Below are 71625 nucleotides of genomic sequence, written 5' to 3' on the forward strand. Positions count from 1 at the left end.
GTTGGATCCCTGTCCAAAGAAGGCATCTGACCCCAAGGAGCAAAATCCTCTAGGGGGCAGCAAATGCACATGCTCTGACTCCAAGCCTTCCAGGAAGTCTGCCTGCCTGCTCAGGCTCCCAAGCAGCAGTGCTGGCCAGAGGGCAACCCGGCCTTGCAGGGGTGAGGGTGGGGGTTCAAGGAATGAGCTTCAGGAGGAGAGAAGGGCCTGTGGGAAAATCCAGACAGATTCACTGGGCAAACAGGATCCAATGAGAATGGAACAGGAATATTTATTAAAGGCATTCTTTAGGTGTGTTTGGCAAACATACGATATACACGCACACATTTATGTACACTCTTACAGAACTCACTGAGCATCACCAAGCGCTTAAATCAATAAATAAGAAAAGAAAACTGAGATTTTATCCTCAGGTAAGAAAAGCCATGTACCCAGAGTCCGGATCAGGGCAGTCACCTGGGGAACCAGGAGCAAAAGCTTAGGGGGGGGAGGGGCTTCACCCTCGGGCCTCAAGGCACTCCAGTGTTCTCTCCTCTGGCCGGTGTCCGTCTGCTTGGGCACAGTGGCCAATGCGGGCACTTGGGCTCCCAGCCCCTCTGGCACTGGGGGGGTGGAGGCAGGCAGCAGTCTGGGGAAAGGGGGAATCACATTCATCCAGGGTGATGTCGGGCACATCATCAGATTGGCTGTCCGAGCTCTCCAGATCACTGCGGATGCTCTCAGGCTGTGCCAGAGTGATATCCCAGGTTTTGCTGGCCACACAGTCCTTCTGCTCACAGCTTTGGTGGTTGCATAATTGCTCCTCTTCCTCCTCCTCATTTTCTGCCATTTGGGTCGGGACATGGAGGGAATCCTCGGTGCTGCTTCCACTAACAAGCTGATAATGGCTGGGCTTGGTCTCTATGTCCACCTGGATTTCCATGTTATTGCACTCTCTGTGGGAAAAGTGCACCGTGTGAAGCTCCATGTTACCACAATGAACTTGTCTTATCCTGGGACACAAATGCTAATGTGATGAGAGGCAGGAAGTGGGCAAAAGTGAGTGTGCCCCTCCATAAAATGTGTTAGGGAGCAGTGCACATCAACTGCTTCCCTCTATCAAAGCCTCCCAGGGCATGGAAACCTAATTTAGCAGGAACACGCCTGGTGGATTCCCTTTCGCCCTGGCACTGTAGCTTTCAAAGAGAGGGCAGCTCTTTCTATCCTCTGTTTGGGGAGCAAACATGTCATCACCAACCTTTTATCTGCTACCCACAAACACCAGCTGAGGCCTCAAACCAAATCCCTCCCTTTTGTACCAGGCTGGAGTTATTGGCTGCTCTGCGTATTCCACACTTTGAAGGCTGGTCACCATACAATGGTGAGGGAGAAGCACCCCATGCAGAGTTCCCTTCTCCCCTATGCACAGCCCTTCCTACTACAGGAAGTCTTGCAGCTGAATGGCTCATTCAAGTTAAGCTATTTCTCATAAGGTTTTGCAGAAAGATTTTAGCTCTGCATTTAACACACATTTCACATAGACTAGTGTCTAAACTTATGGATCTTGGACTTTCCTATTCAATCTGCCTTTGGATTATGGATTTCCTGTCTGGCTGCTCTCAGAGGGTCAGATTAGGTAATTGTATCTCTTCAGTTCTTATTCTTAACACTGTTACAGGGTTGTGTGTTGAGTCCCTTACTCTATACTCTTTATGTGCACTTACACTAGTAATGCTGTTACTAAATTTGCAGATAGTACTCAGTGGTGGGACTCCTCTGGGGGGGGGTGAGTTTGCCTACTGAGATGCGGTTGACCAGTTGCTTTCATGGAACAATAACTTGGTCCTTAACACCAATAAGACCAAGGAGCTTCTAGTGGACTACAGAAGGAATAGATCAGACATCCAGCCCTTGCTTATCAATGGAGACCGAGTGGAGCAAGTGGCCAGTTTTAGGTTTCTGGGTGTTGTCATAAAAGGGGACCTGGCCTGAGGCGCTTACATTGCAGCCCTGGTCAAAAGGGCCCAGCAGAGATAATGCTACCTGAGATTTCTCAGGAAACAGCAACTGAGTGGAAAACTGCTGGTGACCTTCTACCGTTGCACCATAGAGAATATTTTAACTTACTGTGCACTTGTGTCTGGTTTGCCAATTGCACAGTAGCAGATAGGACAGCGCTCCAGAGGGTCAACATTATTGCCCAGAGGATCATTGGCTGCCATCTCCCCTCTTTGGGAGAGCTTTATAGCTCCAGCTGCCTTAAGAAAGTTCAAAACATTCTTAAAGATCCATCTCATCCTGGACACCCTTTTTTTGAACTTTTACCGTCTAGCACAGTGTTTTTCAACCACTGTGCCGTGGCACACTAGTGTGCCGTGACATAGTGTAAGGTGTGCCGTGGGAAAATTACTTTATATATAGTCAATATAGGCACAGAGTTAAAAATTTTTAACATTTTCTAATGGTGGTGTGCCTCGTGATTTTTTTCATGAAAAAAGTGTGCCTTTGCACAAAAAAGGTTGAAAAACACTGGTCTAGCAGACGGTACAGGATAATAAAAACAAGGACAAATAGGCTGAAAAACAGCTTCTGTCCCAGAGTAGTAACCATATTGAATTCTACTGTATAGTGCAATATTAATGCAATATCAGGGTTTTCAATTTCAATTGTATAGAATGTGAAGAATGTGTGTTTGTGTTTTTATTTTTATAATTATAATGTACCCTGAAAATGGTATTTAATTCCATTGTATGATGTGCAATGACATTAAACTAAACTAAACTAAAGGACAGGGTGATGAAATATATATCAGCATATGAACCATCACAGAGTTTTAGGAACTTTCTCCAATTTTAACTGACTTGCAGGATTTAGGAATCTTCAAAACACAGACCTTAGAATCAGCATTTGCTTTAGCCAAACATAGCAAAAACAAGTATGCCTTTTTGACAAAACCAAGTTATAGAAGAGCTCTCTCTAAAGAGGATAGACTTTACCTCCCCAGATTGGCTCACCTGTCCTGGGGATTGTAGGAACTGATGATGGAGCCTGCCATGGCTCGGGTGCTCGCATTGTCACTGATGGCTCCGAGGCTGACCGAATCCTTTGGAAAGATCTCTTTCTGCACATCGGCCTGCACTTCAAGCCTGACCAAGAGAAGGAAAGTGGCGTAAGGATGTCTCCTTAAACCCACCTAACGGAGGTAGAATGTGCTTCTGATCACATGAAAACCACGAGTGGAGACATCCACAAAACCTGAATGTCACATTATCCATTTGGATGAACTTTGTCTTTGTGTCTCTCATCCTAAGAAGCACTGTCCACTCCCCCTCTCCCCAGCAGTCTGCATTTCACTTGGGGAGCAGAGAAAAAATGGTCATAAACATTGGGCTCAGGACCAGCTCTCTCACCCCTGAACCAATTTAAGGGTAAACTGCAAAAGTTTACAACAGAATCAAAGTCATATTTGCCACCTATGTGAGGTCCCAGATTCCATGCTCCTGCAACACGTACATGCCCCCCCCACACACACACACTTCAGCAAGCATGAATATTTTTACCTGCTGTATTTTCCTTTCCCTCCTAAAAGGACTCCACCACTTAGAGTGCCTCCGGAGAGTGCAGCAAAGCTGGCTGTTTCACTGTAATTGCCCTGCATGACACTGAGCCCATCGGTGGGGCTTCCACTGGTGCTCAAAACACTCGTCAGCCCTTCAATGCTGCTCTCGCCAATGCTGGGGTTCTTGAGTGCCCTCCAAGCATCTGCCACTAAGCAAGAAGAAGGTGGTGAAGCAGCACAAAAACGAAGGCAGTGAGGCAGAAGCCCCCTTATTTTAAAAGAGGAACCGGCTGGAATTACACCCCAAGAAGTAAAATACTGGCTTTGTCCTTGAGGCTGGGGCCTGGGGTGGGGGTGGTGTTAAAAGCCTGTTTCCTGCCTCTGTGGATGATGGATTAGATTGGGCCCAGCTGCTGTGTGTTTTTATTTTGGTGTTGTTTTCTTTGTTTTATTGTAAAGCCACGTAGTGTCACATAAAAGTGAGATGGGTGGTTATATAAATCAAGTAAATAAAGAAGTACTGGAGAGCTGTAACTGGGCAATTTAGAAATATTTTTGTGGAAGAGTTAGAAAATGTAGAAGATGCTTTACCTGCATAGTAAGAACTCTCTACAAATGTATTGTGTAAGAATGACCTCACCCATCCAAAGCTGCTCATAGAACTCTCCAGTACTGCTCTCCTTGTTCCCAAGTGTCCCCCGCCTCCAAGATTATGACCAGAGTGGGCTACTTCTTTACCTGTAATTGGACCATCATCTTCATCAAACTCAATTTTAACCCCTTTTCCATTGGCTGTGCTGACACCACAACCTCCTCCTCGGCACAAAGAAATGGGGACTACTCCATACACATAGGCCAACATGATAGGGACACCAATACCTAGGGACAAAGGCTGCATATCAATAAACAGCAAGAATCCTACAGGAAAGAAAAGGCTTTTCAATCCAAAGTAGTGCATCTCAGCAGTTGTTACCAATTGTCCATAGAGGGTATTCAGGTAGACTGCAATCCAATCTGTAATGTTACAAGTGCCTTGCCCTGAAGGTGCAAGTACTACCTTATACACTATCTTGCTATCTTATATGAGAGAGCGGTTTTTGGCTGGTAAATGTGTGTCCGTCTCTGCTTTCCTGCACAGAATATCGCCAGGCTGTCTTAAAGGCCGAAGGTCCTTGAGTTTTTTGCCAGTAGAGATGCGACCATAACTGGACCATGAATACCAATGGTGGGAAAGTTCCAATGGGGTGGAATACCTGCACTGCATGGCTACTTGACAAACAGCAATAATGTCTCAGTCCCCTGTTCCTTTCATTTGTCTAAAGGTGGTACTCCAAATGGCTGATTAGTAGTGGTAGGCTTGGAACATGAGGCTTCTTGCATCCCCAAAGCCTTAGAACTGGGCCCCCCAACCTATAAGCCGAGCCTATTCTCAACTGGGGCGTGTGAGTGGCAGGCTGGCACGGGTACACGCACAGCCGCACTCTTGCAAGTGGTGGGTGAGCGCGCCTCCTTACACAAAATCTTCCCCCACCCTCTACCCCGGGCTGGGCTGCCAAACTGGAAATGTTGGGGAACGCTGCCTTGGAAGACCAAGTTAAACAAGAAAGCCTCCAATAAGACATTCCTCAGTATTTACGCCTGGAGACCGGATTGCCTTGGAAGTGAGAAGCATGATAGATGTTACTATCCTTTGGGGGGGGGGGGGGGGGCATTGGCTGTTTGCAGATAGGTGAAATCTCAATTGATAAAAAATTGAATTTCAGAAAACACATTCCATTATGTGATAATGACAGGAGAGTTTTTTTAAATAAAAAAAAAACAGTTAAGGAGAATGCAGTAAAGACTCTTAAAGTATAACCTTGTTTATGATAGGCTACTCTTGAACAACAGCAACAAAAAAAGGATGTTAAATGGGATCACAGATCTTGGCTGTCCAAAGCACATGAAAAGAATTATTTGGATCAAATTTCAGAGCCTAAAGACCAAGGCTTCGTGTGTCTAAGAACACCAAGGCCTAAGTGCAGTGTATCCTCACTTACTAAGAAGCGTGACTCCAACGAGAAAAAAAATCAGAGCCAACAAATAAATGCAGGACATATCATGTTTCAAACACTGGATCAAAACTGGGTCCCTTTTGCAGCATAAGGCCTCCGTATTTTCTCTATACTCAAAAAATCCCCTTATAAGGCTTATTTATGGAGCCTCCTGCATTTGGACAGCAAGCTAACCACTCAACCCACAAATGGCAACTATATGCTAGGCATGCAGTCGGGATAGTGCCAGGTGGCTTCATACTACCATTAGCCCAGATACACAAGAAGTGTGCATCAGTCCCATCAAGAATCATCCCTGTGCCAATACCATGTCTGCATAAATTATATTGATTCTTAACGAAATTTTTACTAGAAGAAATCTAGTTGCAATTTTAAGGTAGGCAGAATCTGTCACTTCTAAAACAAATACTGTGTTTTAATTCTGAAACTATTAATGCTATCGTTACCGTTTAGAAAAAATATTTCATTAAGTAACTTTTATCATATTATTTTTAAACAAACAAAACAACTAAAAAAAACAAAATAAAATATTAACAAAATTTACTTTAAAAGTCAGGTATGCCAACTAACCAGAACCCTTGGCTACTTCCTAAATGCCAAGGGGAATGGGTCTCCATTGGCTCCTGCAAGAAGAGAGCATGGGGGCAGCTAAACATTTCCCGAGAGATATTCCCTAATCTGGAATTAGTTGTGGGGAAGCCTTGAGCTCCCAGCCACAGAAACGGCACCAGCTGTTGATTAGTTTTCACAGATTGACAAACCTGCCTGGTGGGGGTGAAGTGTCACATGGCAAAAATAAAAAACTGCCTTCCAAGCAGCAATGACTCCGCTGCTTCCAACGGTATGAACTGTTTATCGCTGGTACCAACTTCAGACTTCTGATGGATGTCTGGTTCTGGCAACTAGACTTTCTCTTTTGACCATAGATGTGCCAAAAAAATAATAATTCACTTTTGTATTATGTTTTTAGATTGAATGACCTAGGTTCAAAAGCTGCCACTTCTTCTTCCTATAGTTTAATCAGCACATTAAATCAGTGAGGCTGGTTTAATTCTATCCACTTCCTTGTTCACGTAAGTTCAAATTGAAAGAGAAACTGAGCTTTAAAATATAACTTTAATCTACAGTGGGGCAAAAAAGTATTTAGTCAGCCAATTGTGCAAGTTCTCCCACTTAAAAAGATGAGAGAGCCTGTAATTGACATCATAGGTAGACCTCAACTATGAGAGACAAAATGAGAAAACAAATCCAGACAATCACATTGTCTGATTTGGAAAGATTTTTTTTGCAAATTATGGTGGAAAATAAGTATTTGGTCACCTACAAACAAGCAAGATTTCTGGCTCTCACAGACCTGTAACTTCTTCAAGAGGCTCCTCTGTCCCCCACTCATTACCTGTATTAATGGCACCTGTTTGAACTTGTTAGTAGTATAAAAAACACCTGTCCACAACCTCAAACAGTCACACTCCAAACTCCACTATGGTGAAGTCTAAAGAGCTGTTGAAGGACACCAGAAACAAAATTGTAGACCTGCACCAGGCTGGGAAGACTGAATCTGCAATAGGCAAGCAGCTTGGTGTGAAGAAATCAACTGTGGGAGCAATAATTAGAAAATGGAAGACATACAAGACCACTGATAATCTCCCTTGATCTGGGGCTCCACGCAAGATCTCACCCCATGGGGTCAAAATGATCACAAGAACGGTGAGCAAAAATCCCAGAACCACACGGGGGGACCTAGTGAATGACCTGCATAGAGCTGGGACCAACGTAACAAACGCTACCATCAGTAACACACTAAGCTGCCAGGGACTCAGATCCTGCAGTGCCAGATGTGTCCCCTTGCTTAAGCCACTACATGTCCGGGCCCATCTGAAGTTTGCTAGAGAGCATTTGGATGATCCAGAAGAGGATTGGGAGAATGTCATATGGTGAGATGAAAGCAAAGTAGAACTGTTTGGTAGAAACAAAACTCGTCGTGTTTGGAGGAGAAAGAATGCTGAATTGCATCCAAAGAACACCATACCTACTGTGAAGCACGGGGGTGGCAACATCATGCTTTGGGGCTGTTTCTCTGCAAAGGGACCAGGGCGACTGATCCATATACAGGAAAGAATGAATGGGGCCATGTATCGTGAGATTTTGAGTGCAAACCTTCTTCCATCAGCAAGGGCATTGAAGATGAAACTTGGCTGGGTCTTTCAGCATGACAATGATCCCAAATACACCACCTGGGCAACGAAGGAGTGGCTTCGTAAGAAGCATTTCAAGGTCCTGGAGTGGCCTAACCAGTCTCCAGATCTCAACCCCATAGAAAACCTTTGGAGGGAGTTGAAAGTCCGTGTTGCCCAGCAACAGCCACAAAACATCACTGCTCTAGAGGAGATCTGCATGGAGGAATGGGCCAACATACCAGCAACTGTGTGTGCCAACCTTGTGAAGACTTACAGACAATGTTTGACCTCTGTCATTGCCAACAAAGGATATATAACAAAGTATTGAGATGAACTTTTGATATTGACCAAATACTTATTTTCCACCATAATTTGCAAAAAAATTATTTCCAAATCAGACAATGTGATTGTCTGGATTTCTTTTCTCATTTTGTCCCTCATAGTTGAGGTCTACCTATGATGTCAATTACAGGCCTCTCTCATCTTTTTAAGTGGGAGAACTCGCACAACTGGTGGCTGACTAAATACTTTTTTGCCCCACTGTATATCTTATAACAATATAAAATAATTATAAATTGCCTCTTTCTAAACTACCTTGGTCATACAGAAAACAATTTATTAAATCAAGACAAAATAATGAATCTGCAATGAGTTTCGAGTGGAAGGCTGATTGAGGCAAAGAAGAAACATGGCAAAATTCCTTCTTGTCACATTTTTCAAGGTTGCTCTTCAGGTTTGCCCAGAGAAGGAGCAGCCAACCCCAGGCCATGAAGCGTACGCAGTCCCGGAACCCGCTTTTGTTGTTCGAGAAATTACACCGTCAGGCAAAACCACTGAACAACACACACAAACACACACTTGTGCTTCTTGGCAGTTCTGTCAAATAAGCTAGGCTTCTTTTTAGGCTTAATAGGCATTCCCCAGCCATTACATTACAACAACACCAAGGTCTGCCCATTCAGAGAGGTCACTGCTTTGCCCTAATAGGTTTCCCTGGCTGTGGAGAGGTTGCCTGCTCTGTTCTAAGAGTCGAGGTGGCGCAGTGGTTAGGGTGCAGTACTGCAGGCCACTTCAGCTGACTGTTATCTGCAGTTCAACGGGTCTCACCGGCTCAAGGTTGACTCAGCCTTCCATCCTTTCGAGGTGGGTGAAATGAGGACCCAGACTGTGGGGGCGATATGCTGACTCTGTAAACCGCTTAGAGAGGGCTGAAAGCCCTATGAAGCGGTATATAAGTCTAACTGCTATTGCTATTGTTCTAGACACTGAACCTGCTCAGGAACAGCACACCAGAGCAGTGACTCGCTTCTGACCTCTCGCCCCAAAGGGCAGGCATGAAAAGCAGCACTGGAAACCGGAAAAACTCTCAGCAGGCCCAAAGAAAGATATCAAGAAAGGGTGGAGCAGAATCAGGAGACGGTGCATTTGGGGGAAGAGGCCAAGGTGGTCCTGGTTGAATTCCTACTGAAATCTTACAAAAGAGAAGGTGAGTGTTCTCCAAGGCAAAGAGTAGGGTTTACCAAAATAACTGACAATAGAAGAACTCTTGAGCCTATCCATACTGGTTCCTTTCCTCAAGCGAATGCAGTAGCAATTGCACTCATCCTGTACAAAATAATGGTTGGAACCTAATCAAAAACTAACCTGGAATTAAGGAGAAACTTCCTAAGAGTGAGGACAATTAACAGCTTGCCTTCAACTTCTTGTGGGTGCTTCATCACTGGAGGTTTTTAAGAAGAGACTGGACACAGTGGACAGCCACTTGTCTGAAATGGTATAGGATCTCCTGCTTGAGCAGGGGGCTGGAGAAGGAGACCTCCAAGGTCCCTTCCAGCTCTATTCTAGTCTAAAACTATTTTGTAGCACTTTAAATGTATTCCCTACCAACCAGTGTAATCCCACTATAATTTCTGCCAGTTAAACTGTACAGAAACTATCTGAATTATCAAAAAATGGGGAAAGCTCAACAGGAATGTTCCTCTGACTCGGCTAATGAAATTGTCAGTGATGGCCCCATAAAAACAGTCAGATGCCCTGACTAGGAATATAGGCACAAACATACTTGAGAAGAGAAATTTATCTTACCAACACTGACTGCAGCAATGACAGGGGATGCGATCACAGACAAGGTTACCCCACCCGTGATAGCTAAATTCCTCTTATGTTTGGAAGTCTTCTTTCCCTCGTATCTGCTGTGAATCTGGTGCACCAAAAAAATCAATAATAAATAAGAATTAAACCTGGAAAAGTTTATCAGTACAGAGATACTGTTTATACACTCCTGAAGAACCGAAGACACATGCACTATATCTCTGGAAAAAGAAAAAAGGTTGAAGTACCCAGAAGGGATCAAAATGTCACTATAGCCACAGCAGCTCAGTGTAGCACACAATAGTATCACAAAAACTTGCAGCGATGTTCCCTTTTTAATCATTAATTAAATGTATATGGAACTAACAGACAGCTCATTCCTGCCCCAGACGTTGAGTTTACATATGGCACGTTTTTCATGAACATCAAGCCTTCTCTATGTCTTCAAGGCAAAAGCTGACCGCAATGTTCCTTTTCATTAGATACGCTCCGTAGGGCTTATAAAATGCCCCCTTGTACCTCTGCTCACACTTACCTTCCTCCCAACGTAAACAGGGATTCCAATGACCATGGCTGGGATAGCAATGCCAGCAATCAGAGAAATCCCTACAGGGGCACCGATCAACGTTCCCAGTTGCCATAAAATCTTCTTCTTACGGCTCCATGGCTTTTTGCCCCAGAAGGTACAACCAGAAGGACTGCAAGAAATTTCACAGAGAATTCAGGTATTCAGAGTCACACATAGGCTACAAGTGTTCTATCAAATCTATTTTCCCAAGGGCTGAAAGAGTGTTCAGAGGAGCCAAGTAGCTCCCCGTCCCAGCATTGTCGTCTCCCAAAGTTTTAATTTCTGAATGAAAGAATACAACCCTTGGGATCACTTTGCTGTACATAGAACAATGCCAATGGTGTGATTTCACAGCTGTGGGTTTTGGGGAAACAAAAAGGCATAAGCAAATATCAGCTAGCGAAACAAGAGACTCTCCAACCAAATTACCTGAGGTAATGCAAATCAGAGATTTCCTTCATACACAGCCAACAGAACTCACAGCCACATACAGCACAGGTCATGTGATTACAGCTGCCATCGTTCATTTTGATAATGTAGGCACTGCAGCGGGGACATGGCTTGATGTCATCGGCTGCAAAAGTGAAAAGAAAACTAGTCAGCTTCTTAACTCTGCACATTAAGGAGATTCCAGTAAGGAACCAAAACTTAATCAGCTGCCTCATTTTAAGAAAGAAGAAGAGGAATCCTTTTACTTTTTCTGGCCCACCCCTTTCTGAACAGGGAAGTGGGGCTTGCATCATTTGAAAGCCCAAAACCCTGAGCTTGACCGTACCAAGGATCAAGCCTTACTCATTCGAAGACTATCCCGTGTCTAACAAATTATTCCTTCAGGTGGTTCTGATATATTTGACAAGACTGCAAGAGAGAAGGGCCCAGCAGCCATCCACCTGGTGCTCATTAAGAAAGATCTGAGAAGACGACCTCTTGTAGAAACACGGTCATAAAAGTTGCCACACGGAAAACAGAGCATTTGGCTACAGGGGTATATTTAGCCTGGTATAAAACGGCTAATAGTTGCAGTGATTCACAATAACTGTGGGAAGGAAATGGGGCAAGATTCACTTAACAAATGTTTCACTTAGCAACAGAAGTTTTTGGCTCAATTATCATTGTAAGTCGAGGACTATCTGTAATAGACTGTTGTGGATTTCCCCTCCTTTGTAGCTGCATCCAATGCATCGAATATATTATGGAGAAGTACATACAATATATTATGGAGGAAATCTCCATCCACCCAGACAATTATATTGCTGCTATTTATTTATATTGAGGTCAGGATCGCATAGGTTGGAAACATGCGGAAGAGGCCTTCATCTTGCAGTGGATAGGCAAAGGCTAAAATGATGATGGATGATGAAATGGTCACCCATCTCACCAATATAATCCTAAGATATTAGTAGAAATTAAAATACAATATAAACGGAAGGTATATTAAAATATATATCTACCTCCAGCTAGCAAACACAAAGTGGCTCCCAAATATCACTTTCTAAAAGCATGCACTTGGTTATTCTCCTGGAACCCATGCCTATGAAAAGAGCCAGGCCTTCCAAGCTTCCCAAAGGGTGAGCAGAGTTGGGGCCAATCAAACCTTGGACAGTAGAGTTTTCCAGAGGGCAGACACAGCAGAAAAGGCCCAGTTCCGGAGTCCAACACCTAATAACAACACCTAATAGATGGATCAAGAGAAGCTCCTCCTGCCCAATTTAATGCAACAGTAATAACTTTAATAAACCAGTAATAACTAAAACATCTGGATTTTTAGAACACCCTTACAGCCCAGATTCATCCTAATGTGCTCCTCAAAAGCTCTGGTAAGAGGCATTCTAAGTAGACAGAGACACTTTAGCACAATAACGAACTGAGAAGTAAAAAGAAAGGGAGCTTCAACCCAGTATTTATTTAAATCAGTGGTGGGTTGCTAACTGGTTTACTGCTGGTTCGCTCATGCAACGCTTCTGCGCAGAAGTTTCTGTGCATGCGCAGAAGCATCTGGGTGGGTGGACGGAGCCTCCCGCCACCGCCACCACTACCAGTTTGGCCGAACCGGCAGCAACCCACCTCTGATTTAAATGTACCTAATAAATCTTCCATGGAATTCAAGATCGCATGTTTGGTGCCATTCATTAAGAAAAATTATATGTATTAATGAGCAACTTTTTTCACAAAAGGTTTTGTTTCCACTCTCATTATATCAGGGGAATCTCCTTCAGAAATCTGACTCGGCCCCTGCTCGTAACTGTCAACCAGGAGAACAAGTGTGGAAATAAAAGCTCAGGAACACGAAAGTTCTTGCCTGGAAGATTATACAGCACATATACATCCTGCCCATGAGTGTTGCTGGAGATGTCTGACTACATCAGGATCAACTCTCTGATCATCTTCCCAGGAGCAATGACCAAGGAGCTCTCAAATACATACCTGGACCAGACTCTTGTCCGTAACTGAGGCCTGAGGTGTGCTTTGTCCTTACCCGCAGAGTCTGTGCTCTCTGCTGGCGGGCCATGTCGCAGGTTTGGTTGGGGTGCCATATCTGCTTGCAATGATAGCAAAACTCAGTCTGGCAACCTTCTCTCTCACAAGTCAGTTTAGGGCAGCTGGCACATCCATAGGCAATAACAGCATAACTAAGAAGCAAGAAGAGTGCCGGTCAGTTAAGAAAGAGCAGAATCTTGAGAAGTCATACTGCAATATAGAACAAATATATACCATACAGTCCATTTCTCAATTCCACAGTAAGATAGTCTAGCCTAGTCCACCCATGTTTTATTTAAGCAAAACTGCCGTACCGCTCATTTCCTTAATGCCCTAATTATTTATTTGTTAATTTTTTATGCTGTCCCTTGCCCCTATTAAGGTGACTCTGGACAGCTTACAAATTATAAAATAAGTAGAAAAATAATTGAAATATCAAAACTACACAGATTAAGACAAGGTCTTCTTATCCTATCAACCATCTCCAGTGGTGAGCGCTCCCCTCGGGGGCCCAACACACCCAGCAAACCCCAGTTTTAATTACCCGCCCAGAAGACCAAAAGGTTGGCAGCAGTTCTCATCTCCGGTGGCAAAATGATACCCAGGGATGGGGCCAGAGCAGACAAGGCTTCTCTCCTTCAACCTGCCTGCTGGGATTCCTTAGCAGAGAAGCTCCATAGCAGGCTTCTTCCGCTGGTGCTGGTGGGGTGGGCTGGTCCCATTGGGGAATTTCACACCTCATTCATAATATTAGCCCTGATAGAATAGTAGCTCGGAGACCCTAATGACCTTGCACATGGAATTGTCTGCTGCTATCATTAGTTTTCCACACTTTTGTTGGTTTTCACTTGGATTTTGGAGATATTATTTAACTCAAAGGAAGGTGACCCAGAATTTAAGATATTCTCCCACAACAAAGAAAGTTCATTTCTGAATTCAACATAGAAACGGATGCATCTGTGGGAAATTAAGCATGAGAAAAATAAAACTTAAGTCTCTAGCAGGACAGCAATCCCCATACAAACACCTAAGAACGTGCAGTGAGCACAATGGATACAATTCTGCTAACCTTCCCAACTTAAAGGGGAAAAAAGCTTTTGTTCCTGAATCTTACTGCGTTTAAATTTAAAACATATTTTTGCCAGAAATATGCTAATCATTTGAAAGAGATTTTGGTTTGGGGCCTGTAGGAGGACAGGAGAAATCACTTCTTGGTGAAGCCCTGAGGAGCAGCAGTTGCCAGACAACAGCAAGACTAGGAGAAAGCCGGGGAAGGAAATACGGTAACGGGGAACATGCTTAAAAAGAGCTCTGCATGCCTAGAACTAAAGGAAGAGTGAAAATAAATGTTTCTTGGATGCTGTCAGGTGCTCTAAGGTACGTCTTTGAAAGGGGCCTCTATAGCTTGATTTTAATTTAGGAAAGGAAGGCTACTTCAGTTCTTAAGTCTCTAGGTGACATCACCGCTCACCTGTGGCTGATTTTGCCAGCTGGTTATTTCTAAGTTTCCCTGAGCATCTTTTCAACAAATTAAACAGTAATCCAATACAGAATTGATGAATACTTAAGTCCCAATTTTTTCTATCAGCTAGTTGAAACTCAAGAACTATGAAAAGAATGACTTTTTAAAATTATCCCTTGCAATTTCCTACACTGAGAAAAACCTCTCTGATAAAATCTTATTTGATATTTGTTACCTATCTAAGCTACCTTTCTGTAGTCTGTTCACTTACAGCAATGAACAAAATAAAAAGATCAGTTTGATTATATTTAAATACAAACTATATAATTATTTTAAATTGAAAAAGCCAACAGTATATTAAAATGTTCCCTGAGCAATAAAACATTAGAATAGCAACATGAAGCCATAGAATGACACAAGAAAAATACTACTAAGAAACGTGGGGATGTTTTTAAATGCCAAGGCCTGCTGGGGGGGGGGGGGAGGGGGCTCACAACCATATTCCCTGAGAAAGTAAGGAAAAGAAGAAAGGCCACTAGAGATGGCCTGGTCCTCAATGGTCAATCTGATTTAGAAGTTAAGACAATATGAAATTGAGAAAAGTGCCTTATCCTTAGGTCCAACACTAGCAACCTTGGCTTAAGGTTGGCAAGGGGAAACACAAGACCCATCTGTAATAAGAGGGCATTCCTCCACAATCTGATTAAAAAGATGGATGGGCAGACCTGGCACCCTGCTGAGATCTGGCTCAGCAAGAATGTTGATACAGGCCTCTCAGATCTATCCTGGGTTTCAATGCTAGAGTGAAGTAAATGGCATTGATCTATATAGATACTTTGCCCATGGCTAGGATTCATATTCTTGAGACAGCCAGGTATGATGTCCTGCTGTAGGAATAAGCGAGGGATTCTGTCCATGCTGTCTGCTGTCGTCCAGGGCAATTTCTCCTTGAGATTCTGAACCAGGTGGCCTTGTCTATTGATGCTCAGTGACTAACTACTGCATTTAAGATGTTGGGAGCTAAGGTCATCTCAACCGCAACATACTGAACTGCATACGTCAGAGCTTGGGTTTATTTGAGACCAGCTGTTTAGACATTTGAATGTGGAGGGCCTAACATCTAGCCAAAACACTTCCTGGTTTGAATGAAATTTCCCGCCCCTCTCCGGCCTTCACAGCAAATTCCTTTCTGAGTAGAGAAATGCCAGATGTCCCATCCAGCAACTTGCGATCGTTTCTAGGGTATTTTGCTGATAAAGTTGCTCATGTTTGGTAAGCTACTTTTGGCATAAGCTGGATGGAGCCTGTACTGAAGTGAAATGGACACTTGTACAGATAATCCTTGACTTAAAGCAGTTCATTTAGTGACCTTTTGAAGTTATAACGGCACTGAAAAAAATAACTTATGACCATTTTTCATACTTACTATTTCAGCATCCCCATAGTCATGTGATCAAAATTCAGACACTTAGCAACTGGTTCATATTTATGACAGTTGCTGTATCTCAAGATCATGTGATCCCCTTTTGCAATCTTCTGACAAGCGTAGTCAATGGGGAAGCCAGATTCACTTAATGATTGCAGTGATTCACTTAACAACAGTGACCAGAAAGGTCATAAAATAGGGCAAAAGTCACTTAACAACTGTCTCACTCAGTAGCAGAAATTACAAATGTGGTTGTAATTTGAGAACTATCTCTATGTTCCTGACATTTAAACCCATGTCTCTCCTTGTTCCTCCAGAGGCTGGGAGATGGCAGTATCTGGGAGATAATCTATGCAATAATGAATATTTGTCTGAATAATGAAAAAGCCTATGGTAGGAGTCCCCCTGTTCTTTAATGGCCTCTTGTGGATGGAGTGCCAAAGTTCTCTTCCCAGTAACTTTCAACCCTTGCAGAGGTCATCTATTGGCTCAATGGTAAGGTATCATGAGGGACTCCTAACAGCATATCACCATTATGTTCTATGCTATCCACGAGAAACTAAGCCATGTGTTCCTGGATTCACAGCAACTGTGGATGGGAAGATGGAGGCACTGTGTCAGCTGCGACTTCATTTAATAATCAGGAAAGAAACCACTCAACTCCATTTGTTTGAAATCAAGTGTACTTTTACTAATTATAAATGAACAGTAGCAAAGCTAAGCTGAATCTGGTTAATTAGGCGCGAAAGCAAAGAATATCATGTATAATTCAATCCCCTCCCCTTGGCACCCCAGTCCATAGTCCAATTATAATGCATCCAACTGTCAGGTGGGAGATAACTTCAAAAGACATCACCAGGATGGAATGCTGGACAGTTAACCTTGGCGGGAAACTCCCTTCCTCCACATGCGCAGTAAGATGGTCAGGTCAGCGTCTAGAATCTTCCTCCAGCACATCATGATTCCCCTCCCAAATACCACCACCCCCTTCCCGTTACAATGGCAGCCGAAGCAGCAGCAAAGCAGAGGCTGACACACTGGCTTTTCCAGCTTTGTCCAGTTAGTACACCAGGTGAAGACCTATCTGGACTAAGGGGACCTTGCAACAATAATTCACACTTTTATCACCAGATCTCTTCTGCCTGTTTCCAACCATTGTGGTCCTGAGCTTTCTTTTGCCAGTTGAGCCCTCAATAAATACTTGCTGATATTGTCAATCCATCTTGTTTTAAGTCTCTTTCATGGATGCTTTTGCTCAAGTGGGATCCATTCTTATGACTGCCTTGGTCCACCTGCCATCCGTTCTTCTTGCTAGGTGACCAGCCCATTTCCATTTCAATTATTTGACTCTCTATTATATTGTATACCGTATTTTCCTGTCTTTAAGACACCCCCATGGGTAGGATACCCCCATGTTTCATGTAGAATAAATAAGCACACTACAAGCCACCACTGTGCCGAAGCCATCTTATTAGAGTGAGTAATACAAGAACAGGAAATGCATCACAGGAACAATAGAGATGAAACCTAGAGTGGCAATGTGATGCAGGAAACAACTACAATATAGAGGAATGATAGAGCTGCATATAAGGTTGAAGCTCACCAGCAGAACTGGAGGACAGGATGGGCCATGCCTTCTCTCAGCCTTTCGTGTATAAGATGCCCCTCCATTTTCAAGTAAATGTTTTAAAGAAAAAAATAGTATCTTATACATGGAAAAATACAGTACTTTGGTTTGTTTTCTAATCCATGTGCATGTCTTTCTATCTTGTCTTGTGATGCTGAGCATGGATCTTTCCATGGCTCTTTGCACCACTCGTAGCTTTTGTACTGCAAGGTTTTAGTGTCCATGTTTCATTGGCATGTTAGAGCAGGTAGCACACACTGATCAAAAACCTTTCTCTTCAGGCATAGAGGAAGGCAGGTTGTTCTTGAAAATTATGCTTAGCTTGCTGAATGCCCGCCAACCACATTTAACACACAGTTTAATTTTCTTTATTGTATCACCTTCCACTGAGATCCATAGACCAAGGTATATGTAGTGGTCTACTATGACTACTTCTCCAGAGATAAACATTTTTCTTTCTTTGGGGAATTTATGAAACATAACCTGGCTCTTTTACAGGTTTATTTTTAAACCAAATGATTCTCCTGCTTTGTGCAGTTCTTGTGTCTTTGTAGCTCTTCTTGGTCTTGTGAGAAAAGAACATCGTCATCTGCAAATCTTAAGTGATCATCTGCAAATTGTTGTCATTGTATATTATATATAAAATATATAACATAGTTAATTTATATAAATAACAAACTTCCCTTTTAAAATATTTTTAATTGTAAATATTTAAATATTTTATTGTGAGGCTGCATTGCTAGCTGCCCCAGACTGCATGTGACCCATGGGCCAATGATTGGACACCCCTGGTCTAGAAGTTAGGGTACTAGGCTATAAAGTGGGAGACCATGAGTTCTAGTTCTGCCTTAGCCATGAAAGTCAGCTGGGTGACTTTGGGCCAATCACTCGCTCTCAATCCAACTCTCCCCAGAAGGTTGTTATTATACAGAAAATAGGAAGATGAAGGTTCACTACCTTGAGTTATTTTGTGAAATTAATAAAGATGGGATACAAGTAAATATGTTAACTGGAATTAGGCACCATAAGCATACTCTTATTATACCAGTCCTATAGGCTCCATGCTGGTTACCAATACATTTTATTCCATTTAAAGTAATACTGGTTTTAACCTATAATGTTTTATATGACTTGAATCAATAAGAGCGTCTTGAACAAAATTATTTGTAGTTTCCCATTACCAAGAAGTTGGGGAAATTGAGGCTATATTTTTTCAGTAATTGCTTCCATAATATGGAACAATAATGACCTTCTCTAAGACACAAGACTAGTTCTGATGTTATTGCCTATTTAGAAGTAAATTAAGTTGAGCCCTTCTACAGAGCTTTTAAAATTTAATTTATTGAGGGAATGCTATATAATTTTGCCTTTAATTCAACCAATCATATTACCGCATTCATGAAACATAGATACTGGTTTTCTAAAATATCAATTTAGCACATTTTATGCTAAAATGTTTATGTATTTTATGGCTTGACTTCATTGTTTACATTTCTATCAAAATATTTATAAGTTGGATGCATGTGTGCATGTATTGCGTTTCCAATTGAGGGATCTATAAAAGCTGATACATTGATAAATTGGTTAGTTTTAGAAGCTGCTATGAGACTACAGTACCGTGGAATTTATTCCCAATAAGTTGTACCATTAAATTATACAAACTAGTGAAACCAAATTTGGTTTTAACAAAATGAGGCAGAAAAAGTATCTCAGCCATTTCAAGAATCAAGTAATGTATCCTAATTAAACATTGCTACTTCTTCAATGTATCTTTCAATAGTGAACATGTGTTGCATTCTGATAGCGGTAGGCATCATGAATTCTACTTGAAATGTCAGGAAAACCTATTGACCCTTCTGAACTTTGGTGTTGGAGAAGACGCCTGAGAATAGCATGGACAACCAAGAGAACAAGCAGACCAGAGGTGGGATTCAGCAGGTCCTGACCAGTTCTGGAGAACCGATAGAGGAAATTTTTGGGTAGTTCCAGTAGGTGCCAGAAAGGTTGGGGACCGCTGTTCTGAAGGCATTAATCTTCAACTGACACCTTTTAAATGGGACTGCTTCTCACAGCAAAAAAGACAGCGAAGACCATCCTTTATCGGTTTAACATGCTCAGCTATCTAGCGAAAACATATTTTTCTCAGCCTCCCCACATCCCAGCTTAACAATTTCTCCATATCACACAATATCTGTTACATGTGACTGTTGTGACTCAGCAGCAGTCTTCTGTGAGTCTTTTCGGGATGCAAGTTTAACAATGCAGCTGGGGTTCGTTAGTGGGTCTTCGGGTGATAAAAGGACGGATGGTGCCACGCCCTGGTGGCAGGAGTCAACGTTCCTTCGTTCGTTCAACATTCATTGATCATCGGTCGTGGTTTATTTGAGAGCACTTGGAGAAGTGATTTGCTTTCTGTAACCCTGATTCAAGGAGGCACTTGGAGAAGTGCATTGCTTTGTAAGAGTTTTTGTTTTGTACTCTGTTATCTTCTTGAAAGAGACTTTATTTCTGTTTATTTTTGGGCTCGCAGCCAGTCTGAGCCGAGAACTGATAAAGAGAGTTCCTTTTAAGTTTGTTTGCCTGTCGTCTGTTAACGAGCGGAGAAGGGGGGACAGAACATGTGATTAACATTGAAAAGTAATCAGAAATCTAAACCAGAATGCAGCCACTTAGTGCTGGAGACATACTATGCAGATTTAATAAACTTCCACTGATTATTAATACACTTGTGATTCTAAATCAAGTTGCTGATTAAAATGCTTTGTGCCTTATTTGAAGAACTGCTAATACATTTATAACTGCATCCATGCGAGAAGATCAAGACCTCACAAGTGGCACCTTCTTCATTCTTCCGATTATTAACACTCATGTAATTCAGATCATACTATGGTTTCTCAGACAAAAAAACCCAAACATTTCAAGGGTTCATATGACTCATATCCTGTAGGAGTTCAAGCAACTGAAACCTGCCCATAGAATCATTAAAGCTAAGCATCACATATTGACCTGTCAAGATGCTTGCAGAAAGGCAGCAATGAAGGACGGCTTAGAATTTCTAATATGCAAAGAAGCTTAGCACTAGTAAAGCATGAGGGCAAAAAGCAAGTTATTAAATGGAATGCTTTCTTATCAAGGGACACTTCCAAATTATATCTGGATATTGCATCTTTCCTAGGGTATTGCACACCCTAGGAAAGCCATTAGGAGAGATCTAAAAAATTAGAAAACACATTTCAGAAAAACACTTGATCTTTACCATAAAATGCCTTTCTCCTACCCGAGTCAAAAGGGAAATCCTTGAAACTGCACTAGAAATACAGGGGGAAGTATTGGCAGTGTGTCTTCTACAAACCTTGTTTAAATTCAGGATTCTGATTTTTTAATGTATCTATCCCATTCCTCAATAAAATAACATTTAAAGAAAGCTATAATGTGTAAGCAATTGTTTGGAATCCAGATTGGCTTCTGTACTGCCTACAAACAGACATTTTGATTATCCAGCAGCACAAATACTCCAAACCTTATCACCAGAATCCCTGTTACAGAATTAATCCCCTTCTAGTCATCTCAGGCCATTAAGGTATGAAGAACAATGACTACCTCACAAGTCTTGCATTTCAGAATCAGAGTTCAGTGGACAGCGTGTACCATAGTGGCAGAGTATTATACAAATGACATACTTTCCAGCTTCTTCGGGAATAAAAAAGGAATTATTTAACTGCTCATACCTTGCCTGTGATCAGATGATCCATATTACCATAAGATTTCAACAGTTAAACACATACATGGCCCAAATTACATATTTCAGTTGTGCCTCTATCACATCAGTTTCAGATCCATACTGCAGACCTCAATATGTTTTCTTTTTCTTTTTTATGAACTGGGGGTTTTAGAACAGAATGCCCAATTGGGACACACAATACAGTAGTTCAGAACAGTCTTGTTTAAGAATAGCTAAATAATGAATAAGAAGAGAATACGAATAAGGTGAGGAGGCACGGATCATTCAGCTCTCAGTAGCACTGAAAGACAACCAGCTTGCTAGCTTAAAGCAATACAAGAGCAATTCTGTATGTTAACGGGGAACGCTTTTTCTGACCGATGTGTAACCAAAATAGCATCTGCTCAAATTAAAGAGAAATCGGAAGGCATAAAGGAATTTCAAACTTTGCAAAGAAATGCATATTCAGGAGACCCCACCCCACCCATATTTGCGTTCCATTCTCCCATCTAATTTCTATTCTCTCACCCCGCTAGCAGCTAGCATTCTAGATCGATAAAGGAATTCTGCATATTACCATCCTGGATCCCTGCATGTACTGGGAGTGGAGGTTGTTTTCTGAATTTGTGTTCCTTCACAAAGTCTTATATTTTTTTTCAAGCTTTCTGAATAATCTATGGCTCACCACATTCTGCTCTTCTCATTTAACTGCAATAATACAGATGTTATTCTGGTGCCCTGAACAGTGTCCATATTTCTGGCAAGGAAAGCCCAATAAATACTAGACAGTAATACAAGCTGACCACAAAGAAAAACCTTCCTTTAGATTTGTATGCAGATCTCACTGTGCAGCAGAAGACAGCATTGCCATGGAAACACACTCTTGCCATTAGGTCTGCAATTTACCTTCCCAGGCATAATAGCTAAGTCTGCCAATTTATGAAGATGCTTACAGCAAAGATGGAATGCAGAAGCCATCAGTTTGCCCCATAGTGTATTTCTGGGGATATGTTTACAATGTAATTCAGAGAGAAACTAGTTTCTGAAACTTGGGAACAAAGATTTTGTATAAAATATATAAGCAGAGAAGAAAACCAGATGCATTTTCTGGAACCCAGCTACAATACAAACAGACCTTAATACTTCAGACAGCAGAGATCATGACAATGTACTGTCACCTTCACACATAGGCTACTCTTCAAAGTGTACAAATATATGCACACACACCACCAGGCTAACCAGCATATCATGTTCATGGAACTGGCATATTAGGATTGCTGCCATACATTATTCCAAAACTTTGACTTAAAATATGAAAAGTACTATCTCCATGTATTTTGGACTGCAGAAGTATAGGTATGATTTGGGCCTGACATTCTCTTTCAACCCCAGCTATTTCCCAAGTTGGTGGCTGTGGGGAAAAGAGGAGATAGGGGACTTTTGTATATACGCTACCTTGATTTGACCAAAAATAAAGGCAAGATAAACATCTGAATGAAGGAACAGGTGCCATTTCTTCAGAGTACATCCCTGCAACTAGGAGAAATATTGTTTTACAGTAGTATAACATGAAATCTATTACCACTATTAAGTATGAATTTAATAAAATCCCTCAAATTTTCTATAAAGGAAACAGTGTTTGGGGATATTTCAACATCAATTTCAGGAACATCCGGGAAACAGTGATTATGAAATTCCACAGAATTTAACAAGGAAAAACTTCAATACTTTGGAATTATTTAGATATCAAAACTTTTCCAAAAGCAATGTAAATTTTGGCTATTAAACCATAATGCTCACAAAACATGAGTAAATTTGACAGAAACCTACAGAATCTAAGTTAATAATATATTTAGCAATGTAATTTATTATTTATTACAATAATAACTCCTCATCCTTTCTACTAAGTTGCATAGTTTAAAGGAAACACCTGAAGAAACCACAGCTCAAAGAACTTCCTCAATTCTGCATCAGAGAAACTCTAAGGAGGCTGATTTAAAAGAAAACAGGACTGAAAGCAAAAGTCTCCTTGTTGATTTAATTCTGACAATTTGCCAAAAGTAGGCCATTTCCCACTCTCCAACTCTGTGACTGACCAAATCACAATGATTCACACTCTGGTCTGCTAGCAGTTTTACAGCTTTTGTTCTATTATGACTCTATTTATTTAATTGCACTTTCTCACTTTTGACTGAGCATCATGTCCTCTTTCACTTCTAAATCAACAATTTTATACCTTTCTTCACTAGAATTCAAACAAAATCCTCATAAAACCCATTTTTACCAACAAACTAATTGATCAAGAGCTTGCTGAAAACTAATTCTATACAAGAAAGCACTAAGGGATGCATGAGGGATGGTTGATACCTAGAACCAGAGTCCACAGTCCTCCCTTTCAGATCCCTTTCTTCTACAGCAGTGGTTCCCAAACTTGGCAACTTTAAGACTTGTAGACTTCAACTCCCAGAATTCTGGGAGTTGAAATCCATAAGTCTTAAAGTTGCCAAGTTTGGGAACCACTGTTCTACAGTAATAGCTGCAAATCAATGGCTTCATATTCAGCCATTTTGAAGACGGGCACACCAAATCCATAGATAAATTAAAATTAACTAAGCATAATGTTAAAAGCAGGAGGATGTGGTGGCTCAGTGGCTAAGACATTGAGCTTGTTGATCAGAAAGGTCAGCAGTTTGGCAGTTCGAATCCCTAGCATCACGTAACGGAGTGAGCTCCCATTACTTGACCCAGCTTCTGCCAACCTAGTAGTCCGTAAAAAATGCAAGTAGAAAAATAGCGACCACCTTTGGCGGGAAGGTAAATTCCATGCACCCTCGATGTATAGTCATGTCGGCCACATGACCATGGAGATGTCTTTGAACAGTGCTGGCTCTTCGGCTTTGAAACTGAGATGAGCACTGCCCCCTAGAGTGGGGAACTACTAGCACATATGTGTGAGGGGAACCTTTACCTTTTTAATGTTAAAAGCAAAGCAGGGAAAAAACATCAAACTCACCCCAAACAGGACATGCTGACAATCATTTGGCATCTTTACCCTATCTGTCCACTGAAATTCTCACTTATCTCCTTCTCCCCCCAAAAGGCTTCCAATTCTTATCCATCACACATAGCATCCATACCCCCTTGAAGACCTAGTTCATCAATTCCTCTAAGATAGGCTTTGCTCTCCAAGATTAAATGATAAAAATATCGGGATAATGATCAGACAGTATCCCTTGGCACCAGCTACCACCAGTTCCCCAACCTTTCTTCTTAAAACATTATTCCACACCGCCTGGTGTGTTAATGGGATCTCTATGTACACGGTCTCAGTACTTACCATGTAGTCCGCTCAACAACTTAAATCATAGGCACTGGAAGGAAGGAAGCTGCCATAATGAGATCTCTTAGGGATTTATCTTACTTAGCGGGAACGATCATGCAGCTAACCTAGGTTGATCTCAGCAACTCTGAAGAGTCACTTGATATATTTACCTTTCCTCCAATTAAACACCAGCAAAAAGGGCAAACCAGGTTTATATATAAAGCACTACGTTTCTTATATCTAATGATGAAACTTTCAAGTAAACAGAACCCTTTCAAAATTGTAACTATTTTAAGTAGGTAGGCTGCATTAAAGAGCCCACAATAGAGCATCTCTTCTCTTAGTGACTGATACTGGGGAAAGCCACTGAGAAGACATACACTGACACGTCAATGTTGGATGCAATGACTACACACTTCAATGATAATTCTGTCAGGCAAAAGAAGCAGCAGCAATATCAACACCCACCCACTCCCAGCGCTTTAAAGGGCTAGAAGGAAAGAGCTGGGATTTAAGGAGCTACTAGAGTGTTTCTGTCCGCCTACACAGAAACAATAACGGCGCTTAATCGTGTATCCCTTAAAGAGTAGCTACCACTTTTTTGCACAAAGAGAAAACAAACGCAGCCACACTAATAAAACTTCTTAGAAACCCCCAGTTTTCAGTTCAATTACTAGGCTTGGAAATCAGGCGACGCCCCAGAGCAGAAGATGAAGCGGACCCAGACCGGGCAGCTCATCAGTTACGGGCTGCTGCAGGCGGCCCACCGGTTAGCCCACCGCCGCCCGCTCCCAGCCTTCCCGCCCCGGCGGTAGCCTCACCCGCAGTCCGGGGCCGGACACCAGCGGCAGTCCGGGTCGGCGGCCAGGCAGCGGCGGAGCATGAACTCCTCGTACTTGGCCACCAGCTGGGGCGAGTCGCGCAACAGCAGGCGGATGTCCGCCGGGTTGAGCCGCTCACTGCACTCGGGGCAGCTGATGTTGACGCGCGACTCGGTGATCTCGATGCGCAGGTACTGCCGGAGGCACGAGCGGCACGAGCGATGCGGGCAGGAGAGCAGGCGGGGCGCGTTTCCCGCCGGCTGCCGCACCAGGCACAGCGGGCACTCCAGCTCCGATGGCGGCGCCCCCCCGTCCTCCTCGGGCCCCGTCGCCCCGGGCTGGTCCTCGCTCTCCACCGGGCAGGAGAGGGCGGCGGCGGCGGGGCCGGTGGGCGAGGCGGGCGGCGGCGCGGGCGGCGGGAGGCCTTCCTCGGACGCCGACGCTGCCTCGCGCTCCTCCAGCCCCGTCTCGGGCGACGGCTCCGGCTTGGCTTTGGCGCGGTGGCGGCGACGGACCCCTGCGCCAGAGGACGAGGCGGCGGAGGCGGCGGCCGAGAACACGCTCTGGAAGCTCAAGAGGCGGCGGCGGCGGCGGCCCCGGCCTCCTCCGGGCCCCGAGCCTCCGCCGCCGCCCTTCGGGCACTTAGCCGGCGGCGCGGCGGCATGAAGGGAGGCCGGGCGCGGAGACCCCGAGTCCTTCTCCGAGCCCATCGCGGCAACGGCGACGCCGCCTCTGACGGAAAGGCGAGCCGGGGCAGAGCGGGCTCGGCGCCTGCGCGGAGCAGCCCTCGCCGGAGATGCCCAACGGCCGCTGCGCGTGCGCAAACAGCGCGGCACCGCCCTCCTCCTCCACCCAGCAGGCCGCCCTTCTGGCAAGGCGCTCGCCCTGGCGGAGGGCTCGGGGAGATTGACCCGTGGTGCAGTTTACGCATGCGTGTGACGTTGGCTGAAGCGTTTAGTGCCTGTCCGGGTCTCTGGGCTGCTTGGGCAGCCGGGAAAGGAAAGGGGGCGTGGCTGAGTGGGAGGAGGGCGTGTCCAGCGATGGATGGTTGGTTTTGGTGTGCGGCGCTGCGGGTACCTTTGAGATGAAGGGAAGAGAGTAGGGAACCCTTGGTCTGGAACGGTCGCGGATCTCCTGCTTGTGCGGGGGGTGGGGGGGTGTTGGACTGGAAGACCTCCGAGATCCCTTCCAGCTCTCCGATTCTGCTGCTGCTACTCCTTTACTCCGAACTGCCCTTTGAACTGAGCGGCTTTGCTTTTTGTGCATGGGGATGGCACTCGGCTCTAGCCCTAAAGCAGGGGTGTCCAAACTTGGAACTTTTAAGACTTGTGGACTTTAACTCCCAGAATTCCCCAGCCAGCCATAATTGCTAGGGAATTCTGGGAATTGAAGTCCACAAGTCTTAAAAGTTCCCAAGTTTGGACACCCCTGCCTTAAAGGCAGCCTTGTTATTGCTGGGGAAGGAGGCACGAAAGGCATGGGTCGCTTAGGCTGAAAGTTCTTAGGTGAGAAATTAAAAAACATTAAAATAGATGTTACATCCTGATAATTCCTCAGCAATATTTACCTCTCTTCACCTACAACGCTTTCCTTTAAAAAAAAATGCCTTGGGACGTGCTCAACTTTCCCTGGAATTCCCCTTTTAGTTCTCCCCAGATAAAGTTCACACACAGACACACACACACACAGACCCTAATATGCACAGTTCTGCCTCCCTTTGCACTGTACTCACCGTACATTGTGAACAACAATTTATCTTTTAGTGTAGGATGTTGTGCAAACTCAACTTGTGATTTCTTTAGAATTCAGTGTGTGTCTTCTAATCATCAGACCCAAATGGTTAAATTAGCCCTGGGCTTGCAGTGCAAACACTGCCTTTATCTAAATATGGCAGCCTAGTCAAATATCTGAAAGAACAAGATAGTGAAGTTTACATACACACATCATCACACCCCTACCATTGGAGGAGAGAGAGATATATAGAGATGTGTGGTTTCCACCTTTCAGACAGAAGTCTCTGGAAAAGCTAGCTCAGTCCCCCTGGCAGCCCTTGTTGACTCTTCTTTTTTTACAGTTTTATTTATAGTTTTGTCTGGATGGTCATGTTTGCTTTTTAAATATTGCAAGCTACACAGCATTTTTTTAGAGCTGGGTGGCTTTACATTCCAGTACTGTGTATTATCCACCTATCAAGTTTTTCCCTAGTAACACTAATGAGCAGATGTTTGATGGTGTTAAAGGTCTTATCATGGGATGTTCCAAGCTGTTTCAGTAAAGCTGCCTTTTGCAACTGACGGATGGGAATTTTGTCAATGCTGAAGGTGTCCAAGCACTGCTCCAGATGTTTCATCATTCCACCTTACTGTTGCTATCTTTGCTTTCTTATAGTTCATTGCACAGTCAGCCAGATGTTTAATCTGGATTATTAGTAATTGTTTCCTCAACCACATAATTGCAGAAACAACATCCAGGGCCCTGGTGGAATTGTGTGCAGTTGTTCTGCTGCTTGAGCCATCTCCTAACTGACTGCAACCAGAGTCGGTGAGAGAGGGTGATTCAGGCAGAATGTCAGTGTGCCCCTAGAAACCACCACCTGCATTTTTTTACTCAGCTCTCTGGTGGAGACTACCCTCTGAAAGTTTATCATTCATGTTCCAATGCAGCCATCTGCAATATATGCTTGCCCATCAACCCATTCTCAGTATAGGTATGTGGCAACACCTATGTGCAGTTGTGAGCAACTCTAAATCAGCCTTTACATAAGAGTATTCATAAGGAGAACCATCTCTTCTCCAGGTGTTTCTCAGGCTTGACAGTTTTAAGCTGTGTGGACTTCAACTCCCAGGATTCACCAGCCAGCCTTGACAGCTGCCAAGGTTGAGAAACTGTATACATATTTCCATTTCTTTCAATTTCATTTGAGAAGACTAAGCACCTGTCTTCCTCTGAACCCCTTCCAACCTGTCTGCACCCTCCTTGAAGTGAGAATTGGACCCAACAACTTTCCCTATGAAATCACATTCATGCGTAATAAAGTGGAACTATAACTTCTTAAAACGTGAACATTATGGTTCCAGTAATGCATGCTAAAATTGCAAAATTGCACTGCCTTTTTTCCGCCATTCATATCACTTTGCTGATTCCAGGCCCTGAAAAGGTTCATAATAGCTTTTTAAAACTTAGCTGATTTAAAGATAGTATCAGATGTTTAGTTCATGACTCATGTTCAGCTGCTGTCCCAAGCTAAGCATTTCCAATTGTAAACCTTGAATATTGAATTCTGACTTTTAAAAAGAAATATGCAACCATGCATTGATCTTGGCTAAATTTAAGGCTGAGTTTTCCATCCTACCACAGTCATTTTGATTTTGATATCCTTGCTGTCTTCTGGAATATTAGCTGAACTTGCTGGGTTTTTAATTAGCCAGGTCACCTTGTCCATGCAAGCATTCAGAGTGGAGCGGAGCTGAATACAGTCTGATAGAAAGCGAAGGGCCCTTATTCTCCTTCCCGCCATTGATCCCAATGGGCAACACCTACAAACTGTACAGATAGTCCTCGACTTACAAGTACAGTTGGAACCATAATTTCCATTGCTAAGCAAACAGTTGTTAAGCGAATCACACCTGATTCTACAACCTCTTTGTCATGGTTGTTAAGCAAATCACTGCAGTTGTTAAGTGAATCACTGGATTTCAATAAATCCAGCTCCCCCCATTGACTTTGCTTGTCCAAAGCCAGCTGGGAAGGTCATAAATGCGGATCACATGATCCCGAGATGCTTCAACTGTCATAAGTATGAGGGGGAGAAGCTGACATCGCGACAATACGACATGCGATCTTGGAGCTCCAAGTTCATAGTCGATATTTCTGCCGCTGGACGGTCCTTTTGAACCTAAACCATCCTGCAGAGATGGTGATAGAGAAGAGTACATCCTGCTGATCTCAGGGACACCGCAAAATCCCTGATTGATCCAGGAGAAGCTCTTTTTTCTGATGACAGAAACGCAGCCATTGAAGCTGCTGAAGTTGGGATAGCTCTGGAATGGAACGAAAGCGGAAAGAGAAAGTGTGTCGAATTGGTGAGGAAATTTTATTATTAGAAAAGAGACTACCCCAAAAAAATCAAAGCTAAATTAAAATTGAAGACAGAAGAGAGTAAGCAGCAAAATTAAGCCATATTAAACTTAGTGTGTTGTTTTTTTAATTTTTCTTTTTATGGATGGAACTTTTATAAATGTTTCCTATTTTTGAAATTGGACAGATTAGTTTTTCTTCTACTTTTTATTTTGTTTTATACCTAAGGATTAAAAATTTCTTTTTTTTACAACGCTTGATTGGAGTGTTTTTCTTTTATTCAAGAATTTTACTTCTTAAATTTGGAATATAAAGAGGAATATAAAGAGGGCTGTAACAACAGAGGGAAAAGAAGTAACACTGCCACTTAGAGGCTGGAGGCGTGGAAACATTGTTTTTTCCCCTTCTTTCTCTTTGATCATTTGATTTACATTTCAAGGCTTTTCAGCTTATTTACAGAAGAGTTATAGTGGGAAGAGCACAGGTTGTTTACACAGGTGCTCTTCGGGAGCATTATCAGCAGCTGGGCTGGAGTGACTTGAAAAATTGTAATGAACTTGCTTGATATCTAATAAAAAGCCTTGAACGTCATAGTGGCAATGTTTACAATTGGGAAAAATGGTGCAACATGGAAAAGAAATATCAATATTGCAAATGATTATGTCTGAAACTCAAAAAATATTAGTAGTAACAGAGAAAATTGAGAAGAGAATGGAATATATAGAACGCAGAACAGTAAAAGACGGAGTTGCTGAGGTTTCCGTCATCCTAATTTGTGCATCTTGTTCCATCTTTGATGATAGGGGGAGAAATTTTAGCCCCCTCAGAGAGGGCAGCAATCTAGGCATCCTCCTGGATACGCGGCTTAGTTTAGAAGAACACCTGACAGACGTGACCAGGGGGGCCTTTTACCAGGTTCGCCTGGTACGTCAGTTGCGCCCCTTCCTGGATTGGGATGCTCTGTGCACAGTGACTCACGCCCTCGTCCTTTCCCGCCTGGACTACTGTAACGCTCTCTACATGGGGCTGCCCTTGAAGAGCACCCGGAGGCTTCAACTGGTCCAGAATGCAGCTGCACGGGTTATCATGGGGGGACCTAGGTGCTCCCATGTTATACCCCTTTTAGGCGGCCTGCACTGGTTGCCGGTTGTCTTCCGGGTGCAATTCAAGGTACTAATTATGACCTTTAAAGCGCTCTATGGCTTAGGCCCAGGGTACCTGCGAGACCACCTACTGCCACTGGTAGCCTCCTATTGTCCAGTGCAATCCCACAGAGTTGGCCTTCTCAGGGTGCCGTCGGCCAGAGAGTGTCGGCTAGTGACCCCCAGGGGGAGAGCCTTCTTTGTGGGAGCGCCTTCCCTCTGGAATGAGCTGCCCCCGGAGCTTCGTATAATCCCCGACCTCCGATCCTTCCGACGCGCCCTAAAAAGTTGGCTTTTCCAGCAAGCCAGCCTGGCCTGAACAAAACAAAACAAATTATTAGTCATTAATTTTAATTCAATTTTTTAAATGTTATTGTCAATTTTATTGGGTTTGTTTGGGTTATTCTATTTAAAATTTTTTAACTTTTGTATTATGTGTTTCTTTTAATGTTGTATGCCACCCTGAGTCCTTGGGAGAAGGGCGGCATATAAATCTAATAAACCTAAACCTAAAAATAGATGGAAAAATTGAGGATGTTTATCAAATGAAAAAAGTGGAGGATAGAGTGCTTAAAATTGAAGAAAAAAAGGAGCAAAGAGATAAGAAAATGGTTGATACTGACAGTATACTAAGCGTGGTTGGAAATGGCAAGAGTGGAATATGGAAAGGGGAGATAGATGGACTGGAACGCTACCTCGGATTTCAAAGCATAGAAGAAAAAAAGAGAGAAAACTTGATGGAAGTAAGAAGAGAAATCTTGACAGAAGCACCAGTGATAACCAAAGACAAGCTGATGGAAAGAACAGATGGAGGGTTTTGATTTTCCATAAGATACCAAATGAGCAACATGCAAAGAGACATCCATACAAGACTTACCAAGAAAATAACCAGAATACTAATGCTACAAATGGCAAGAGACATAAGACTGTACTACTACTGGCTTAAGGAGGACCTGTGGCTTAATGGTTAAGATATCTGCCTAAGATGTAATACAGCACAGGTTCAAATCCCAGTAAGGGTATGGCTAGCTGATGAGAGCTAAATAGCTTGAAATAGATCTCAAAGTGTGGACTCAGTCAAAAAAATAAATATTTTAAAATTTCTCAGTTTTCATTTCTAATAGAATAAATAACGATAAACCAAAGCTCTTTGGGGCCTTCAATCATTTTTAAGAATGCAAAGGGTTCCTGATGGTTAAAGCACCAAGCTAGAAATCGGGAGACCAAAAGTTCTAGATCCACCTTAGCAAAAGCACAAAGCCAGTCAAGGGATCCTATGTTAGTCACTCTTTACCAGCCCTAGGAAACAGACAGTGGCAAATTTCTTTAGAAATCTTGCCAAGAAAACTGTCGGGACTTGTTCAGGCAACTTGAAGGCACCAAAACAAAAAGGGAAAGGGTTGTTTTGAGACCAACATGTTTGAGAAATACCACTCTAGATCATCTTCCCTTAACTTCTTGTCCTATGGCTTCCCTCATCCACCAAGCTGCCTACAGGAGGAGGATTAAACCCACTTGGAAGCTGTTGCCTCCTAGCTGGATTGCAGCAATGCAGGTCCTGTCTGGGGTCCCAGGAATGGCTTTCCCCATTGGCATCCCTGTGGCATTGTTGACCTTTCCCCCTTGACAGGTGCTCACCTTAGTTTGCAATCGAGCAAATGCATCATAGGTTACCTATTTCCCCATGGCAACCAACATGGTGGCCCAAAGAGAAGTGGGGCCGCATATGATAGACCAAAGCTCTGTTCTTCATCTCCCCCAAGGAAACACCCCACTTCCTTTGCACTTCCCAGAAAAATTTGCTGCTCTTTCTGACATGAGCAATATTTGCCAAATGCAAGCAGCATCTTCCAAGAGCAAAGAGGGGTGTGGCATCGAATCCTGAGCCACTTTCCCTACTTACTTCCTGCCAGAAGGCAGAGATTGCAGGCCAGAATGTGCCTGCGTGTTCAGGGTTCCTTCATGGCCCCTTTGTCTTTCCTCTTCCACGTAGGACAGAAGGCAACAAGCTTGTCTGGTGATACATCCCATGTTAAAAATTCAATTTTAATTTCTGATTGCTCCCTTTGCACATATAGCAAAGCAATTTCCTCTTTCATCAAGAATGATTTGCAATTAACAGCCTTTCTGTGGGAAGAGCCACGTAGCCTTTTGAGTTGCTATGGGCAACTGCAGAATTTTCACTTGAAGCAAGCAAGAGTTGGGAAAGTGGAGGTTCTAGTCAATTGCAGCCACTCCTTGGAAGTGGGATTGTGCAATGCACATTTTGTCATATGCAGCCAAGAGATGGCCTTATCTTTCACATTCAGTGTCTAAAGTGTAGGTTTTTAGTCCAGAAAAAAGACAAAGATGGTTGCTGTGCTTCCTAAAATTCTACAAACAGGATCCATTCAAAGCTCTTTTTTAGCGCAGGGAAGATGTTGATGAATAGGCAGGACTCCTCCTCTTTCCTTAGAAGTCTTAGATTTAAGTGACAAGATTGCTTCAAACTACAGTTTTATAGGTTTCATAGACCCAAAACCAATACTTTGTTTGTGAGATTGTCCTGCTACTAGTTATCGAGAAGCACTACTTAAACAGAGGGCTTATTTCTGTCTAGGGACAAGAGATGTCCTAAAGCTGTCAACAGAAAGCTCTTGTGTGCTGATATTTGCCAGGATTGTTATGACCTTCAGGCATCTGTCATAAAAGAATATGTAGCAAGTCTCAAAATAAATGTAATGTTGCCCCCCAAATTGCTCAACAGTCAAAATTCCAGAAACTGCATGATTCATTTAGAGCCAAACACATAAAATGGACTTTCCTAAATTGAAGCAGGTGGGCAGGAAGCCATATATTATGCTAAGCCATGATGTGATTTGGTTTTCATTTAGTTTTTAGGATGATATGTGAATTGAACCTAGCAATTGTTTTTTGTTAATCATGGTCTGTGGCTTAAAGTATTGTGCAAGGCCAGCCAATGATAGTTTTCTCAACACATTCTAAATTAACAAACCATGAAATGGCATAATGCAAAACAAAAACCACATGGTCAAACTGAAATTATCCAGCTTGACTCCTTATGTAGGCTTTTTCATTCAAACATCTGAAGAAGCAGAAGGGCTGGAAGTGTGCATGTGTGCACAGGTTGTGGGTCTAAAAAATGTCTGAGTGAATCCAGGAAGAGGGAAAAGGCAGAGGGGCTGGAACTGTGTGTGTGCACAGACTGTGAGTCTAAAAAATGTCTGAGTGAATGGGTAATGCAGTCAAGAGAGGTCGGAGCAAGGAGGTTCGAAAGAGTCTTCTTGCATAGAACAGGCATTGGTCATGAAAATCTCTGTCTAGGCTCCTCCAGTTCTGAGCGTTTCTGGTTCAAATTAGTTAACACACAACTGCACTGTGTGCCTTTAGGCATCACAGCCAGGCCTGCAGAGTTGGGGGAAAGTGAATGCTTAGCAAGATTGCCTGGAAATTCAGCAGGAACCGGCTACTCATTTGGAGCCAACACAAGCCAATGAATCTCTTGCATTCAAGGTCAGATTCTTGGATCTCAGCCCTCAATACAGGGACAAGATGGAGCGTGAGCAGAAAATGTTCCTGCGAGAGCATACGGGTTCACAACCACAGAGCCAGGACTCTTTGAAAAGGGGAAATGAGGCGAGCAGGGGAAGGTTCCCACTCAAGTAGCTAGATGCAGCTGCAGGCATGCACCTGGCATTGCTAAAAGCCTCCCTCCACCCCGGATTGGCTAAAACCAAGATTGGCTTGCCAGATGCCTGCCTTAGGCTCTGAATTAAGGAAAATGAAGTGGTTTTGCAGGGTTTGGGGAAGATAATGCATTCTTCCAATGCTGTTTCTGATAGAAAGAATTCTCTTTTGAAACATGATGATTGGTTTTGTTCAGAGAGGTCTCCAAGAGGCAATCAAAGAACCAAGCCCATCCCTGGAAAGCCGTCATTCCCACCCCAAGACCAAGGAAGCCCCTGAGAGCCAGAAGGCCATTTATTCTGCATCTCATCTGTAGCTGAGCAGGCATTTGGGAAGGGCTAAAAAATGCATGTTTTTGCAAAAGAAGCCAGTATGGGCCCATAAGCTCTACAGTACCTCTGGATTCTTCCCAAAGAGCCTGTCTATTCCACACCATTTAAAAATTAATTAAAATATTAAAAAGAAAATGCTGCTTCAGACCTATTCACAAGAATAGCTTCTAGATTTAATTTGCCTTCTGAGCATCAAGTGTTTATGGCGTGCAGTGGCTGCCACTTTGTAAGTGAATCCTACCTGTGCTTTCTAAAATCCAGATGTGTCCTCCTCCAAAAAATACTGCCTATTCAATTTTCAACAAAGAGAAAGAAACAAACAAAATCTCCCACCCTTTCTTGGCATGAGGGAGAAAGAAAACTAGGAGATTTTGCAGCAAAGGGACCAAGAGGAACCTTTTCTTGACTAAGTCATGATGGAATCTCTTTGTAGCCCTGATATTTCCCAAGTTCTTTGCTGAGAAATGCATGAAGATTAATTTACCATGTCTGGTAGAGATTTTGTGTGTGGTGTGTGTGTGTGTGTGTGTGTGTGTGTGTGTGTGTGTGTGTGTGTAAATAGTCAGTTCCCAGGGAAGTAAGGATTCAGGAAATGGTGATATGAGCAACACTGCTTCGTTATCACCAAAAGAACCCATTGGTTTGCCCAATCACCAAAAGGTAGCTTAAAAGGCAAACGAAGAAGACTCTGCCATAATGTACTTTTGGAATATGTGGGTTGCAGATGGGAAATAGTTCAAGGTTGGAATTCTTGTGCTCCATCCCTTTTGTTTTAACAAGTCTTACTAAACAGGCTCTCAGAGAATCACGATTGGAAAACGAAATACTTTCTGATTGAGGCAAATACTGAATAGGGACTGGCAGCACCTGTGGCCATCTTCTTACTGCTGCCAAAACACCAACGCCTGAAGGTAGAGATGGAGCTCTTTTAGCCATGCTAATGGCACAGAATCCTAATCCGTGCTCATTGTAGAAACCCAAATTAAAATATTTCTGACAATTAGTGGACAAGTCTAGGTTTATTATCTATTCCACTAGCCCTCCTGTAGGACGTTCTTCAGGCCATTCAAAAGCTTCTGCCTCCCTATGAATTATGACCATTACAGGTAATCCTCCTTTAGCAACTGCTTTGTTTGGCAGCCATTTGCAGATATGATAGTGCTGAAAAAATAACTTTATAACCAATCCTCACATTTCTGCAAAGCAAAGGAAAGCTGAAGTCAGATTATAAGGACTATTGTGATTTCATTCACCAACTACTTTGATTAACAACCAAGTTTCCAGTCCCAAGTGATAAACAGATAAATAAGGACTACCTGTATTTGGTGTCACACTCTAGAAGCAGATCTTGCCCTTCTGTGTCAGATTGTTTCAGGAGTTAAGAGTTGGCTCTCGCATTCTCCCTCCGCCTTCTTATTTCTTTGAAAGGACTCAGATTCTGGAGCCTGATTTGTCCTGATGGATAAAAGTGATGTCTCACAATTTCAAAATTATACCTTACTTCTGTTGAGGCAGCCTAAAAATGTGCTTGCAGCCACTTGATATAGTTGACTCATATTCTCTGGAAAGATTACACAGAAACTTTTTACAAACAAGACTACAGCAAGGTTTGTAGACAGAGAATATAATCAGAAACCAATTCGGCTTGGAAGCAAAGTATAATAAGCAATAAGCTACAAATAGGAAAGCAGCAGGCACAGGTGATTTCCTCAAAAAAAAATACCCACCAATGGTGAAAGTTGCACAAAAGCATCCGTTAATGTGCAAACAATTTAGGGTCAACAAATATGGGACTATGGTATGCCGCAGGGCTGGGTTTCAACCGGTTCGCACCGGTCCCTGCGATCCGGTTGGTCGCCGAACCCGGAAGTAAGTAACTTCCGGGAACGGCGAAGCCCCCCCCCGCGCCCGCGCGCGCCCGCACACCCGCGCCCGCTCCTTACCCGTTTTTTTTGAATTTCGCGCTTTCCACGCATGCGCAGAACGCATGCGCGATCCTCCAGGAGCAGCTGGAGCATCGCGCAGACGCTAATACGCATGCGCGCGCCGCGTGTGTGCACACGCGCACCGCTTGCTTGCACACGCACGCCGCGTGCGTGCGCGAGGACGCCGCGTGCGTGTGTGAGGACGCCGCCGGCCTCGTTCCAACCGATCCGGTTGGAACGGGGCGAGAAACCCACCCCTGGTATGCCGCCTAGAGACTGGAAGAAAAGGTTCTGTTTAATGCTGTAAAAAGCACTTATAAAAGAATGTGTGACTTACAGAAATGTTGCAGTAATTGTTTTGCACAAATAATTTTTGGTCAAGATCCTACAAAGAAGGGTTGAAGACTATGTAGAGAGTGATGTTACAAATGAACAGATAGACTTCAGAAAAGACAGAAGGCTAGGAGATTTGTTAAGACAGGTACAATGGATAATGGAGAGAGGAAAATTGAGAAAGTGTGGCAATTTAGTTTGCATCATTAACTAGAGCAAGGCCATTGGATAAACAATGCCAGAATGCAGAACACAGAGGATTGATATGCAGGCAACAGCACTTTGTTAACCAAGAATTAGGACAACTTAGAAGAGTTTATTTTAAAAGTAAAAATGGAAAATGAAAATCTAGATTAATGTTAACCACTAAGAAATCAACCATTATACTTTATGAAGTATAACAGCAAGTTAATGAACATGGTAGGTTGTTTTGTGTCTTGCGCTTAAGAATAAGAGGGACAGCTAGTTGAAGAAGAGGAAGAAGGCAATGATAGACAAGAACACAAATAAGGACATTTCAATATCAAAGATCAGAAGAGATGAAGCAATGTTTTTCCAAAGGTAAAGTATAGTTGGAAAAACTAACCAAGCAAAATAAGTTTTTATGCATATGATCATTAATGATTACTAATAGCAACTGCAGATAGACAGAATTGATCTGAAATAAAGGGTGACCAAGTTCTGGAGGTGAAGATCAGCAAGCAAAAACTCACAAACTCTGGGGAAGTGACATGAAATGAATATGCTTGGCAAGGATGAGAAGTATAACTGCCAACACAACAAGAACACTACTGATGTTGATGAATGGGATCAAAGACATTATTAGAATCACCTTGGAAGAGCTATCAATTATAACTGAGGTTACGACTGTAAGCATTCCTTCATGCTCAATTCTGTGGCACTGGGGTTTTTTTCAGACGTGTTGACGAGCCATGTATCTCCAATCTTGTATTTTGCATTTGTTTCTTGAAAAAAGCACTTTAGTTTGCTTCCACTAAATTTCAATGTTATTTCAGTTATGTATTTTTTGGAGTATAAGACGCACCTTTTTCCCACAAAAAAGAGGCTGAGAATCTGGGTGTGCCTTATACACTGAATACAGCTTTTTTGCCTCCCAAAGCCCCGCCCCTTCACCAAAATGGCCATGCATACTCTTATGGAGGCTTTCAGAGAGCTCCTGAGGGCTGGGGAGGGCAGAAATAAGCAAAAAAAAAGCCCGTTGTTTTTTTTGCTCAATTTTACCCCACCCAGCCCCCAGGGGCACTCTATAAGCTTCCTACACTTGGAATACTGCGTTCAGTTTTGGTCACTATGGTGTAGAAAAGATGCAGAGACTCTAGAAAGAGTGCAGAGAACAGCAACAAAGAGGATTAGGGGACTGGAGACTAAAACATGAAGAACGGTTGCAGGAACTGGGTATGTCTAGTTTGATGAAAAGAAGGACTAGGGGAGACATGATAGCAGTCTTCCAATATCTCAGGGGTTGCCACAAAGAAGGGGGAGTCAAACTATTCTCCAAGGCACCTGAGGGTAGAACAAGAAGCAATGGGTGGAAACTAATCAAGGAGAGAAGCAACTTAGAACTGAGGAGAAATTTCCTGCCAGAACAATCAACCAGTGGAACAACTTGCCTCCAGAAGTTGTGAATGTCCCAACACTGAAAGTCTTTAAGAAGATGCTGGATAGCCATTTGTCTGAAAATGGTATAGGGTTTCCTGCCTAGGCAGGGAAGGGAGTCCACCCTGCTATCAAGTTGGACAGTAGAGAATTTTCCTCACTGCTTAGTTACCTCCTTCTTGACAGCCCTTGCTTTCCTCAAGAGCAATCCCTTCTCCCAGCCCCTCTTGTTGCCTCCTCAGCAAACAGTGCCCTCTCCTTCATCCATCACAATGCCTTCCAGCCCTACTGCATGTTTCCCATTTCCCATGGAAACAGTTGCTATGGCAGCGCAAGTGGGGAATTCCATCTTTTGGCCCTTCTTTCCTCAGCATCATCACCGCCTCTGGCAACTGCAGCTTGTGAGCTTCTTAAAGCCTTCATGAAAGGACTCATAATGGGTGGCTACGTTCTGCTACTCTGCCAGACTGGAGTCCAGGCTACTGGAAGTAAGACTGGGGATCTATTAGCCAGAAGCACGTTAACAAATTCCCTCTCTGGGCTTGTAATTGTAGATGCCAGCAGGGAATATACATGTGCTTACAGCTGCACGAATGCAGGTAATCTTTCACTTACAGCCACAATTGTGGCCAGCCACTAAGTGATGCAGTTGTTAAGCAAGCTGTGGCCAATTTCATTAACTTTTTTGTCATGATCATTAAGCAAATCTGGCTTCCCCTATTGAATGTATTTGTTGGAAGCCCCCAGGAAGGTGGCAAATAGCAATCATGACCCCTGGATGCTGCAATCATTATAAATATATGCAGGTTGCAAACTGCCCAAATTTTGATCATGTCTCCACAACCGTCATAAGTGTGAGGTTGTTATAAGTTAAAGTTTTTCACTGAGGTCATAATGTCAAATGGTTGTAAGTGAAGGAGTACTTGTAAAGGGAATACAATGAGAAAGGTCAGGTGTCCCAGGAGGAAACAGGCTAGGAACGGCTTTCTCTTTCTCGTCTTTGCCATCCGAACACCCAGTAAATACGGCACAGATGTTGGAGGATGGAAAAAGCCGGGAAACTAAAGGCTGCTCCAAGCACTGAGCCGTTATCCCCTTGAGCACAGCTGGACTGGAGGAAGGGGTGTTTGGGGATAATGGGACCAAAAGGAGGCAGAAAAGCTCAAATAGGATTCTCCCAGTTTCTTGACTTTGTCGCTTGTTTCCTGTGAGGACATGAAAACTTTAGGATGGGCGAGATTGCCATGACCAAGCGCTAGCTAGGTATTCCGAGTGTTGTAATCCCACACACCCAACAGGGCACTTGGCTGGGGAAGGCTGCTAGAGCCACAAGGAGAGACTGCACAGAATGTTCTTCTTCTCTTTCTTTCTAGCAGGCCATCTGAGATGCAGTTTTTCTCTCTGTCAGCAAATGTATCACCAAGACAAAGTTTGAAGCAGGTCTTTTGTTTCACCGCTTGACTATGATGCCTCTACAGAATAATACGTGACCCGTCAAAAGCGCGGAGGACAAAATCGCGCTCGACGAAAGCGTGCATGTGATGTCATCACAGCGCGACGAAAAAAATTAAAAATTGAAATAAAATTAAAATTAAAGCAAGCCGATTCACATAAAGGTAAGGGTTAGGTTAAGGGTTAGGGTTAGGGTTAGGTTAAGGGTTAGGGTCAGGTTTAGAGCGTTAGCGTTAGGTTTAGCGTTAGGTTAAGGGTTAGCGTTAGGTTTTTCGTTACGTTAACGGTTAGGTTTAGGGTTAGATTTAGCGTTAGGTTAAGGGTTAGGTTTAGGGTTAGGTTTGGGGGGGTTAGGGTAAGGTTTTAGCTTTATTTTTACATTTTTCGATCACAGCGCGATGTTTTCGTCGCGCTGTGATGACGTCAAATGCGCGCTTTCGTCGAGCGCGATTTTGTCCGCGATTTTGTGGTGGAACCGAATAATAGGGGGGGGGAGGGAGGAGTGGATTCTTGATCAGTTTTCCCAGCATTTAGGAGCAGAAGTTTCCAACTGTCAGATGATGCAACATAGAAAGTATTCTGCATTTGCTTAGAAGTGCTTCCAATGTATGTCATTTGGCTGAACCCCAACCCTCAAAACCACTTCTGGAATTTAAGCAAAAATTGTCATAAATTAAGGACAGCATGCTACTTGAGCAGCATGGTGGCCTGGAGGTGGAGCTGTTGCCTCACAATAAGGAGGCTGTGAGTTCAAACCTAGGTGACAGCAGATATTTCTCTCTCTGGGTGCAAAAAGAAAATATCTGCTGCAAACACCAGGAAGGAGTCAGGAAGGACATCCAGCCAGTAACCGCTCAGCCCCATTCAGTTGCCTTGACTCCACCCTGAGAAGGGTTACATTGTTGTTAAAAGAAAAGCAAACTCTACTAAAAGGGACAAACTTTTTCCAAAGCACCAAAAGGGAATAAATGAAACAATGGTTGGGAACTAACCAAGGAGATAAACAATCTGGAACTGAGAAATTTCCTGACAGAACAATTAATCAGTGGAATGACTTAACCCCAAAAGTTGTGGATGCTTCATCACTGGAGGCTTTTAAGAAGCCATTTGTCTTGAATGGTATCAAGTCTTCTGCCTCAGCAGGGGGTTGAACTGGAAGATCTCCAAGGACCCTTCCAACTCCAAATATAGTTTATGTTTTATGAATCATAAGCCAAACAATTGGGAACTTTTCTGTTGGTCAGAATCATAATCAAAAGACTTGGAATTAGTTTTTCATCCATAATTAAACTTCCTGCTTAAAAGATTATCCCTTTCCATCTAAGCTTATGAAGGTCTCTTTGCCAGCCCCCCCCCCCGCACCACTCCTTTCTGCCCCAAAGCCCAGGCACAAAATTAAGTCACCAAATGGCTTAGGTCCAATATTGACAGCTACTTTATTGAGGCTGCAGGGCAGTCCTGGAGGAAGGAAAGGGAACAAGTGGAAATTGGCAACCACTCCGGTTGAGAGGTGGGACAAGATAGGTTGTTCTTGGCTTTATGCCTTCAATTTTTGAGGGAGGAAGCGTCCATGAAATTAAAAAAATAAAATGTTAGCTACAGAAAAGCAAAGGCTTCAAATGCCTGTGATTAAAAACTTGGAGAAAGATTGCTTTCTTTGGTCCCTGCCTATGAATAGCTTAAAACATGCCTTTCCTCACGGTCTGCTAGAAGCCCATTTTAGCTCACCAAGCTGCCGGGATAAGATTCACTTGACCCAAGAACGAGCCCAAAGTTAGCTTCCTAGAAGAGCCACTGTATGGACTTGCCTACTGGAAGCCTCTGCAGAGGGGTGGCTGAGAGAGATGTTTCCACCCAGGGTTCTACAGCTAAGAGAGAAGCCAGCAGGACAGGAGGCAAAGGGCGAACCCAGAGTTAGAGGCCCCATTGCATGGCAGCCTCAAACGCATGTTGGGAACAGAACCTGAGAGGCCTTCGATCTAAAATCCTGGAAATCATCAGGAGAAAAGGCACCACCAGCAGTCAAGCCTGGTAGATCCTGCTTTCCTAAAGGCTAAATATTCCCCTTTGAAAGACTGTAAATAATTGCTTTTATAATTAAAGCACTCTGCCCCTCAAGCCTGCAGCAACACTTTATTCTTGTCTTCCTGATTTTGCTTTTCTTAAAAAACAGGATTTCCCCTGTAGTGCAATTTTGGAGAGAACCCCAACTTCTGGCAATTTCCTTCCCTCTTTTGATGAGGCCTTCCATCCCACCCGGTCCAAGAGCAAAGCTGGGGAGGGGGGGGGAGAGAGTTGTTGAATATGTGCTTGATGTAGTCGTGGGCTGCTGCCATCTGAAATCACGCCACTGAAATAAAGAGAAATATAAAGAAGAGAAACAATCCTTAAAAACTCTTAACAAACCATAGTTTATAGCAGACAGGCAGCAGAGATGTGTAGCTTAGAAGCAAAGCAGGCGCTTGAACATCTCTCTTCTTTGTAAGTAAGTAGGCCCTGCCTTTTGTTGCATTTATCCCAGGGTGTCTTGTAATGCACCCAAAAGCAATTTGCAGCAAGGATGTCAGGGAGTCACTAACCGGCCATCTGCCTGAACAGCCCCAGCTCCCTCTTTGCCATTATAACACAGCTTCTATTTGGCAAAAATGGCATTTATGTTCAACAGACATCTCAGAATCCTGGCCACCAGGGCAATAAGAATCTTTTTCTCTAATCTCACATGGCCTGCCAGCATGCTGGGACTACAATTCCCAGAATTCCCAGTGTTGCCAAGGTCACCAGGACCTGGAGTCTCAAAACTTCCAAAGGGACCCAAGTTAGGGCGAGTTCCTCTTTCAAGTTCTGCTTCATTGCATCAGCCTCCTTGCAAGATGCATTGCCTGCACTCCCAGAGGAAGGCAAGGGCCATACTGGCCAATAGAAGACAGCACTTGCTCATTGCATCACATGGGCTTCCTCCTCCCTGGGGCAGGAGAACCTTTCCCAAGACAGACATCCTGGTTTAAAGAGAACCCATCTTGCCAATAAATCTGTGGAAATGGGGACCAGATTGCTTTAAAAGGTTGAAGCCTCTCTTCTTCAAAGAAGGCCACTTAATCACCTGAAATGGAAATGTTCTTTAAAAACACTGAGAAAAACAAAAGTACAATTGGAGCAGAAATTCTGGGAAGTGTTTTGATTATCTTAATCAGCTGCTTTTGGTCCCCAAATCATTGTCTTCTTCAACCTTTGTGGGGAAGGCAATTGCTGCCAGTTAACTATTCTGGGAGCTGGAACCCTTAAAATCCACAAGATAGCTTTATATATTTATTATATTAATTTAGGTGGCCATACAAGTCACATTTGCGTCTTTAAAGTTGGAAATGATCACCAATGTGCAAATATGTCACTAAAACAAATAATTTCTAGTAGAAATTTTAATTCACTGCCTTCCTTTTTTTTAAGGGCGGCAAAACTCTCTGTGGTCTATTATGTTTGTAATGCTGCACTTCCTTGCCCAGCAAGAGATGGCTTTCGCTGCTGAGAATTCCTCAAAGGAAGAACTTTGCTCTTTGAGAAGAACAGAAACATAAATCACAGGAGGAAAAAAGAAAACAAGGAAAACAAAGGTCAGCCGAGAGAAATGCTTCTTCCACTTCTCAATCCGACTAAAACCTGGCTACCCTTCTGAGCCCCAAGGTAGCTACATGGCCAACTGACTACTGACAATCCTCTCAGGCGTTTCTGTCTTTGCAGGCGTTCTGGAGTGCAAGGAAGTCAAGGGACATTGCACCAAACCAGCCCAACAGCCTCCAAGAGGGAGGCAGACTTCAGGAGCTCCCTCCCTGCTTGTTGGCAAATGCTACCGGGTTGGCTATGAGGAACTACAGCATATTTCGAGGCCACTGAGAAGAGAGCCCAGGCTGGCTCAAGGGCAGCCAGAGGCTCTTAGTCAAAAGTCCCAAAAGGCAAAAACAGAAATGGAAAAGGGTCCATGTGGCTCACCAAACAAAAGGGCATTAGCCAGACAATCAGCAACCACTCTGTTCCAAACTGTAACACAGCAGGATGCTCAATGCTGACCAAAGATCCAAGTTAGAAGAATGGGCAGTTCTGTGCCTTTGACCCCATGACACAGCCACTCAGCCTCCATGCAGCTCAGAAATCATGAGCCAGCTTTCTTGCATTGCTTATGTGATGACAACATCACATAACCAATGTGGAATTCCCAGATTGATTATTGATCTCAGAAATTATTCTTCCTCACTGGAATTCCACATGAAGAAAATCTGAACTCTCTGCCTTAAAGAACTAGTCCAGACTGGGCGGTTTTATATCAACTTCCCCATTTTACTTAAAATATCCACTCTTCAGTCCCTTGGAAATGTTACCACCCACTTCCCATCTCCAAGTCACTTCTTCTAAAGAACAGAATCACATGAATTTTTTTTTTTTTTTAAAATGGAATAGATAAAGCAGCTTCTGAATTCTGTGCTGCCTACAAAAGCTTTTTCTTTCATCTCCAGCTTATGATTGCATGGGACAAACGCTGCCCTGGGGCATCTTATGCTGTGCCACTTAGTTCCACTTGACCCAGGCAGAAAAGGAGAAGAATAATTCAAACCTCTGTGAATCACACAAGCGAACACATCTGCTTCTGTAGCCCCCCTTAAGCTGAGGCGGGCTTCCATGCTGGTAGTTAGAGCCAGGACTTGTGGCCAGCCACTTTCCTTCCTGCTGCTATTCAGGTGGGATTTTCAGGACTGCTGTAAAGGTTGATCCGTAGGCAGAAAAGCAGAAACTGCAGCCATTTCCTGATTTAACCAATTCTGCCTATATGTCAAGTGCATTTGTCTGTATAGGTTTCCAGGCTCCAGGTCTGGAGTGCAGTGCGCCCCCTGCTGACCAGATGCCCATACAGCCCCAGAGAGTTCCCATATATTAAAAAAAGAAAAATACATTACAAATGAAGAGTCACTCATCTGTTTAATGGACTGCTTGTACAGCCTTTCTCCACAACCTCTTTATTCCTACTCCCGCGGCATTCTTTCTTGCTGACCCCAGAGGACAGGAAAAGAGAGAAAGGAAGAGAAGAGCCTTATATGAACATAACCAGGTCTTTACTTGTTGCTTTTGAGAAAGCTGCCAGAATGCTGGCAAAAACCACATCTGGAGACTGGGAAGCATCAACAGCTGTATGGATCCCATGCCGGGAGTAGTAGTCCACCAGCGGTGTGGTCTGGGTGTGATAAGCCTTCAGGCGTGTTTTCAGCGCTGCTTCGTTGTCATCTGACCGGCGGATAAGAGATTCCCCGGTGATCTGGAAAGGGAGCAATTTGTCAGCGAGGGCAGCAGCCAAGGACCCACCTGAACTGGAACTGCCTGGTACCCAACCCTTCGCGACACGGATATCAATCCGCCCCAAGCAGCTGAAGGCATGAAGCTCCACGGAGCTGTTGCTGAGACGATTCCCAAGTGCTCCGTCCCTCTTTCCTGCTGGGGTCAGTGGCCTCGGCCTGGCAAGGAACTGGGCAACCCTTGCAGGTACTCCTTGACACATTATCAGTCATTTAGTGACCATCTGAAGTTATGACAGACCTCCGAAAAGCTACTTATGACCCAGTTTCAAAGTTCTGATGTCACCCAACACCCGTGATTACATGGCAGCGTTCTGGGCAACTGACCCTCATTTACAGCTGTAGTGCCCACGTTCACATAACTGCAGTTCATGATGCTTTTGCCAGAAACCAGAACTTATTTCCCAGTTCCAATAAAACCAACCCTTAACAAACCATGGGCTCGCTTAACGACTGAATCATTTTTCTGAATGACTGCACCCCCCCCCCAAAAAACATGGTAAGATTGGGTCCAGTCACATGATGATCCTCTTTATGACTATCATGACTTACAACTGTAATTGCCACGCTCAATTAGGGTTTAAGTTTACCTTATTGTCATTGTACTTTGTATAACAAAATTAAAAGCCATCCTCAGTGTACATCATATATAAGAAAGCTATAAAAAATAAAACAAAAACACACATCCTTCACATTTTACACAATTCAATTGAAAACCCCTAATACTGCCTTAATATTGCATTATACAGTAGAATTCAACATAGTTACTGCTCTGGGATAGAAGCTGTTTTTCAGCCTATTTGCCCTTGTTTTTATTATCCTGTACTGTCTGCCAGATGGCAATAGTTCAATAGGTCATAACTTGTGGACTACCTGCATCCTGTTTGATCAATCAACTGGAACCATTCACCTCCAGCTGGCCACTCTCTATACTGAGGGTCCTCACAGCAGCACCCGGTGAGGTGGGTGTGCCAAGGCCTGTATCAGATCCCTAAAAGTCATACTGCCATTCAATTGGGAGGAGGGGAGCCTCGGAGTTAAATGATTAGCTATATCTGAAACAACTGAGTTTTACAACTTTACAACTGGTTTCCTGTCACCGGGAGACTGAAGGTCCCAACATCTCTGGAGGGATGTTTATGGTAGCCATGTGGGATATATAACTTTGATGTCTAACTAGATAGCCATTGGAACGTGTGCTTTATTGACTCCCAGGGCAGAAGAGTTAAGGAAGCATCTTCACACTTGTGTATTGGTCAGAATCTGCATTCTAACAAAGGGGAGGGGTCATTATCAGCTTAATCCCATTTGCATGGCCTAAAGGTTTTCAGATGCTGCTTTGCTTCTAATGGTTTCCATCCTGCTTGATTAAAGGTTCCTTTTGAAATAATCCATTTCAAGAGTCTTTACTTTCTCAAGTTAGGAGAGGAGCCATTACAGCCTGCCTGTACAACCCCTGAGCCCTCTCCCAACACCTGGCTTGAAAATACGGTCATCCAGAGAAGGGAGCCATCTAGAAGCTGACCAGTGATGACAGCTCCTGGGCTGATCTTCCTCCTATCTCTGGCATATTCATTTGTTTATAAATGAATTTTCTATAACCACTCATTTCAGTCAAGAAATGACTGAAGAGTTTGCAATTCAAAAAACATGTTGAAATTAAAACCTAAGAACCTCATAATACAATAAAAACATCCAAAATAAATACACACCAAAGCCAGATTCCTTAGCCACTGAGCAGCACAGCAAGGAAGCTGGGCCCTTGGCCCATTCAGCCATCTTGGCTCAGGAACAATGCCAGGTTTTAGGGCCTTACCAAAGACTAACAGGGTTGGAGCAATTCGGGTCTCCAAGGGGAGGATGTACCACCGAGCAGGGGCCACTGCGGAAAAAGATCCATCTTCTGGTTCCTGCCAGCCAACACTTTTCGGCTGAGGGGATCTGCAGCATTCCCAATCTGCTAGATCAGGTTGGATAGGTAGAGACTCTAAGGTGATCCTTGACACTGATTACTATCCCAGTTTGAAAAGCACAATTTGTGCCAATCAGTGTTACTGCGTAAGTCACACAATTTGTAGAATCTATTCAAAAGCTATCAGTCTGTGAGACTTGCCTCCTGGTTTCCAATGATTCATTCACAGTAACCAAGATGGAAATCTTAAGCAAAGCAGCTAGAAACAAATAGAGAATCCAATTCCAGAAGCCCACCAGCTCCCAAAGATCCCCTACGGCTGGGGTGTCAAACTCGATTTCATTGAGGGCCACATTACGGTTTTGTTTGACCTCAGGAAGGGAGGGTCTGGGTGGGCGTGGTCACTCACTGTCTCCAGCGGAGGAAGGTGAGACCAAGAGAGGGCCAAACGCTTGTCCTCCAGGGGACCTTTGCCATCCTTCTCAGGTTATGTGGACCCCCGGAGGGTGGCGCAGACTGTCCAGAACCAGAGGAAGTAGAGGGCAAGCGCCCAGCCCAGCCCTTGAGCTCCCAGGGCACCGGGACCCCACAGCCCAGCCCTGCTTTCCTGAGGGGTTACCTGGTTGTGCTTACCTCCTCCTTGAGGCGGCGGCTGCTGCTGTGCTGGCTCTCCTTGGCCAGGTAGCTCATGGTGTGTGCAGAAGGGCAAAGTGTGTGGGTCAGAGGGAGGCCCACTCCCTCTCCACACAAGGAGACCTGACTTTGTAACCAAAGCATCCTCAGCAATAGGATGGGAGACCACCAGGAGGTCAGGAGTAGTAGGCAAGGAGATGGCAAAAGGGCAACAGAGCTGCTGGTGGGCACGTGCAGACCCTCCCTCTCATTATAATCTTCCTTCCCTCCTTCCTTCTCTTCTTTTTCCTTCCATTCTCCTTCCTTCCCATCTTTCCTTCTTTTTCCTCCATTGCTCTTCCCATCTTTCCTTTCTTCTTTCCCTTTCTCCTTTCCTGTCCCTTCTTGGATGCTCAAATGCAAAAGGGGAAACATTTCTCCTTTTGTTTTGTTTTTAGCAGCACACAGCCTCCCCGGGACCCATTTTTGGCCTCCTGCTGCCCTCTGCCAGCAGAAACGGAGCCCCATTTTCTCTGGCAGAGGCACGGCAGGCTAGTTTGTTGCTGTTTCCAGGCGGCCCTGTGGGCCGGCTCCATCCCACAGGCCTTGAGTTTAACACCCCTGCCCTAAGGCTTTAAATCAACTAGAAGCATTTCAATACAAACCCCCAAAGGGAGAGACACGTACATCATCCTTCATATGGACCTTGGGTGGGTTGAATTCCTCATGGTAGGAACGGCCACTTCCTGGGTGGATTAGCCTGGAAGGGGAACACAGAAAAGCCTCACCTACCTTTCATCTGCAGCAATGACATGGGGCAAAGCTACTCTACAAGCACCAGCATTTTAAAAACTTGTGGGATTGCAAGGGTTAGGAAAGATTTTTTTTCATAAAGAAAAGGAAGCAGAAGGGCTTGAAGAGGGAAGAATATGTTGGGAACATCACTGCACCACTGGTAAAATCCAGGCTGGGAAATTTTCTTTTAGCACATACTCAAGACAAAGACGCACACAACTTGCATTTGCAGCATAACTAAAGGCTTCCCTGTGAAGGATTTGAGGCATTTCCTATTTAGTCACTGATCACATCGGGCTGATTTACTCCCCTTGTGCTACAAAACATACTTCTAAGTGGGCAAACTTTCCTTTACAAGAAATCTCCGCACCCTCTGCCCCCAGCTTTGTCAAAGCCACCTAAGGCAGCAACATCCCTCAAGGAAAATGACAGTTACCGTCCGGCGATTCTTCGGATGAGCAAGGAGTCAGCAATGCTGAATTCGATGACCGAATCTAGTTTCTCTTTCCTCTTCCCCATCAGCTCGTCCAGCTGTAAAATTGTGAAAAGGAGGGAATCCTAGTGAGCTAATTCACACTGAAGCTCGCAGACTCTCTTCTGGGCCAAGGCAGACACGTGCAGCCATCAAATGGATGTGTGTGGGGGTGTCTGTGTCAAAGGCAGAACAAGCTCCCTTCTTGGCACTTCTGGTAGGACTAAGGGCTCCGCCCAGGATGTGCCTCCTTGAAGTACTGGCAACGTAGAGGATATCCGCTTTGCTCAGGGCACAAGGGATGTCCAGGCCCAAGGAGAGCACTTACCATCTCTGCTTGTCGCACAGTGCGAGGAAACCCATCCAAGAGGAAGCCATTTTTGCATACAGGGGTCTCCAGGTTCTTCTCAATCAGCTCCACCACCATCTCATCACTCACCTGATGAAAGAGGAAGGGGGGACCCACTGGATACAGCAGCAGCAGCAGCTGGATCCACTCAAATCCACTAGAAAATTGTGCTTGTGAGGTGATCCCAGCCACCACTGGTCTTTGTAGCCAGATTCTGTTCTCCACCCTTGGTCTTTTGCAAAGATATCAAATTTCAAGGTTCAAATCACTCAGATTTCCGATTAACCTCTACATATGAGGACTATACAGGATGTTTCTGTCCCGGACTTCAACCCTGAATAATTCTTCCCCATGGACTGAGCCAATGGAGAGATACAGGGAGCCTGTAATGGCTGTTTCTTATTGGAAGTGTCATTATATCATCATTAGAAAGTGTTGCTGGTGTGGGTGGGTGGACTAGATCAAGTTTGAGAGGTGAAGCTCCATCCTCCTGGAGAGCTTCTGAGGTGGGGCTGAAATGGGAGTTCAGAGGGCCCGGAGCCTCTTCTCTAGTAAGGGGGGCCCTGTCTGCATTGCCTCAGTCCGTGGGGAAGAATTATTCAGTGCTGACATCCAGGACAGAAACATCCTGCATAGTCCTCACATGCAGAGGTTAATCAGAAATCTGAAGGATTCCAGGCTCCCTGCAAAACTGTGTAAGAAATGTTGCATTGATACCTTCAATGAAAAAAAGCAAAATGCCAGCTTTAAAAGCAAGAAATATTTATGACGGAGGTTATGTATGGAAGCAGATCTCTCTTCTACTGATTATTCCTAGCTCAACACTCAATAATAATAAAATAATAATTATAAAATAAATAACACATCTTTCTTTACAGGTAGTCTTCACTTAGCAACCAATCACTCAGTGACCATTTGAAATCAAGAAGCACTAAACAGGGAGACTGAGGATTGGTCCCTATAAGTTGCAGGTGTTGCAGTGTCCTCATAATCACTGATTGTGACAGGGACGCTTGGCAACAGCTTGCAACTATGATAGCTGTAGTGTCCTCCTATTGGCAGCTTCCACGGCTGGCTTCCCTCAGAGTCAATTCAGATGGTAAATGGCATCCCATGATGACAGGCCTAAGGATGCCAACCACAACTGCCGCAGCTGCTGCCCTAAGTTGGCACAGCCACGTAACACTGGCTTTAGCTATGGGGTTGCCCATCCCAAATGCTGTCATTAAACGAAAATAACCTGCACTGCAGACCTTTATAAATCTGAGCTCTAAATGTAGAAAGAAATGAAGAAAATATTACATTTTCAGCACTAGGACGGCTAAAAATAAAATAAACCACCCTTCCCTAAAAATAGAAAAGCAGTATAATTAGGATTTTCAAGTTTCGCTCCATTTTCTTAATTGAATTTTATGATTAGTGAACTGGATGCTCACCAGGGAAAAGTCACAGCTGATTTACAATAACCTTCTTCAACCTGCCTGTTTGGGGGCTGATTTCCAATGTTTAAGCCTTCAATTCAAAGAGCAAAGGATACTAATGGAACAGAGCAAGCCAGCATTACATCCTCCTGCAGCCCTGGCACTTTCCGGAGACAGACCTGATGGGATTCTGGTCCATTCAGAGGAATCTGTAGAAGCTATGGTTCCCACGTATCATATCACCATGCAATAAGATCATGATGCTCCTCCCTGCCTTGCAAGTCCCATTGGCCTGTTATTTGGGGAACAATGTGACAGGACAGGAGGGGCTGGATTAAGTCGACTGCTGGGAATCCTAACATTTAGCAAAGGATTCTTCTTCTTCAACTTTTGGAAAGAGCAGCCCAAAAACTGAGTCCTTTGGGAGAAGGGCAGCATATAAATCCAACAAACAAACAAACAAACAAAAACTACTTCAGAGGGAGCCTTTCTTCTCACTCACCAGCTTCCCAGCATCCATTGTTTCCTTCAACCTCTTCCCCAGCTCTGAGCCTGAAGCCACCATCGCCCTCAACATGTCTCCCGTGGCCAGGTGGCATACACAGTACGTTTCAGCAAGCCGAGGAGCCTGGACAAGAAAGAAGAGTCAGCAGTGCCCATGATAGTTATATACAGGTAATACAACTATAATTGAGCTTGCAATTTTAAGTCATGACAGTCATAAAACACGTTACCACACAACTGTGCCCAATTTTAAAATCTTTATTATTAAAAAACACCATGGTTATTAAGCAAACCCATTGTTCACTGTGGGGCCATTTTTGCTGAAAACAAGAAGTGATGCCAATCTCAAAATAAAACAGAGCTGAAAGGGACCTTGAAGATCTTCTAGTCCAACTCCCTGCTCAAATAGGAGATCCCATACCATTTCTGACAAGTGACTGCCAGTCTCTTCTTAAAAAACCCCAGTGCTGGAGTGTCCCTGATTTCCGGAGGCAAGCTGTTCCACTGGTTAATTGTTCTCACCGTTAGGAAGTTTCTCCTTAATTCCAGGTTGCTTCTCTCTTTGATTAGTTTCCGTTATTTCTTTTCCTGCCCTCTGATGCTTTGGAAAATAAGTTGACCCCCCTCTTCTTTGTGGCAGCCCCTTAAATATTGGAATACTCTTATCATGTCACCTGTAGTCCTTTTCTCTAGACTAGACAGACATACCTGATTCTTGAAAACATTCTTCATATGTTTTAGTCTCCAGTCCTCTAATCATTTTTATTGTTCTACTCTGTACTTTTTCTACTGTCTCAACATCTTTTTACATCCTAGCAACCAAAACGGAATGCAATATTATAAGTATATTCTTACCAAGACTGGTACTAATGCTTCAAGGGATTGTGATTCTATCCTTCTGTTAATGCAACCTAGGACTGTTGGCTTTTTTGGCTGCTGTCACACACTGTTGGCTCATATTTAAATGACAGAACTCCAATATCCCTCTCTGTTACTGCTATTGAGTCAGGTATCACCTATTCTATACCTGTACCTTTGGTTTTTCCTGCCCAGACGTAAAACTTTGCTTTTCTCCACATTAAATTTCATTTTGTTGGATAGTGCCCATTGTGCAAGTCTGTCAAGATCCATCTGGACCTTGAGCTTGTCTTCTGGGGTGCTGGCTATTCCTGCCAACTTAGTGTCATCTGCAAAGTTGATAAGTTCTCCTTCTATTCCCTCATCTAAGTCATTTATGAAGATATTGAAGAGTCCTGGGCCTAAAATGAAACCTTGGGGTACACCACTGCTTACTTTCCTCCATGTCAATGTAGTTCCATAAAGGACTACACATTGAGCCCGGTTTGTCAGCCAATTACACAAAAAAATTGTAAATCAGAGTTCTGTGACTACAGTTTCGCAAGACCGGCAGGGCAAAGGGCTCATTTGGGAGAGGCCTAAAAGGGTCCGGCTTCGCCAAGAGCAACTCTGCCCCAAAGACGGTTTGGCATGGCAGACTTGAGCTCAGGGCAAGCGCTTATAAGACGCTGAACTGGAAGAAGGGAATATTTTTATTCCGCTTCTTAAAATTAGGTGCCACTCTAGGCCAGGCCTTCTCAGCCTCGGGCACTTCAACTCCCAGAATTCCCTAGACAGCACCAGGAGGGCGCAGGCGCAGAACCCACCTGACCCCCCACCCCGGAAGGACTTTCTCCAGGAACCGCCTGGTGTAAGGCGGCATTTCTCACCACGCAGCACCCCCCCGCAGAAACCAGCTGGGCGCCGCGCCGATCCCAAGCTCGGGCCCGGGACCCGCCGGCTGGACCTGGGGTGGAGAGAGCGCTGCGGGAGCTCGCGGCCAGCCCTAGCAGACGATCGGCTCCCCCGCAGGATCCAGTGGACACTCCTCCAAACCGGCTGTGGGAGTCCGCCCAAGCGGCGGCTGTCGGCAAGTTTCTGCCAACGCGGGTCGAGGAAGGCCGGGGTCCGCCCGTCCGCTCCCTCTGGGGTCCAGCAGAGGCGCCGCGAGGCTTTCCCCGACCGGCCTGGCCCACTCACCTGAGTGCCCTTCCCTGCACCGGGCGGCCCCAGGAGCAGCGCCCGAACGCCCTTGCGGGCCCTGCGTCCCAGCGTGTCGCTCTCGCCTTCCGCGCTTGGAGCCATCGCGCCCGGCACCTCCTGCGCCGCCGCTAGACCAGCAGCACGCCTGGCCATTGGGCCGAAGGCCGTCTCTCACGCAGAGTAGGCGGTTCTCCCCCAATCACCTTACCACGGAGGCGGGATCTTGTCTCTGATTGGGTGTCGTGACCTCAAAAGCTGGCGGGATAGACCTACGCCTGCGCATTTGCTCGCGATAGGGAGGGGCACTTTAATTCTTGGACTGCGCGGCTGTTGATTGGAGCACGAAAATATATGCAAATATATCCCGGAAATGGGAGTAAAAGCTCTTCCCCTCCCCGCCTCGTAACCGGAAGGTGGCGCTCCGGGCGGGATTAGCAATAGCAATAGCAGTAGACTTATATACCGCTTCATAGGGCTTTAAGCCCTCTCTAAGTGGTTTACAGAGAGTCAGCATATTGCCCCCAACAACAATCCGGGTCCTCATTTTATCCACCTCGGAAGGATGGAAGGCTGAGTCAACCCTGAGCCGGTGAGATTTGAACCGCTGAACTGCTGATCTAGCAGTCAGCTGAAGTAGCCTGCAGTGCTGCATTTAACCACCGCGCCACCTCGGCTCATTAGCTGGCTCGGAAACGGATTCCGGCCACGTTTTGGGAGAATTCTGGGAATTGAAGTCCTCTCAAAGTCGCTAAGATTGAGAAACGCGGTTGAATCCTTTGATCTGTACCTGTCGATCTCAACAGTCCAAATTGCATTTTAAAAGAAATACCAACCTGGTGGAATTGCTCTTTGGCATGGGAGGCGCCCCCCCCTCTTCCCCCTCCCCCCGAGTTTGCTCCTAGACAGCAGGTGGGATAAAGGAAGCCCCCTCCCTCAGATAAAGAGATTGTCGAGGTTCCAAGTAATACATAACCCCAACAATGAGAAGTCTGAGGCTTGGAGCAACGTGCAGAGAAACCCTCTTAGAGGAAAGCTACGGAAAAGAAAATGGCTGCAGTTAAGATCAGCTTCAGGCTTGACGGCGGTTCTGGGCGAAATGCAGTAGAAGTGAAGAGGTGCATAAAATGCATGAGAGCAACCAAGGCTTTTATGAAGATTGGCCTATTCATGGTGTGACTGCAGGTCTCTCAATTATTGTGCACAAACCTTTTGCTAGCCCAAGGGTTAGAGAGAGGGGAATAGTGTGATGGCTTCCTCTCCCTTTAAATTAATATTTAAACGTTAACTGTAACCTTCAAAGCAATACAGTATAATTTAAACATTTAATCTGTTTTTGTACTTGTGAATAGACTTTCCATGTGGTTTAACATTGGCTAATTTCTGTTGGAAACTTCATTTCTCTTTCTCCCCACCCCACCCCACCCTCAAACTATTATTACTTTTTCCTAGTCATCCACTTGCTGGATCCCACAGAGGATGAAATCTGCATAGGACTGAGTGAGGCCAAGTCTTGGATCCCGTCTCTCTGACCATCTTTCATTATTACCACTCTGTAATATTATTGTTGAGGGGTGGGGACTCCTTTGACACATACTATATCTGTGAGTATATGTTCATTTAAAAATTACCCAGCATTAACAAACTCTGCTATCAAGGAATTAATAGTTCCAAGTATGGTAGCTGGTTTATCTACCATGGAACAGCTTCAGTCTATCCATGGAAGGCCTTTGGCTTTTAGAAGATTTTGGAAGACTTCATTAATGTAACTGTTTGGCTGCTTTTTTTTCCACATGGCATAAGAGGACAATTCACAGCTATAATCTCTGCTAAATAAACTGGTCCTTGACATGGAGCAGCATTACATTTAACACCAGATTCTGATCAGGAATGCCAGCAATTTTGAATTTTTAGTTGTTATCGTCATAGAACTCATGAGAACAATGAATATGATCCAATTGGAACAATTAATTTGATCTAGACAGACTGTTCTGGGTTTGTACTTTTGCTTTTAAAGCGTAAGCATTCTCTTATTATCTATATGGGTGGAATACTAATATCTATGAACAATTCAAAATTCAAAATTGCTGGCATTCCTGATCAAAAAAATTTACCAGAGATAAAATATAGTGGGGGCAATTTACCCTTTTACTACCCAGTGTTAATTGAAATGGGTTTAATTCTTTATCCTAGACTAGGGTTGCCAAACTCCGGCCTTCAGAGTGCTTAGAGCTGGCCAGGAAACAGAGTTCTTCTGGACCTTGAATAGTAATCCTGGTTCATAGAATCCTACTATATGCAGTATAAGTAACCTGTCCTTCACTACTGCTAGTTCTCCTTCTTCCTGGGGCCTTGCAAGTATTTGAACCAGAGCTATCTTGCAGTCTTTGAAACCAATTGAACCCTCCACCGTTCTCTTACGGGCTGCCAAAGAGCTTCTTATGATTGAGAATGATTAACAAGAATATTCAGTCATAGATTTTCTCTCTTTTGTGCTGGGAAAACTAAGCCATCCAAAGCCTTAGAGATTTTAATGGGATTTTGTCTCCTTCACCTGTTTTTTGATGTTCCAAAAAAATCTGTCTGGGCAGATGTAGAATATGCCCTCAGGGTGATCATATGCTCTTTAACAATGTTATTGCAAAGTGCAGCTGTAAACATAATAACTCATTACTGTACATTCCCGAGCATGTGTAACACAGTGTTCAGGGGAGTGAGTAAGGTGCAGTAAAGCTGCACAGCTGGCACTGATTACCTGCCCAGTCTTTTCTATCAAGTGTGTAAGACTGCCAGTCAGCTGAGGTGGACTAACCCATCAAAGCATGTGCAGCAGGTGTTCTCCTAACTTTTTGAAGGCTTGGTGCAGAAAGCTCTGTGTTATCTGCGAACAGGCGTTCTAGTTTGGCTCTATACATTATTCAAGGATGTCAGTCCTTCGTCCCAGCAGCAATGCAGAAGGCTGGAGTCCAAGACAAGAGGACTCAGCAAGGTTAGGCCTGCAAAAAAGTAGAACAAAATCTAATTCTTCATGCAGTGAAGTTGTGACATGTATTTCTTACATTAACGAAAAGTGTTTTTCTTAGTTTGCCCCCTTCACTCTGAAATTTTATTGCATCATATAATATAATAGAGTCCTAGGAGGTTGCCGAACTCTCCTGTTTTGAAAATCGAGATGTTTTGTTTGGAATAGCTCCATCCTTCAGCCAAATAATATGTGGCAATATGTATACCTACTCCTGCCTGCCCCCCTTCATTTTATCATTGCAACAACCTCATCAAGAAGATTAAGTTGAATGTTAGACTAAGGTCACCTAGCATATTTATTAAGAAATTAAGCTCAGGGGCTTCCAGTCCAAATCTAATACCCTAACTGTTATAAAGCAGATGTAAAATGAGATTTGGACATTAAGTGTGAAACCTACTGGGTCAGGCTAGAAGCCTCTTAGAGCCCTTTACTTCTATATTAAAGCCACATAGGCAGAGTTGCAACTTGCAAAAGAAACAGGAAGCCAGTGCCTAACCACAAGATGTCAAAAGTCCAAGGTTCAATTAAAGTTTGTTAATGACACGTACTCCATAAACAAAAGGAGAAGTAAGACCTCCATCTCCTTATAAGGCTTTCTTCTCAAGGTAACCACTAAGAAATGTGTTAAGTATTTCCATGTTGCAATGCTTTTGAGAATGTATAAGAATGTGTGATTCGATAATTAAGGTTGTTCAGAACTTGCAATGCTAGCCATGGGCTACCTTTCTGAACCTGGCTGCCAAATAAACTTTTCCTGTATCCTGAGAAGTCTAACGCCTGTCATTTTCTGCAACATATTCTGGCGAGCCAGCCAGGAGTTAGAGTGATATTTCACTGAGGACAGAACGGACCTACCAGTGCCCCATCGAGGCCATCTCGCCCATCTTCAGGCTCCACAGAGACCTTTCTCTGGAAGAAGGCTGATGACCTCTCTTGGGCATCCGGAGGACACCACCGATCCAAGAATCTGACCAGGGACAGGACAACTTAATAAAAAAAATTACGCCGGCTGAGAAAGAAGACGCCTGCAGGCAAGTATCAAAAGAATTGTAGACCCACTCGGTTAGGAGTGGAAGAGGGGGCTTGATCACCCCCCTGGACCTGGGATAGCGTCCCTTCCAAACGGAACCGGCATATCCTAATGAGGCTCTAGGTTTGTGTGGGAGGTTAATCTGCTGCAGTTCCTGTTGGTGGCCGTGAGCTCCGGGGCCGCAGGTCAGCAAAGAGCGTGTTAGAAATAGAACATGAGAGGGTGGAGAGCGTTCCTCAAACGCCCCTCCAATACATGTTGAAAAAAACCTTCAGAAAAGTTTTAGTAAAGTCTCTGGCAGAGAAACTACCCTTCTCCCCCATTGCACAAGCCTCAAGGAGGTTGTTTGCAGGGATTGGTAGTGAGAGACACATATGCTGCTGTTAATCAGGTTGCTGCAGCCTGTCTCAGTTGTGGGGGGAAAAATACAACCCAAAGACAGGATGGAAACTTCCTTTGGAAGTCCTTCTACAGGGCTCCCAGGTGCTGTGTGGCAAATAGATTTCCCCACAATATTCCCAGAAATTGGGATTTAGAGATCTCTTGGTTTTGTGCGTACTAAAAGACATTGTGCCAAGATTTGGGGTGCCTTTCTGTAGGGCCTCAGATTCTGGCCACCATGAGATGAATCAAAAGCCCCACCCAGATGCAAATGATGTGTTAATGAAAGTCTCCATATATTTTGATCTTTAAAAATATACCAGCGTGGGCTGGGAGATCAAGAATTTGGACTTTTAAAAATATGCCAGTGTGGGCTGGGAAGTCCAAATTATGAAACACCCCAGGGCAGAGACAGGTATTAACAATCTAGTGCATAAGGAGATAGAACATTGGGCATAACTTTGAGCAAAAGTAGAAATTTAGCAGGTAATAAAAAGGTAAAGCCTATTGAATGGGAAGACCTAGGTAATTGGACTTGATTAATTTGATGTACTGTCTGTTGAAATTCTTAGGTGTGTCTAAGTCTTTTTGCACCCTCAAGGTAATTGAAACTAAGATGTCTCCAATCCAAAAGGACATAAGAAAAGTTTCATCCTTGTAGTTATTGTGTGTTTAAATGATTTGATTTAACAACAGAACCAACTAATAGGAGACAATTATGAGGATTTTTTGGTTGTTGCAGGGTATTGTAGAATATGGATACTGAATTTTGCCCTCCTAGTCAAACCACCGTATGAATCCACAAAAGAGACATAGATAAGAGATAAGAAACAAAAGAAAAAAAGAGAGTCTCAATGTTTTAGCTTGCATGTTTGTCTTTGTTGATGTGTTTAAGTGTTTAAAAAGAGAAAGAGAGAGTGTGTCTCTGAGATCAGTGTCCTCCACCTGTGTAGCCTTAACATGAAGTGGTTGACACTGAAGGGGTAGGAGACCCGGGGTGGAACCAGATATTGGTTAGAATGAACAAACAGTCCCATTAGGTGGGGCCAGGAGGAAGAAAACCAAAAATGTTACAAAAGGAACAGATCAAGTGGACCACAAACGTGGTCCAAGGGAGCAGTTGAGACAAAAAATCAAATTGCCCCTAAAGGAAATTTTATTGCCAGAAACTGAGGGGGAGCTACATAAGGTGTGGATATGCTCCATTCTCAATGGCTGATTTATATAATTGGAAAAATCAAATTCCTGCTTATAGAGAAAATCCAGATGAGATGCATGTCCTTTTTGCATCCATTTTTCTGAACTCACCAGTCTGCTTGAGCTGACATAAATTCTGATGGAAATTTTATTAACCCCAGAGAAAAGAAGGCTGGTGAAAATAACCATGAATAAGCCTTTGCAGAAGGATCATGAGAAAAAAAAAATCCAGACTGGACATGGTTACTGAAGGAACCAGATTGGGAACCTAGTCCATTCAGCTGAAAAACTATTGGATCTTAATTTTGGTAGGATTCAACAAAAGTTAAGAATTCAGAGAAGGTCTATTAAATTCAACAGAAACAGGATGAAAATCCAGAGGAAATCCTAGAATGCATTTATCAAACCTTTAGGCAAAATACCACATTAGATCCTGAGCTTGAAGAAAGTAAGAGAATGGTCAATATGATCTTCATTGGTCACTCTGCAGATGACATTAGGTAAATAAATAAATAAAATACAGAAAACAAAAAGGGGGGCCAGGAAAGGCATCGCTGAACTTGTGGAATAGCATACAAAACATATGTTAATTGGGCTCAAATTTCAGAGAAGAAAGACAGAAAGAGTGGGAGGCTAGGGGACTTGCTGGAAGAATTGTCGAGGAGGGGTCAAATAGATAGAATCCATGCCCAGTCAGAGAAAGAGCCTTCCAGTTAGCAAGAAAAGAAAGCCACGAAGGTCTGTGTGGCTTGAATAAATGGAAATTGCATGAAAGGTCTTTATAAAGAAAGAAAAAGAAAGAAAGAAAGAAAGAGAGAGAGAAAGAAAGATAGAAAGAAAGAAAGAAAGAAAGAAAGAAAGAAAGAAAGAAAGAAAGAAAGAGGACAGGATGCAATGTAAAGCTGAATTGCTGACAGTTGCATTGTCAAATAATTCCAAAGCAGAGGTCAATGTATTTGGTGAAAAGAAAAGAAAAAAGGCCACTGACTACAAAAATGTCCTAAGACATGCCCGAATGCCCAGTTCCTCTTTTGAGGTGTGATCCTATGCAAAATGGGAATTATACTGTCCTTTGAGGAAGAAAAAAAATGGCCCTAAAATGAGGCACCCCCCCCCCCCCAGATGAGATATGGCGAGTAATGGTGGTTTAAGAATTTTAATCCACCAGGCTATGCATCTCATTATGTACCAATAATTATACAAGTAAAGCCTCTAGCCATGCCTGTCTGCCTACCACCTCAAATACATAGAGACAGCCAAAAAAACTGTTTGCTTTTGGGGAAAACCTAGTAACAGATCACAAGAGGCAGTTTCCTTGCCAAGGATTTGAAAAAATAAAAATAATAATTCACCTACCTTTTTGGCGAAGTAATGCGCTACTCCAATAAGACAATAGGAAATGAGTGAAAAGAAGCTGTGTGCCAAATTGTAGGATGAGGATTTCAAATTTTGTGCTTCTAGCCAAACCTCCTTACACATCTGCAAAAGGGGGTGAAAAAGAACCCTTTGTTTGGGGTTTAAAGCAGAAACGAGTGTAAAAAGCCCTGAAGTCAGAATTATCTCAGGCTCTGATAAGAAAAGGGAAGTTGACAACAAACTGTGGCTTATCTATCTAAACAACTGGATTGTGTTGCAAAACGCTGGCCACATTGCCTAAATGTTCTAGCCACCACGGCTCGTGATAGAAGAAGCTAATAAATTAAATTTTGAACAGGCTACTTTTATTTATACAAGCCACACAATTCAAAGAATTTAAGAAATGAAGGGACATTTATGGTTAACAAACCCAAGTAGCAAAATTATGGGCTTTAATCCATGCATTAAAAGAGGACAAAGAATGAATGAAGGGTGAATTTCTGAACTAACTCTATATGCCTTCCTTACTTTGCATATCAATACTGCTGATTATGGGGAAAGAGGTCTTTTAACGGCCTCAGGAAAGAAATTGAGCAAATGTGTGAATTGCACTGTTAAGGAAAAGATAAGATGTGTTGAAACCCATCTTAAATGGGTAGACGCCTTACCCTTAGTTCTCTGGACTCCAAATAGCTCCTTAATCTAAAATGGATGGTCGGATCCAGCAGAAAAGGGAAAAGCAGCTGACAGAGAAGCAAGGCTGTCAGCAACCCGAGGTGATCAGAGCCACCCTGACATGATAACTTATGCAGCATTGAAAAATGTGAAGGAGACTGAGCTCCAGATATTCCAAATCAGAAGAACTCCATCTTACATTGACCGCTTACATGCACTGTGTGCCCATGCAAGTGAAAGGTGTAGCATGTGTGCTCAAGTAAAACCCAAGGCAAGGACCTAGACTCCCTCCTGGAAGTCAACCCAAAGGATATTATCCCATGGAGTCATTAGTTATTGATTTCACAGACATGCCCAAGTGTGGGCTATATAAGACAGTGCTAGTCATAAATGGGTGAATGCATTGCCAATGGTACTTTAGTCTGTGTGATGCTCTACGCAAAAGGGAATTGGGTTATCTCCTTTTGAAGTGATGTTTGGGAGACCCCCAGTTATAAGTGCTAACTTGAAAAATCATATAGGGCACCTAGGTCAAATAGGGGCCTTATGGGTGAACCAAATTGTGAAAGAACTGAATAAGCAAATATAAGCAATCCAGCAATACTGTGTTTCCCTCAGTCCACCATGTCTGACCACCCCTAGTCATAATATTCAGGTGGGAGAAAAAGTATAGGTGAAACACTGGAAAGGAGAAGAATTTGAAATCTAGATGGAAGGACCCGTATACTGTGGTCATGTAAGTAAAAGTGTTGGAATCCATGGATTCACTGGATTCAAGTTAAGCCAGCTGCTGATGAGTATTGGGAGGCAGACCAGGATGAAGCCCATCCTCTAGTGATATGCTTTAAAGAAACGCCCCCTATAAGCTTCCCTACCTGCAACAGGAAGCTCTTACGGGGCAGAAGAAGCCCTACTGAAACCACAACCGGAAGCTGGTTTCTCAACATACGGCTGAAGAATTGAAGGAAGGAAAACAACGTTCCATTTATTAGCTATAAGATGTATTAGAAAGTTTGAGCACCTGTCAGGAAATGGCAAGCCAAGTATTCATAGTCATAACTACTTTATCTCTTGCTTTAGTGAATGTACTTAACTGTGTATTGCATATTCATCCCCAGGAATTGCCCCCTCCAGAGGAAGACAGTTGCTGATGGTAAAATCATTGACTGTGACAAAGAGGAGTGTGAATCTTCTGTTGACACTTATGTTTGAGGAACCGTGGGAATGGGTTCTTTGCAGTATAATAGGAGTTTTTGGATTGTGGATAATATGTTTAGCAAATAAGATTTGGTTTTATAGATTGCCCTTCCTCAAACTATATAGAACCCCTGTCTTCTCCCTAACGTGGTGACTCAGTAGGCTAAAAGAATTGTGTTAGGAGAAGTTTTGCGTGAGGGATGATTATGAGCCTTTTGTGGCTCTGGCTGTTATTGGCAAAGAGCTTGCTAAGTGATAATGTCTTGAATAGTAGTTCCCACTGTTGCAAAAATACCTGAGCAACCGTCTTGCTCTTGAAGAAACATCCGAGGATGTCAAAAAATCCCGGAAAACAGGGTGGAATCAAGTTACAGGATATGGAATAAGTCCGCTCCCATCAAGGGCGCATTATTTATGCTTGGGAACGAATGGTAAGCCAATCCCAACACCTAAAGTCATGAAAAACCCTGTGAGAAAGGGGAACTATATATGTTAAGAATTCTGGAGTTAGGTCAAAGTTTAATCAATCCGTCTGACCCTGACCTAGGCCAAAAATGCTGGATGTGTTTGTCTGCAACCTCTTAATCTTACAATGCTGTTCCAGTTGAGCCAGATTTTGGTGAAATGACCAGAACTATGATTGTCTTTGACAAGGGAGGTAAATGGGGAACTAAAATGGCAGAAGCCCAGCTACATGGCGAAAAGACTGGGGATGAGCCGTCTCCCCATCGTTGGCCCATAGCAGTTGGTGTAGAAATTATAGGGTCACCCTCCTTGTGCATCAAACAATATCAGGAGCCTGGCATTCCTGTGGGGTCACTATCAGAGGAACAATACCCATCTGAAATGTATCTTGCCCCCAGGAAAATCCTTGTAGATGTAAAATTGATTCGCAGCATGTCTCCCTCTGCTCACAAGATCTTCCAACAGAAAGTCACCTCCACTTGTTTTTTTAACCGAAGGGAGGGGAATCTGACCACTGGAAGTTGCCCAAGGTCATTCCACCCACCCTGACTTTCTGTTTGGCTTTCAAAACAATCCAATATGGAAGTTTGTATTTACTTTTGCAATATCTCTTTGAAGGATCAGGCCTCAGGAATAAGTTAATGGATCCTAATCAAGAAGTTCCATTACAACCCCTGAGTGGTAAGTTCCTAGCAGGAATCTTACAAGTCTGGACTACTGGAAGGAACCTCCGAGCCCATGCCTTCTCCATGAACATCAGCGTATGTGTAGGAGAAAATGGAGTTTTCTTTCTACGTGGGAGAAATGCATATCTATGTTTACCCACCAATTGGACTGGCACATGCACTCTAATACACCTTCTCCCTAAAATGGGTGGTAAGTAGGGAACAGGCCTTCCCTGTACCCCTCATGGGACATGTCCAGAAAAGAGTGCTGCTCCTAATTCCGCTATTGGCGATCTTGAGAATAGGGACTGCAGTTGGAACGGGTGTAGGTGGAATGACCCATTCCATTACACAGTTCAGGCAGCTGTCGGAAGAATTCCAAGAAAGTCTGAACCAAATTTTGAACTGGCATGTCATAGATCTTTTAACTGCTGAAAAAGGTGGGCTATGTGTATTCCTGGGAGAAGATTGCTGTTTCTATATGAATAAATCAGGAGCGGTCTGGGGAGGGGTAGTTAAAGAACTACGAAACCCAGCTTCCTCAATTGGTTAAAGGCCACAAGATTCTGAATGGTTCTCTTGGCTACCAGAAACAGGTTGGATTAAACAAATGCTATTGCTTTTATTATGTGGAATTGCAAGATATTATTCCTTGCATAATATCCTTGCTTAAACAGCTCGTTATGAGGTCTGTAAAAGAGATACGGGCTGAAAAGGAATTAATGTTAATGGAAAGCCTAATCCCACATACCCTCATGGAAGATGAAGCTTCAGATACTAATTCCTATATTCAAATTGCACTCTTAGAAGAAGGGAAAGTGATTCCGAAAGATAAGCCCTAAAATGTGTATTGATGTGCTATAAGATGTGCTTTAATTTGCTATTCTGTATTCTACATACTTATATTTTTAATCTAACAGGCAAGACTCAATTGTGGGTATTAATAGAGTCTAGAAGGTGGGAGGGGGATAAAGCAGACATAAAATGAGATTTGGACATTAAGTGTGAAACCTACTGGGTCAGGCTGGACAGCCTCTTAGAGCCCTTTACTTCTATATTAAAGCCACATAGGCAGAGTTGCAACTTGCAAAAGAAACAGGAAGCCAGTGCCTAACCACAAGATGTCAAAAGTCCAAGGTTCAATTAAAGTTCATTAATGACACGTACTCCATAAACAAAAGGAGAAGTAAGACCCCCATCTCCTTATAAGGTTTTCTCCTCAAGGTAACCACTAAGAAATGTGTTAAGTATTTCTGTGTTGCAATGCTTTTGAGAATGTATAAGAGTGCGTGCTTTGATAATTAAGGTTATTCAGAACTTGCAATGCTAGCCATGGGCTAGCTTTCTGAACCTGGCTGCCAAATAAACTTTTCCTGTATCCTGAGAAGTCTTAATGCCTGTCCTTTTCTGCAACAGTTAGAATGCTCTGCCCTATTTAGTCTCTTCTTTTGATATAATCATCTCATTTTATTAAACAGTGTGCACATACAGTTCAGGGAGAAAACTTTAGGGTAGCCACCATAACATTATCATCATAAGGACCAGAACAGTATTTTTGGAAAATATTTTATTCTAAGCTTTTTCTGTATTTGTCTTTTTAGACCGTGTAGTACCTTCATCCATACATTTATGCGCCCTGCTCATTTGTTACAGAAACAGAACTCAAATAACCACAACTCTTGGCTTGCTCTAAGATTGTTCCTGTCTGGTTTTTCCCCTCATAGATCTGTATTTAAAAACTTTGTCTTTAAAATAAATCATCTTTGCCCTTTTTTTTAGCTTTGCCTTAGAATTATGGAGTTCTGGGAAAATTGCAAGGCAGCAAAAATGTTGAATCAACAGTTTCAGCCCTCAGTTTAAAATAAACCTCTTGTCAGCCTCTGCTTTGCTGCTGCTTCGGCTGCCATTGAAACGGGGAGGGGGGGCATGGTATTTGGGTGGGGATTACTAATTGTGCTGGAGGAAGATTCTGGAGTTTCTGCTGCCTGTCTTACTGCGCATGCGGAGGAGGTTCCCGCCAAGGCCAACGGCACCGACATTCCATCTTGGTGATGCCTTTCGAAGTTATCTCGCACCTGACACTTGGAAGAATTATGATTGGACTGTAACTGGGATGCCAAGGGGTGGGGAATGGGTTATTCTATATATCATTTGCTTTCGCGCCTAAATAATCAGTCTTCGCTTTGCTATGCTTCTAATCATTTATAATTAGTAAAAGTACACTTGATTTCTATCAATGGAGTCTCGTGGTTTTCTTTCCTAATTATTCAATGGAGGAGTGCTGACAATAAGCGAAGACTCACTCACACCCCACCAGGAGCTTTCAACCTACCGTTGGGGGGTGTACTCACAAGAAGGAACGGAGAAAATGTCATTGCAAGCAAGCGATGATGAGGAGACTGGAAGAGAAACTGCAGAACCATCTTTGCCTGAAAGGCTAGCTGGCCTAAGGGTAGAAGAGCCTGCGGTTCGGCCCCGTTGGACTTTGGGAGTGGGGCAAAAAGAGGATTCGGAGAATTTGGATGCAGGAGTTATCAGAAGGAGACAAAGGAAAAAAAACCAGCGGACTGGGAAGAAGCTATGACCGAGCGGAGGTCCCAAGAGAGAGCGATGGAAAGAGAGCAAACGGAAGAATTTGAACAAAGGTACTCCATGCATAAATTTAGGGAGGGTGAAGAGGCCAAGGGGGGATGGGAGCAAACAAACCCAGAAACAGCCCCCCACCAGCCAGGGCTGCTGCCAGAGTAGGGGGCCCCCCCAGAAGATGCAGAATGGCAAAAGTCCCTCCCTTACTAGTAAAATATAACGGTGATGCCAGGGGCCTGGGTCTTTTTGTTATTCAGATTTGGAACTATATGGAACTTTATGGGCCCGATTTAGAAACAGATGAGATGAAAGTGCGAATGGTTTTACTTTCTTTGGAAGGAAAAGCGGCCGATTGGATGGTCAGCTTACACCAATGTAACTCCCCTCTCCTGAGGAATTTTGATGTCTTTATGACTGCTCTAAAGAGGAGATTTGACGATCTGCTGATTGAGAAACGAGGGAAGGTGAAATTTATGGCCCTAAAGCAGGGAGATAGACCAGTGGCTGAATATGTTCAGGAGTTTCAACAGCTTTCATCGTATATGAGAGGTTGGTCTGAAGAGGCGCTCCTGGATCAGTTTGCATTGGGATTAAATGAGGACATTTACCAACAATGCGTTAACAGACACCTTCCCAAGCGAGTTGTTGCTTGGTATGAAAATGCAGCAGACATTGAGCTAGACTTGATTAGACTTCAACGTGCGAAAGAGGAAAAAGCAGAGAGATCGCCCCCCCCCCCTAGCTCAAAGGGCCCCATTCCTCATCAGGGGTGAAGAGAAGGGAAGCTCCGCCGGCAAGGCCAAGCCTTTCACGTGCTTCCATTGTGGGAAAGGAGGCCATCGAGCCATGGATTGCCGTGTTAAACTTCCTCCAACTGCCCCACCCCCTACCAAGAGGGAAGGGAAGACTAGCAAGGCCCCGGGGAGGAAGAAGGAGGCTGCCTTCACTGCTGAAAATACCCCCCAGCGTTTCCGGCAGGAGGCGGAGGAGGAAGCGGACGTGACCACCAGCTCCTCTGATGACTCCGATGACGACGCCTCGCCACGTTGGGTGAGTTCAAATAAAGGCCCCATGTTGATCCCAATTGAGTTAAGGGTGCCACCTGCTGGGGAGACAGAGCGGCTTTCCGCCCTCCTCGATTCGGGCTGTTCTAGATGTATGATTAATCCTGCAATGGTTGAGAAACTGGGCTTGAAATTGAGGACTTTGAAAACCCCTATTGTTTTTGCCAAATCGATGGATCCATTGCAGGGGGGGGGGCAGCCCATTTCTACACTGAACCTCTAGAGATGAAAATGGGCACCCATGTAGAATTGATCTCTTTTATTGTGGCACCTGGGATGGACAGACCCCTTATTTTGGGACTCCCCTGGCTTCGTAAATGGAACCCTCGCATTAACTGGAGGGAGGGGTGGCTGCATATCCGGACCAGCACAGCCCCAGACGGGGATGCCGATGCCCCTGAGCCTGCTGGCTCCAGCCCCGCATTGGCCACTAGGGGCCAGGAGAAAATTGAGGGGGAAGAAAAGATTCCGAAAGAGTATTGGGACCTAAAGGGATTTTTAGTGAAAAATCTTTAGATAAACTTCCACCCCACAGACCCACTGATTGCTCCATCAAAATTTTGCCTGGAGTGCCGCTTCCAAAACCCCAAATATATTCTATGTCGCCCAGAGAGATGGAGGAAATGAGGAAGTTTATTGACAAAAACTTGCAAAGGGATTTCATTGAACCAGCCAGACCCAAAGTAGCTGCCCCTGTACTATTCAAGGAGAAAAAAGATGGCTCTCTTCGTTTGTGTGTGAACTTTAAGAACCTTAATTCAATCTCTTCTCATAATCTCTACCCTTTGCCTCTGATGAAGGACATGTTGGCCCAACTGGGAAAAGGCTGCATTTTTACTAAACTGGACTTAAAGGAGGCATACTATAGGGTCCGGATAAAGGAGGGGGATGAGTGGAAGACTGCTTTCAACTGCCCCCTGGGTTGCTTCCAGTTCCGTGTGATGCCCTTTGGCCTGCAGGGGGCACCTGCAGTTTTCATGCAATTAATTAATGAGATTTTGCATGACCACCTTTACAAAGGCGTTATCGTATATTTAGATGATATCCTTATTTACACACAAACATATGAAGAACACGTCAAGTTGGTCCGCACTGTCCTGAAGAAACTCGGAGCCGCGGAACTTTATGCCAAGTTGTCCAAATGTGAATTTCACCAGGGGAAGATAGACTACCTTGGGTATCGTATCTCACCCGCAGGTGTGGAGATGGAGCCCGCTAAGGTCAAGGCGGTCACTGAGTGGGAGGCGCCCTGTACACGTAGACAATTACAGAAATTTTTAGGTTTTGCCAATTTCTATCATCAGTTCATCCCTTCTTTTGCCAAAATTGCACTTCCCATCACTAATTTGTTGAAGTCCAAAGGTGGGCCGAAACCTAAACCTAGCAAGCCGTTGAATTGGACCATGGAGTGTCAAGCTGCTTTTGAAAAGTTGAAACGACTTTTTGCCGATGAGCCAGTTCTGAAGCATCCGGAGATGGACAAGCCCTTTGTCGTTCAGGCTGATGCCAGCAACGTGACGGGTGGGGGCTGTCTTGCTTCAGACTAACGACCAAGGTAATTTACAACCGTGTGCCTACACCTCCCGTAAACTCACAGACACGGAGAGACGTTGGGCAATCTGGGAGAAAGAAGCATTTGCTGTATGTTGGGCTTTGGCCACATGGCGCCACTTCCTGGAGGGCGCTAAGCATCCGTTTGAGGTGTGGACTGACCATAAGAACTTGGAGGCTTTGAGGACTCCCAGGCGGCTCTCCCCTAAGCAGATGCGCTGGGCTCAGCATTTCAATCATTTTAATTTCACACTTAAGTACATCCCGGGAGGGAAGAATTTCATGGCTGATGCTTTGTCTAGACTCCCTCAATACAACTGCTCTAAGCTCAGCGTCATCCAGCCCGTGGTTCCCACGTCCAGCCTTGCTGCTCCTGTTGTTACTAGGCAACAGACACGCTCTAAGGTAGACATGTCTCAAGATTTTCTTTCCGATCTCAAGAAGGCCCTTCCTCAGGATGATTGGTTCCAGCAGCATCAAGCTGAATGCACAATGAGGGATGATTTGCCGTGGATTGGAGCGAAACTTTACGTCCCTGCCTCTCTTCGTCTCGTTGTTCTCCAACGGGCTCATGATTCCAAGTTGGCGGGGCACTTTGGATTTGTAAAGACACTGCATCTGGTGAAATGGCAGTTTTGGTGGCCCTCTTTGAAGAAGGACATTGAACTTTATGTTGCCAGCTGCCCTGTTTGTGCGGCCGCTAAACGCCCGCTGGGGAAACCACAGGGTTTGCTCCAGACTGTAGCTCGCCCTGTCGCCCCCTGGAAGGAGATTTCTATGGATTTCATTGTCGAACTTCCTGAGAGCCAGGGGCACACTGTCATATGGGTGGTTACTGACTTGTTTTCCAAGCAAGTTCATTTTATACCTTGCCCTAAGATTCCTTCTGTGAAGGCACTCGCTAAACTTTTCATTTCTCACGTTTACCGTTTGCATGGTGTGCCGGATCACATCATTTCTGATAGAGGCGTACAATTCACTTCCATCTTCTGGAAAGAATTTCTTAAGCGCATTGGCTCCGCCCAGGGTCTAAGCTCCGCCCACCACCCTCAGACTAATGGGGCTTGCGAGAGGACTAATTCTGTTCTAGAACAACATTTACGTTGTTTCATCAATTACCAGCAAGATGATTGGGTGGACTTGTTGCCACACACGGAAGTGGCTTATAATAATTCTGTACATAGCAGCACTGGGTTCACCCCTTTTCGAGTTGTGTTTGGCCAGGACTTTACTCCTATTCCCGAAGTTCCTCTTGAGCAGCCACAGGTTTCATCCATCTCTGAGTGGAGTGAGCGGTTGCGGCATATTTGGCCTTTGGCACTTCGTACTTTGGATGCTGCGCATCGCACGCATAAGAAACAGGCTGATAAGAAACGTGCTCAACCTTATCAGTACAAGGTGGGTGACCAAGTTTATCTATCCACTAAGTTCCTTCAAACTACGCAGAAATCAAAGAAGTTGGGGCCTAAGTATGTGGGCCCGTTTCCCATAATCAAGGTCATCAATCCTGTTTCGGTTCGCTTACAGCTACCCAAGCACCTCAACCGTGTATATCCTGTGTTCCACATTAATCTCATTAAACCTGTTCGTTTTTCATCTTTACGTCCGCCAGTGGATCCGCCACCTGCCCCCCTATTGATTGATGGTGAACAGCATTTTGAGGTTCGGGAAATATTGGACTCTCGAAGATGGCGGAATCGCCTTCAGTACCTGGTGGCTTGGAAGCATTTTCCTCCGTCTCATGCCGAGTGGGTGGACGTCCCATCTCCGGGGGCCCCAACTGCTCCGCCAGTTCTATTCTGCTTATCCTGACAAGCCCTATTTGATTCTCCTTCCTGACTTTCTCTCCCCCCCCTATTGTTCTTTTTCTGTTTTTTGTTGTTCGTCTGTTTGTTTGCGTTTTGTCGTTTTCCAGGCCTGACCGCCTGTTTCCGGAGGAGGGCCGGATGTCAGCCTCTGCTTTGCTGCTGCTTCGGCTGCCATTGAAACGGGAAGGGGGGGCATGGTATTTGGGAGGGGATTACTAATTGTGTTGGAGGAAGATTCTGGAGTTTCTGCTGCCTGTCTTACTGCACATGCGGAGGAGGTTCCCGCCAAGGCCAACGGTACCGACATTCCATCTTGGTGATGCCTTTCGAAGTTATCTCGCACCTGACACTTGGAAGAATTATGATTGGACTGTAACTGGGATGCCAAGGGGTGGGGAATGGGTTATTCTATATATCATTTGCTTTCACGCCTAAATAATCAGTCTTCACTTTGCTACGCTTCTAATCATTTATAATTAGTAAAAGTACACTTGATTTCTATCAATGGAGTCTCGTGGTTTTCTTTCCTAATTATTCAATGGAGGAGTGCTGACACTTCTGTACATATATTCTATAGTTTTAAAAGGCAAAATGACTCCCTTGACAACAAAAGGATTTTTTTTACTGGAATAATTTGCTCTTGGCAATTGCTCTTCTATTTGATTGCTTGCAACTGCAGTGCAGTGTGATCAAAGAAGTTTCTAGTTAACTGGATTCTCTCTCATACACACACACACACAAACACAAAATGGTTTTAGCATGCTTCCAGTAGGCCTTCTCACATCTTCAAACTTCCTCAACCCACTGTTTTCCTCATGACCTATTTCCCGAGCAGATCTTCCTTTCCCTTCATCATCTCTTCCTTTTCTGCTTTGGATTCTTCTCTAACCCAATTTCCATCAAAATCTGTTTCATGTTATTTCCCCACCCCCTCTTAACCCCCCCCCCCCAAGTTCACAGGTTCACCTCAGTTCTTATCTATAAAGAGTGTGTTTTCCTGGCGGGTCTTTGTTGGTGGAAAGCGGGACAGTCCCGCTTTCCAATAATTTGTCCCACGTCCCACGGCATTTTTAAAAAGTCCCAATTTTTGGCAAGTAAATTTTGGCAAGTAAATACATTGTTTGCTGGACACGGACTGCAGTCTCTGTACTCTGCAGAATGGCTGTGGAATCGTGAACGAAACTCCCTCCAGCTAATCGCAAATGGAGACAAATGCTGTTTGCCCTATCAGTCAACGCTTGCCGGATTTCCACTGGACTTGGAGGCATCACCGCATAGCCTGGCTTCCATCGCGCGTTGATGATGTTTTGCTTGGGGGAGTTGTTTGTGACGTGGCA

At 44.0% G+C, this 71625-nt stretch overlaps 2 protein-coding genes across 3 annotated transcripts; both read right to left on the reverse strand.

Moving 5' to 3' along the window:
* Positions 1-246: 246 nt before the first annotated feature.
* On the reverse strand, positions 247-26066 carry RNF19B (ring finger protein 19B). The gene is made up of 9 exons (XM_014075856.2): positions 25286-26066; positions 12853-13058; positions 10858-11002; positions 10396-10558; positions 9855-9969; positions 4277-4417; positions 3540-3747; positions 2994-3125; positions 247-935 (listed from the first exon to the last, which is right to left on the reverse strand). Exons 1-9 carry the CDS (start codon positions 25993-25995, stop codon positions 497-499), a joined length of 2259 nt encoding a protein of 752 aa, XP_013931331.2. The 5' UTR covers positions 25996-26066; the 3' UTR covers positions 247-496.
* A 15196-nt stretch (positions 26067-41262) lies between these two features.
* Positions 41263-53447, reverse strand: AK2 (adenylate kinase 2). Of its 2 annotated transcripts, XM_014075858.2 has the most exons (7): positions 53289-53447; positions 51250-51375; positions 49306-49416; positions 48942-49036; positions 48398-48470; positions 44954-45149; positions 41263-42200 (listed from the first exon to the last, which is right to left on the reverse strand). In XM_014075858.2, exons 1-7 carry the CDS (start codon positions 53442-53444, stop codon positions 42193-42195), a joined length of 765 nt encoding a protein of 254 aa, XP_013931333.2. In that variant the 5' UTR covers positions 53445-53447; the 3' UTR covers positions 41263-42192. The 2 variants fall into 2 exon arrangements, with proteins under 2 accessions (XP_013931333.2, XP_013931332.2); XM_014075857.2 differs by lacking the exon at positions 41263-42200 and having other exon boundaries at positions 44797-45149.
* Positions 53448-71625: the final 18178 nt, after the last annotated feature.

This window comes from Thamnophis sirtalis, unplaced genomic scaffold, assembly GCF_051295495.1.
Source record: "Thamnophis sirtalis isolate CommonGarterSnake01/CBP01778 unplaced genomic scaffold, rThaSir2_p1.2 scaffold_13, whole genome shotgun sequence".
Taxonomy (NCBI): domain Eukaryota; kingdom Metazoa; phylum Chordata; class Lepidosauria; order Squamata; family Natricidae; genus Thamnophis; species Thamnophis sirtalis.

Coding starts and splice junctions, on each gene's coding strand:
- AK2 (XM_014075857.2), bottom strand. CDS start 53,444: ATGGCCAGGCGTGCTGCTGGTCTAGCGGCGGCGCAGGAGGTGCCGGGC. Junction 51,376..53,288: donor GTGCAGGGAAGGGCACTCAG/GTGAGTGGGCCA, acceptor TTTCTTGTCCAG/GCTCCTCGGCTTGCTGAAAC. Junction 45,150..48,397: donor AGGTCCATATGAAGGATGAT/GTACGTGTCTCT, acceptor CTCCCTTTCCAG/ATCACCGGGGAATCTCTTAT.
- RNF19B (XM_014075856.2), bottom strand. CDS start 25,995: ATGGGCTCGGAGAAGGACTCGGGGTCTCCGCGCCCGGCCTCCCTTCAT. Junction 13,059..25,285: donor TGTCCGGCCCCGGACTGCGG/GTGAGGCTACCG, acceptor CTTGCTTCTTAG/TTATGCTGTTATTGCCTATG. Junction 4,418..9,854: donor CATTGCTGCAGTCAGTGTTG/GTAAGATAAATT, acceptor CTTTGTCCCTAG/GTATTGGTGTCCCTATCATG.